Below are 72,089 nucleotides of genomic sequence, written 5' to 3'. Positions count from 1 at the left end.
TAATGAATTTTTAATGAACTATGCACCTGGTCTTAGGTTAAAAGTCATTTAGAAGGGCTTCAAACATGGCTTTATTTGAAAGAGAAAAACACCAAACATTTATAACTTGAAGCAATCCATTTTCAAAAATCAATTTTAGAAAATGCATGTTTCAATATAAATCTTATTTTGCAACTTCAGTGGATATATGATTTTATTAATGTGGGTACTCCTTTCACTGATGCTTATTAAATTCCCTCCAATTCTCCCATTCAACTATAGGGAATGTTGGCATGCATAGTTTTGCAACATTACATAAACTAGAAGATTTTTTCAATGTATTGATTGATGTTGCTAGTTTTTTCCTCCCTCTTCTTTTTCTTTGAAAAAAAAAATCTTTGTAATAAAGGATGGCTTTCTGGGAGAGAGAGATGAGGAGTCATACAGTGGCAAGTTTAAGTTGTTGAGACAGAAGATATCAATTAAGATGTATTTTTAAAAAGTCCTAGCTCAAGGGCCAGTGCTCTGTCTGCCACCCAGCCACCCCTACTATTATTATTATTATTATTATTATTTTATTTTATTTTGGGTCTTTTTTTTTCTTTTTTTGGTTTTTGCAGGGCCGTGGGGTTGGGGTGGCTTGCATGTCACATGGCTGGGTGATTGTTGGGTGCCACTATGCCACCTGGCCATACCTACAATTATTACTATTATTTTTTTTTAATTTTAATTTTTTTTCTCTCCCCTTTACTTTATCGCTCAAGCGAGTCTATATTTTGTGGGGGGAGGGGGTATTCTTTTTACTCTTAAACAAGAATATTTTACTAATGTATAAAAAATATTATTTGTGCAAAAAAGAGAATAAATAAATATTTTTTTAAAAAAGTAAATCACAAACAACCAAAACTGAATGTTTCAAAATTATAAAATTCAACTTGGTTCCAAAGAAGAGATGTGAGACACCTTCCCTACTTCTACCCCATTCTTCCACTCCCTAGGGAGGGTGAGTTTGAGAATAACTAGATTTGTAGAATTTTTTTTCCTTTTATCCCTTTATCTTTTTTAAAAAAAAATCTTTGTTATAAGAGATGGTTCTCTGCAAAGAAGGAGGGAGAATATTAGGAGGGAATCTTGCAATGTAAAAACATATTAATAAAAATTTATTTTAAAATCATTTATAAAAGCTTCAGCTCATAGCTTTATTCATAAAAACAACATTGTTGTAACTTAAAACAATCAAAAATTTATTTTAGAAAATTTTCACTTAATGCATTTATTGTAAATGGAATATGATATCACTAATGTGGACATTCAGTATTGGGGTATATTATGTTCCTTCTCTAATTCTTATTCTATATATCCTCCTTTATAGATGGTCAGCCCAATCCTTTGGAAGTCTTTCTCAACTTTTTTCAAGTTCTTGTAAATAATAATGCAGTATTCTTTCTGTCTGTTAATCCTCCCTCTTATAACTGCCCTGATACTTCCTATTGATACATTTTCTTGAGCCTTGATTCTTGAACTGCTTAGTTCAAGTTGTGGTTGAAAATTTGCTACAGACACTTACTCAATGTCTATTTTTCTGTTGCCTTTTAAGACATTTGCAATTTTGATTTGCCAAAGTTTGTAGTATGTCATCTGTAGTCTTATAGAATCACTAGAAGAGCAGGGTTCCCTGCATGGGATCTGTGAAAGAGGTAGCCTGGGTTCCCTGAAATCACTAGACAGTTTCCTTTATAGCCTAAAGTTCAATCCTACTCAATTAGGACCCAAATCATTGTCTTCACAGGCTATTTACAATGGATATATATATATATACTTTAGACTGATGGATTCATCCAATGGGCTACCCTTTTAACTTTCCTTGTTGATTATTAGTTCAATCTTTTCAAACATCCATGGATTTTATATAGATGAAACTGGAAGGAGGACAATGAATAGATGAGAAAGAAAAAAAGACTTATGCTCTTTCTGTAGATATTGATTTCCATCTACACTGACAGTGGGACAAAACATCTATATTCTCCCATCTCAGGACCCTTGGTACTATGTGAGAAAGTAGCGATGAAAAGTAAGAAAGTACAGTGGTGAAGAGCTATATCTAATTTAGAAAACTGGTTGCCATACAATTTCAAAAATATTTAGGGAGTTTTTTATGTTACTCATTCTTACAAAAATGAATGTTGAAAACTGTCTTAACATGTAATTGGAAAAAATTAACTCAAAAAATGCTAATTATCAGGAACTTAATTTTAAATGAACACAAATATAAAGGGTGTCCCCAAAATCTTAGTGCAGTTTTCATTTGATAATACCTTGAAATACTTTAAAAACTGCACTAAGACTTTTGGGGCACCATGTATAACAACAATTGCTAATAATAGTTAACATTCATTTAGCACTTGCTAGGCGCTGTCCAATGAATATCTCATTTCTTTCTCACAACAATCCTGTGACAGAACTGCTATTAAATACAGATTATTTTGAAGAATATATGTATTTCAACTTTAGCAGGTTAATAATAAAGTTTCTTTGTTTATGTCTTCTTCTACACTTGCTTTTGTTTTTTGTTCATTTAAAAAAAGTAAATTTCTTATTTTGGGTGGGGGGGCATACCTATCACTATTCACTAACCTACCATTCTTTATGGTTTCACAAAATACTAGGAACTTTTCATTGCATCACATCTCAGAAATTCATTATTGAGATGTCTCAAAGAGAAGATTCCAGAGGATTGAAAAATATTACAAAAAGTCTTTTTTTAAAAAACCAAATAATTAGTTGACAGTTATAATAACTACCAATTCAACTGGGCTATCTTTTCACCTCTGTAAAATATAAATGAGAATGATGTAGGCATTCATTAAGGTATTCTTTTAAGAACACAACAGAAGAAGCTAAGGAAGCTGTCACAAATACATTGATGCAACAGATCCCACATCTTCAGTGTTATGGTGTGCAAAGAATTCTATTTTATCCCCATCTTATTGACTGAAAGTTTTTTGATTTCAAGAACATATTTGTCCCAGAAAAGCAAAAGGAAGCCATGAAAGCTGTCCTCCAACAAAGTGTCTTCCATATTCAAGTTTAAATCATGTAACATGATGACAGATGAAGCTAGAGAAATACTTTTGTTCTTAATCCATTGATTTTTGACATCACAATAGATTGTAATTAGCTGGGAGAAACTTTGTTTGCCAGGGTCATGGAGCATGTCCTTTGCAGAGACCAAATAGAAGTCCTAATTATGGAATTATTTTCCTGATGGTTTTGTACACAAATAATAATGTGTTGATTAAGTCCTACCATGGGCAATATAAATCTGTTTTTAAATTATGTAATCATGGAAAATATTCCATATTATTTAGAATACAACTTGGAGTTATTGCCTTACACCTATTGCCTATATCCAGTCATGGCTATCTGCCTTTATTTTACAATCTGACTTTCACCATTGCTATGTATCAACTCCACTCTCCTCTTCACTAATTGATCTCCATCATTAAGGAGAAAGCTCCTTGCCAATGGGCTTTGACTAGGATTACAATTCTAATTGCCAAACTGCATTCCTCTTCTAACCATCTTGGGGGACATCTTTTTGACAAAGTGTAGGAATGAGGCCTCTCAGGGCATCCCTCAGTTCTCTAGACTGTTTGGATCCTGCAATGTAAATGAATGTCAGGGTAAAACTAGAACAAAATGACTAGGTGGAGTCTCTATGAGACTATAGTCCTAGACCTTGAACCCTTTATTCTAAATTCATGTTTTTTCCATGCAAATATGTCAGACTGCAATTCTCCCAGTTGACTTGGAGTCAACCTATATAAGAGTACATATATAGATATTAGTGTTCATTACAATGTATATTAGACAACTCAAACAAAGCAAAACAAAACAAAAATGAACATTATAAAAACCCATAGAGTACAGTATATGAGGTGAGCATGGGTTATGTTTTCAGTGATTACAATGTCCTTTTTTGTAGATATTCAGAGGAAGAAGTCTATCAGAAGAATTTTAATCAACATATATGAATTACTTATTATGCATAGAATGGAGAAGCTAGGTGGTACAGTGGATAGACTGCTAGGCCTGAAGTCAGGAAGAACTGAGTTCAAATGTGACCACAGATACTTACCACTGATGTGACCGTAGCAAGTCACTTAACCCTATTTGCCTTAGTTTCCTCATCTGTAAAATGATTTGGAGAAGGAAATGGCAAACCACTCCAGTATCTTTCCCAAGAAAACTGTAAATAGGGGTCATAAAGAGTTGAACATGCCTGAAAGGACTGAACAACAAATATACAAAGGAGAAAGATAAAGAGAGGCAGCATAGTTCAATGGAAATCACATTGGATCTAGCATCAAAAGATCTAGATTCAAATTTTGACTCTACCACTGTGGACCTCATTTTTCCTATCAGAAGAACGATGGCATTAAGAGGGACTTCTGCTAATACATGCATCCAACTCTTAGCTAGGTAGTACAGTCTATTGGGCCATGGTCCTAGAGTCAGAGCTGAGTTCAAATCTAGTCTAAAAGCTGTGTGACCTTGGACAAATCACTTACCTCTAATTGTCTCACATCCAAGGCCATCTCCAGTACTGATTCATATCTGGTCATTGGACAGATGGTTCTGGAGGAGAAGGTGAGGCTGGTGACCTAGCATAGCCCCCCTCACTCAAATCCAATTCATTTGTTTGGCATGGCAATCTTCTCCCTGATATCATGGTCCTCTTTGAGAATGAAGGACAAACATCATCATCATCATCATTATCATCATCAACATCCTCAATCACTCTCTCATGCCAAACAAAGCTTATTCCTCTGGATTTCTCCTTAACACTATGGTTCTGTTGACTTTGCTCTTGTTAGAAACACATTCAGAAGTTCTCTAGTTTTTCTCTCAGCCACTGTTGAGGTACAGATGTCCTTCCTGGCAAATTGCAAGACCTCCTTACCCTTTAAAAGACCATTCCATGTTCTCTTGGAACTTGGAGAGTAGGAGAATGGTAAGAGAAAGGATAGGGAAAGTCAAACATAATGTTGGGCAATGATTCACTACTCTCTCTCTTTTCTACTACTCTCAGCAAATTATGTCAACTATTTCTGAAATTTCATAAGTAGAGTAGATTATGCAAAATATAAAGTTATCATACATAGTAAATTTACATAGAGTAGACCTTACCTCAGCTTTATTGTTTATGTCATATTATTCTGCATTCCCCCAAAATCTACCCATCCGCCCCAACCAAGGAGAGTATAATCTCAGATTACTTCCAATCACAACTTTAATTCAAATTGAACTTGAACATTTTGTTTTTGATTAAAACAAACTCTGAAAGAAAGCTACAAATTTCTGGTGTAACATTCAAGGAAAGAGTCATTTTTGAGAAATCATAGGTGAACAGGAGTCCAGGAATAAAAATGACTCCTCTTTGAAGTCACTTTTTCTGTGGGAACTAGTGCTCAGGGCTTGGTCCAACATTCTGGATTTTATAGAGTCATGTGGAACACCTTTATGGAAAGCTGTTAAGATTCAAAGTCAAGATGAATAGGATATATGTTGGAGAATAAAGTGGGGAATCTATGTTCTCTCTCCAAGAAGTGGAATTGTTTTTACCTAGGTAATTGTCTCTCACTTTTTCCTCTTTGCCAACATTTGCTTTAATTATATCTCCCCAACTCCCCAGACACAATCTCTATTTCACCTGTCTGGAATTCCTTGCTCTCCCTTTTCTCTTTTCGTATCTATAGCAGTATTGTGAATTTGGGAAGATTATGTTATCTCCCTTAATTTAAATTTCTTCATCTTTAAAATGGGGATAACTATAAATTGTTTTTATCAACCTCAAAAACTTTTCTGAAAGCAAAAGGAAGTACTTTATAAGGGCAGAGTTATACCAGTGTAAATCATTATTAGAAATAAAAAAGCATATAATAGTAATAATACTATTTATGTGGTTACAAGGTATAAAAGCATTAATCAAATACATACATTATATATTTGATAATGGCAATGTCCTAGAACTAAAAAGCCCCCCAACATTCATTCAACAAGTGTTATTGAGTAGCTACTATGGACAAGCACATAATCTTATTTTCTACATAAGAGTAGAAAATATGAACAATGGTTAATAAAAATGAAAAGAAAACAATATACAAGTCATCTTTCTTCCCCAGTCACTACTAACCCCAGCACAGAATTATTACATCTTTTTTGGATTTTGGTGAAAGCATAAACAACTGTTTTCATATGTTCAAACAGATGTTCTTTGGAAAGAGAGTCAATTATTTGCATTGTGATATCCACATTTGATTCTCAAATCTAAGATTTCCATCTGTACCACTTTCATTGAATTATATACCCAAAGAAAGCAAAAGTTAAGATCACTCATTGTCTTTAAACCCAAGACTTTAGGATTTCTGGTTCATAATCACACTAGCACCTGTGTTATTGAGCAATCGATAATTGCTTTGCTAGAAGGGTTTACACAAATCTGCATAAATCTTTATTGTTCTTATGATTTAAAATGCATTTCCTTTCCTTCCTGAGATGGATGACTTCCCTAAATTCTACAACAGGCCTGCAAATAACCACTAGCCCAGGGCAAATGTGTTGCTATAGAAGAAGAAAAGAAATTCATTTATTTTACTACCTATGTTCTTTTTGAGGGCATGAACACAAATAATTTAGCTATCTTGCCAAAGCTATTGAGCTTAATTTTTAAGGCTGCTTTAAATTTTTCTTTAAAAAAAAGGGTTTGCTATTAAAAACCAATGGTAATTGTTTAGTTCTAAGACTTTGAGATTTTCAATTAAAAAAATTAATTTATCTTTGACTGTAAACATTTAGGCACTGTGCACTCTGATTATTGAAAAATATAAATGAAACATGAAAAATGAGCTTTCCATTGTGTTTATAATTTTTAACTGACTCTTTGAATCTTTAAATGAATCTGAGTGGCAGAGGTAAAAAAAATTATCCTAAATTTTGGATTAAACCATGGTGATATAATTATTAAAAATAGACAGGTGGGCAAGAGAAGATTTTTGGGGAAAGATGCTTGTTTTCATTTTGAAAATAATGAGGTTGAGATGCTGGTGGAAGGTGAAGGAAGAGATATCTCAAAAGTAATTTGGACTGCAAGTCTGGAATTTAGAGCTAAGCAAAAAAATCTGTTCTAAGTTTTTAGCTCAAAGTCTATTTCAGACTTCAAGTCGCCATATTTGCAGGTGAAGGGACCAGGAATGGTGAAAAGCATGTGTGTTGGACAAACAAAGGGTCCTGTAATTGAAAAATCAAGGAACTATAAATTCCTAGATTATATTGGCAATTATTGGAAAATACTATCACTGAATTTATACTTTAGCCTTCAAAGGTGAAATTTCTGTAGAACGCCCCTGAAGAAGAGTCAAATAAAAGTCGACCTGGGTACATTGGGTAGACTGGATGACTCTACTCTTTGGCACTTAAGGTTGAGAATTTCCTTTTAGGAGAATGAAAGGCCTGGGGAGTAAGATGCTGAGGAAACAAAATGAAGGAGGCTTCTGCTTGATCAAGAGCAAGGGTTTTAGCTTAAGAAAGCTTAAGAGATGGTACCATCTAGAGTCAAATAGTATTCAAAGAACAATGCCCAATAGAGTCATGTTCTGCAGACTTAAGAACAATGGAAAATAAGTCCATCCAGTAGAGCACTGGAGATTGTTGTGGTTTACACCCCCATAATAATGGGGTTGGCCTTGTTTTGAGAAGGAACTCACATGACATGGTCTCACTCCCAGGCAAGTTGGTATTTTTATTGGGCACTGTGCTGGCACAAAGGGCTGAGATTTGGGAGATACTCTAGCAAAGGGTATATCTGACCTACTCTCCTTTACAAAGGGAAAGAGGAGGCAGGAAGAGAGAAGAAATGGTCTCAAACAAGTAGTTGTGGAGGTCAGAAGCTGGGCCACAGAATGGACAAACCTTCCAATAGAGGGTCTTGAAAAGGGGATTTTTGCATATCAATGAATACTCCAGATGCTGGAAGCACTTGACAGATACTTGCATAAGATTAAAAGATAACCCCTATTCTGTGTATACTGAAGGTCTAAGAGATCAAAGGCCTTGGGCAAAAGGTAGAGATAGGGGTTGTAGAATCAGTCATGGTTAGAATTCCTGGGACCTCAAAGGACCCTCAGAACAGAGCCGAATGTTGGGAGGGGGCTCATTAATTGGGACCCCATCAAGATCAATACCAGTAGGAGACAAATAATGAAATTTCCAGAAACATTAGAAATGTGAATTCTTCCTCCACATCTGTTACTTGGTCACATGTGATCTCTAGGTATATATTTCCCATACATATATATACGTGAATTCCTTGGACAAAAATGTTTACCATATGCATACTTCTCCAAATGTGTTTCATATGAAGCTCTTCTACATTTATTTGTGGGAAAATATAGCCCACGTTTTTGGGAGAAATAGTTAATGATTATGAAGCATTTTGCTACTACTTTTCCTACTATGCTATTTCATTAAATGACTTAGCTTTGAATTAATGGTCTCCTTTGACTGACTATTAAAGGGAAAACACACCAGTGTGGGGCTCTTAAATCATAGTTATAGGGTATAAACCCATAGTGTGACTTCAATCAAGGTTAGCCAACCACTGGATGACCTATCTTCTGATGCATGTATGTAGGGGGTGTCCTTGGTATTACATATGGATTTGGAGTAGTCTAAATGAAGGTAATAAAGGTAGGGATGTATGAGGCACAAATCTTAAAAATAGAAAAGGGTCAAGAACAAATCTCTGTGGAACCAGAGGGGTTTCTAAATTTTTAACTGTCCTGCAAATTGTGCTCCCCCCCCAAAATAAAGCTAATCATTTGGTATTCTCTGAGAATCCACTGTTACTTTTACTGATCAACCAGAAAATACATTTGAAAGGAATTTGATTAAATGTCATAATAGGAAAAGTAGCAGTATGACATTCTCATTAATACAAAAACTCCCACCAATAGGAACACCATCAATGGGAAGGGTGGACATAAGGAACTTATGTGGTAGAAGCAAATGCATGAAGAAGCACATATAGAAGTATTATAGGACTCCAGTACTTTAGGGCTATTTGTATAATTTGGTGATGTCATTAAGCTATTCTTTTGGGCTCATTCTCTATCTAACAATATGTTATGAACTCCTGAACTCACTCACTCTCTGTATCTGTATCTGTCTCTGTCTCTCTCTCCCCCTCCCCCCCATCTGTCTTGCCTCTCCTCCTCTCCTCTCTTCTCCCTCCTTTCTTTCTCCTCTTGTTTAAAAATTTAGACTAAGGTTTTATTAAGAAAGGCAGAAAGTATGAGACTAGAGGAAAAACAACAATTTCAGCTCTGTGTAGCATTTTTTCCTTTAGGAGAGAAGTCTATAATTTCCCAAATTTAGCCCCAGAGATTAATCTCTTGGAATATTGACAAGCAGCTAATTAGAACCTGCAGAACTATCTCTTTCTAGTAGGATCAACATCCCTGTCTCAAGTCTCTATCTGACCTCAAGTTAGAAAGTCTCCTTTACCTCTAGACAGTTCCTTGTTATCAATATGCATTTTTTCCTCAAACCTAAGGGAGGAGGGGAGTGGGGATGGAGTAGGGGTGGGAGAGGAAAGAAAGAGAAGTTACTGAATTGTAAAAAAATCAAGGAAGGCTGTGGGTCTGACACCTTGCCTTTTGTCAGTCCCTTCCCTCTCCCACCCCTCACAATCCCAAGGAACCTGCCAAGCAAAAATGGGTCAGGAGAAGCAAAAACCTAAAAGGATATCTTAAAACCACAATGAAGTTTTTGTACTCCACCTTGAACACTTTATTCTTAATTCTTACTTTTCACAATTCCTTTAGAGTGACTTTGAGCCACCTTAATCAGGAAAACCCACAGAAAATGTTAATTTAAATTGTTCAGAAACGCCTGATTTTTCCTCCAAATTTATGTCTCCTTTTTCAGTTTTTGCTTTCTTTATTTTGCTATTACTTTTTAGGGATTTAATGTAAAATTCATAAACTATGTGTGGATGCAAATATCATACTTTGTTCATGGAGGAAGAAAAAAAACCCAAAAACAACCACACATTTTATAGTTTCTCTGGTGGTAGGCGCCACTAAAAAAACAGCACTCCAATTTGAAATAAAAAGATGCTAAAGTTTTCAAAAGGATATTAAAGAAGAATGTATGAAGTGTACAGTAAACAGAAATGAAGAAAAAAAAATTCTGCTTCATCTTTCTTTCTCCATTCCCATTAGTATTCCCTCCTACCACAATCTGCCTCATAATACAAGTTTGTGTGGGCTCTGGGATTCCCAAAAGGTTCCAGAATTTTATTCTGCCATGTTCCAACATAGGAACAAGCATACTTATAATTAACAACTACTATTTTGAGTTGGATCAATAAAGGAATGCTAAATAGGAGCATATTTTAAAATACTTCCTTCCTTGAGAGAAGGCTAACAAAAATAGCTAGCATTTACATAGTTTCCTTTGTAAATACCATCTCATTTTAAACTAAGAGCAATGTTTGGGGTGGCTACTCTTATTATTAGACCCATTTTATAGATAAAGAAACTGGGGCAGACAGAGGTTATTTTAAACTCTCCAGGTAAGTGTTTAAAGGACATCTAGGTGGCTTTGGAGACAAGATGATGTAAGTTTGAATCCAGACTCAGACACTTTACACTAGCTGTGTGACCTTAGGCAAGTCACTTCATCCTGATTGCCTCTCATCCAGAGCCATCTCCAGTCATCCTGATTCATATCTGGCCCCTGGACTCAAATGGCTCTGCAGGAGAAAGTGCTGCAGGTTCCTTGTACCCCCTTACTCCAATTCAATTCAAGTGCTTGTTATGGCATCACCTCCCTGATGTGATCTTCTTCAAGAACAAAGGTCAAATATCATTATCATCACTAGCTAAGTGACCTTGGGCAAGTCATTTAACCCCCTTTCCCCATGAAAAAAACAAAACAAAATGGGAAATTAAAAATAAAATGACTCAAACTATCCCAGTCCTATCCCTTGTTGCCTATATAACCCTGGATAACTAAACTTTCTGGCCTCAGTTTTCTCTCCTGTAAATTATTTTACCTTTGAATCTGATTTTTGTTCTAAAGCTATGCTGTATCCTATAGTTTTAGCTTTTGTTTTTTTTATTAACAATCATTTCTGGATAACTGAATTATAAACATTTGTATTTATACAATATCTATGATTATACATATTTCAATTAGCTCTTTGTTTCCTACATTTACACCATACATACATAGTTATATATGAACTATATGTACATATATATCTTTATAGAATTATATAGCTACAGAATATAAATATATCTTCTATATACACAAGCCCACATGAAAAGTCAAGTAGCTTGAATAAGAACTACAGTGAAAGTTAGTTTGGAATAGGTTAAAAAGTGAGAATTGATTATATTCTACAAATCCTGTTAAATGTTTAATGCGCTTGTGATGCCCACTAGAAATTGGAATTTATGTTTTCCTTTTTCTCTTTACTTTATGACAGATAAAGCCTTATTAGTCCAGGTTTTTATTTGTTCATTTATTTGCTTTGTGGTAGTAGTGAGATTTTCTGCTGTTTTTTGAAAAGCACACCTTTTGTCATTTCGACAACTGGAGATGAAGCCAAACATTTAAGACAGACCTTTTTTTTTTTTCTTTTCTGGCAACAAAAGCAGAGAAATATCTTTTTTTTTTTTTAATTAAAGAGAGGAAAAAAGTACAGTTGTGCCAAAGGTACCTTTCATGTTTAAGCTGTAATTAGCTAACCAATTTGGTCTCTGATATATACTGCATGGACATTTCAGTGTGAATATCACCGAAGCTTGATTACAAAAGGCAATTATTAATTTTAAAGCACAAAAAAAGGTATGGCCTGATTGCAAAGGAATGATTAAGGCAGGGTATGTCAGACCCTGTGAATTAATAGCAGGCTTTGCCACTTTCAAAGTACACAATTTCGTCTCTGCCAAAGGTTATATTTAGAATCTCTGGCCTTTTGCCCTTCAGTTATCCCTGGAGGTTTTTGCCTTAGATACCTAGGGAGGCCCAGACCCATAGACGAGGCAGGGATGACCTCATTGGTCATGACCCAGCCCAAGGTTGTCCTGAAAAGGTAAGTAGGCCTAATTGAAAGGTATAAATAAGTCCTTCTCCCCACAGCCCCCCAATAAGATTTTAAGTTCCACACCCTTATGTTGTATTTTATATTATTTTCATATTCCAGGAGCTAAGCCACATGTCTTGCAAATATTACACACCTGGTAAATATTTGTCAAGTCGAATTGAAATGAAAATGAATCAAAATAAACAGCCCACTGGCCGACACAGGGTTTTCATTCGTTTTTTTCTTTTAAAATAAATTGTTTCTTTTTTTTTTCCAATTACATATAAAGATTTTTGAGTCCCACATTTTTCAGCACTGCAGGACTGCGTCCTCGACAGATTCCCTGTGATGGGCCAAGCTCAACCAAAATATGTTGATGAGAAAACGGGGAGTTTTGTTTTATAACCAGGAGCCTGGTGCAGAACCTTCTAGAACCCGTGATTTGAAGGCCCTGAGCGCCAGGAAGTAGGGGATGGAGTGAGGGAAGTTGGGCAGGGGAGGAGGGAAGGAGGAGAAGACTGACAAGCCTCCGGACCAATTAGGAACAGGCAAGCGGTGGCTCCTCCCCCTTCACTTCCCTTCTCTCCGGGCCTAGCTAGACCCAGAGAACTCCGGCTCTTGCCATTTTGGAGGGGAAATGCTGAGGGGGAAAAGAAGGCAGGTTTGAAGGAATTCTTCGCAGGAAAGGAAGCGCTTGTGGGTGGGGAGAAAGAAAACTTTAGAAAACTAAAACCGTCAAGGTTTCTTGACCTAGTTGCTGCTGAAGGAGAATGATTGTGGCTGGGGGGGGTGGATGTGTGAGGGGGGTCGTTTTCGGGACAGTGGAGAGGGAGAGAAAGGGTGATTTAAGAAAAACAATCACCTTGGAAAGAGTGGTTTTTAAAAAAAATCAAAGCAATTTTTATTTTTCTACAACTTCCTGGAGTGGGGGAGGGGGAGCTTCCTGCCAGGAGGCTTCCCACAATGCTCTGCGCGACATCGGGATTGCGTCATCCTTCCCAGTTCCCACTGAATGGAACTTTATACTTCCGGGTCCTCAGGCCTCTTCCCCCCCAACTCCCCTCATTTTGTACAGATGGGCAAACTGAGGCCGTCGACCCCCCAGGCTGGGGCGTGGGGATAATAGGGGGAGGGGGTTTCTGAAGACCCCGGATTTCACAGCAGAGGTCAACGTGCTTTTCCAGGGTCTTCAGTCTCAGAAAGGTCTGAAGAGGAGGAGGGAGAGAAGGAGAAGAAAAGGATTCATCAGAAACTGCATCCAAAATGAGCTTAGACACCTTATTCCAGCACATAATATTTACTGAGTATCACGCAGAGGAGAGTCGTCGTTTGAGGCACGAAGGTCAAGTACATTCCTATCATTTTGCTCATGACTTCATATATTTTCTTTTAAGTCCCCCCCATAAGTGTTTGACTCGAGCCAGAATTAAGTTTTGGAAGGCCTGGGTCTGCCTGATTCAGGAAACTCCAATTGAGGTCAGGGTATCCAAAGGTTTCTAACAATTGTTGTGTTTAAAGATTTACTCTTTATTCCAGTGCGAGTGGAAATAAGCAGGTGTCGGGAAAAAATTCATAAAGCCAAGGAAGAATTGAAAGAAGAGAAAATAAAGGCAGAATCCAAGGTAGTCTTCCAATTCTCATTTTTTTTTTTTGGAAGTTTGATTTACAGTGACTGTGTAATGTGTGGTTTTAAAGTATTTGCCTAATAGTTTTTAAATGGGAAGAACAATTTAGTATCGTTTTGCTTGGAAATATATGGCGATCCATTTCCAGAAGAAAACAAGTAGAGAGGATTAGTAATTGAAGAGAAAAAAATTATATAGTCCAAACTATCTACTTATAGATAGGGAAACTGAGATACAGAAAGGAGATATGACTTAGAAGAAAATAAATGCAAATGCTGTTTTTTTTTGCTGATGTTTAAAATCTGAAGAAGGTGTGAACTATTTCAATGATCAATAGTAAGTTTGTATTTTTTTCAGTGAACAACAGGTAGAAGGGAGAGATAGAGGAGTTAAAACTCCTCCACAAAATATTTAGTACCACTTACAACTAAGATATAAAAAAAAAATCAATACAACTTATTTTTAAAGGGTTGTAATGTATACATCTTCATTTATAACAGTTTAAGAAATACTTTAAACATTTATGTTGGTTTGTACTTCTCTTAAAACTCATAATATGTTTTATTCATATTTCAATCTGAAAACAATTCTTAGCCTTAACAGATTCTTGCACTGGTAGAATAAAACTTAGAAGCACAACATTTTTAGCACTGATGGAAAACCAAAGAACATCTTTGTTTTTATTTTTTAAGGCTACCTTAATTGAATGTGAGGAAAGAGATTTCTATAGATAGGTGGTCAGGGACATCTTCATAGAGAAAACGTGACTTGATCTAGGCCTTAAAAGATTGAAAAAGACAGGTCTAGGCAGGGGAATGGTAATTAAGGGGGAGCCATTCACATTATTAAAGCAAGCAATGTTGATACAAGAGAAGTATTTTGGAAAAAATATTCTGACAGTAGTTTGTTAGAAATATTGGAAAAGAGCAGGTTGAATTTAGGAAGATCAGTTAGACTATGATTATAATTCAAGCATGAAAGGGCTGTTTTTGTTCAGTTGTTAACTGTTGTGCCTAACTCTTTGTAACTACATTTAGGGTTTTCTTGGCAATGATGTGCCATTTCTTTCTCCAACGTATTTTATAGATGAGGAATTGAGACAAACAGGGTTAAGTGAGTTGCCTGGATCACACAGCTAGTAAGTAGCAATATGTAAGCAGTAGAAATAGTAAGCAGTAGAAATAGTAAGATTTGAACATAGAAAAATGAGTCTTCCTGACCCACCACTCTATCCAATCTACCACTTAGCTGTCCAAGGGAAGATTGCCCTAGGAGTCTTTGAGTACTTAAGTTATTTATGAAGAAGTAAGACAAATCTGCTGCTGGTCCTGTGACTTTATTTATATCTTTGTCCCTAATCCCTCAATATTATAAGATTCCCAAAGGAGAATGGGAAGTAAAAATGACTACATTGAAACTAATCATCTTACTGCAACATGGAATGGCTTACTGAGGGGAGGGACTTTTTTGAATCAATGAAAATTTGTTGAATTGGAGACAATCCTTTTCTTATATATTTCCTGGAAGTGTCAAATAACCTCGGGGCTGAGCTTCTGTCAGTATTTGATTTTAAGCTAAGAGTTACTGCTCTAAGTTAAAGAGCTCTAGTTGAAGTCAGTATCCAGACAAGCTAATAATTGAAGGTGGCCAAACACTACAGCTGCCCATTGAAATGCAATCCCATGTGACCAGCAGATTAATCCATCTACTAGAGACATGGTATCATGAGAAGAGCCCAGTAGTCAGTTAACCAGTTAGGTTCAGCCTTCTATCAGGAAGCCACTGCCTAGTATTGTCTGGCTCAGGCCAGCAACAGTTGTTCCTGGTGATGAGCCAATGGAAACCAAATGACAGCTCCGCCCAGTCTAGCATCATATTGGGCATCCTAGCTGAGCCATTGCATCCTAGGAACTGAGCTGTTGTTGGTCCATTGGAGATATTGTGTTAGCCCTGAAGAATGATGGAGTGATTCATAATGAATAAATAGAAGAATTGTTCAGACAGAAAGCCTAGAACATTGAGGCCCTATTTTTCTATATGGTCCTCTCATTACCATTGTACTTTAAGCTCAGGCCCAAACTCCCCTTTGTGCGTGTGTGTGTGTCTCCAGGTTTGACCATAAAGGTTTTGAAAATACTAACTATATTCATATTCTATATTACATAAATATATTTTCTATAACTATTATATAATTATAATATTTAATAAATTATTATTGATTGATTGAATTCTATCACTTTTTGACTGCTCTGTAAAATTGGAATGATTTACCTGAAAACAGAAGAGTAAATGCTAATTCGCACACATGTACATACAAAATGTTTCTCTCTAAAATCTTAAATGATAAATATCAGGAAGTATTCCTATAAATAGTGTTTAGAAATACTTACAGAAATTACTAATATAAATTATAAATGTGAATTACTTCTTAATTAACACAGATTAGTTGGATATAAAATTTAGTAGATAAATGTAATTGTAGCCTTCTTGCAAAATTAATGTGCAAGTCTCAGAGTCATAATATGATATTGATAATTTGCTATTGAAGTTACCTAGTATAAACATATGCTTTGATAGTTTAAATGCATATACATCCCCAAAGATTTGACAGTAATTCATTTTAACAAACATTTTTAAGAGTTTAAATGGAAATAAACTCAGAAACCTGTGTTTGAAAGCTAGCTCTGCTAATTACTTTGAGCAAGCACTTAAGACTTTATAGGACTTAATTTTCTTATTTATAAAATGAGGAGATTGGACCAGATGATTTCTAAGATCTTCTACCTCAAAATCAATTTTTTCCCTGATGTTTATTGTGTGCTTGGGGAAGATTCAAAATTCATATAAGAGAGTATTTTGTTTTCCAAGAAATAAGGTATATGACGGAGAAAAGAAAGAAGGAAACATTCATTTTTTTTTTTTAGGTTTTTTGCAAGGCAAATGGGGTTAAGTGGCTTGCCCAAGGACACACAGCTAGGTAATTATTAAGTGTCTGAGACTAGATTTGAACCCAGGTACTCCTGTCTCCAGGGCTGGTGCTTTATCCACGGCACCACCTAGCCACCCCTGAAACATTCATTTTTAAATGGCTACTGTGTATCAGGCACTATTGTATCTATTTTCCAGTTGAAGAAACTAAGTCAGACAGAAGTTAAGTGACTTGCTCAAGGTCACACAACTATTAAGTGTCTTAAGACAGGTTTAAACCCAGATCTTGGGTCGAGGTTCATTGGTTAAACATTAAATCATCTAGATAATGCAGAAAAAGTGCATTAGAAACATGTGAAATAAAGTACTGTGTCAGGTCTAAGGTGGGGAATGTTTGTAAGTAGAGAGGAATAAGGGAAGGTTTTCTGAAGGTTTTAGCATTTGATGTGCTTTAAAGGACAGGCAGAAACTCAGTGAGAAAGAGGGAGAGGGAGAACATTACAGGGAGAGGAAACTACATGAGGTAAAGCACAATTATAGAAGGGTCTGTCATGTTGACCTGAATGAGGAGCAATAAGAGTTAAGCCAAGGAAAGGAGACCTTGTTTGTATGTGTATGCATATATGGGGTAGAGGGAGCAGGGAGCTCCTAATTGGCAGACAAAGGGATTTGTTAGCTCCTGGAAGAGTTTTGTTTTTATTTTTGCATTCTCATTCCTAAATATTTGAGTGTGTGTATGTGTATGTGTGTGTGTGTGTGTGTGTGTGTGTGTGTATGTGTGTATAAACATATGCATATCTCTGTGTAGTGCATACACAAAAACATGTTTGTGTGTGTGTATATGTATATGTATATATATATATATATTTAGGTGTGTGTTTGTGTGTGTGTGTGTGTGTGTGTGTGTGTGTATACATAAATGTATGGGCATTCTCAAAGCAGAATAACTTATTGTAAATGACTAATGGTAAGAACTGAAAAAGTAATCACAAGTTGATTTTTTTTCTTTTATCCTCAGACTTAATTATATGCCTGCCAATATCAATGAAAATGTATTTACTTGATTGCTTGATTTGGTATTTATTGACCAATCTATCAAAAAGAAACAACTTAGGAAAAAAACTGAAATATAATTTGAATAGAGTAATACTGAGTTTTAAAAACAATTGTACTGGTGATACTGTTTGAAAATATTTTGGACATCCTTTTTAGAGAATGCTTATGGTCAAAAATTCATTTTTAGAATTACAGTACTCATTTTTTTTCCTGTCCTGTAAAACCCAGGTAGCATGTAATTAGAACTTGAATGATAGCATTTGCCTTTCAGGGTTCAATGACTACTTTAAAATATGTGGTTGCAAAAGCCACAGATTATATAGTATGGGAACTTTGTGAATTGAAAAGATACAGTATGCCTGGTTAGGTTTAGTAATGTGAAAACAGAAACACAAGAACACAGCTTGATTTGCCCCAGAACTTACCAAAATATGATCCTAAAGATCCTGATAATGGAGGAAGGATTTTCTAGTATTTACAAGGTAGCACACAAAAATTGAGAAATCACAGATTGAATTTACCCAATATCTTTTCAATGTCTGATACATATACCTAGAAGTTGTTAATAGAACTTTGATCTCTATAAACCACTGAAAATAACTTTCTTTCTCAAGAGGGAATAAGTGAAGCAAAGTCTAAGGCAATTTATGAATTCAAAAATTATATAATTCATATAGGTATTTTTACTTTTCCTCCTAATCTTTTGGGATCCAGGTAGACCTCTTTTGAATGGAAAAACCCAAATTAGGACTATAACTAAAGCTATAAGAACATTTAGCCTTAGAAGCTCTCAAAATCTGATTGAGACATGTTGAAAATAAAGTTTTAAAATTATGTTGGTTTTTTAACTTGTGGAAGAGTAATATAGTCATTGTCTATGGAATCTGAATTTCAAATTATTAGATACTTTTAAATTAAAGAGTATTAAATACTTGGAAAAAAATAAGCTTAACTCTCCACTTTAAGAAAATTCATTTAAATTGGAATATATATATTCACAATTTGCCAAATTTAAGAGATTAAGCTGGGAATTCTACTTCATTCAGTAAATATTTTGAGTTTTAGTAGTAGTAACAACAACAATAGAAATAATGATCTTGTAGAAATACTTTTAGAACAAGCAGATATTATTACCTCACTGGGCAAGAGAAAAAAGTTGTCAGATCCAAGACCCCCATTTCCTTGGATTCATCTAGTGAACTTAAAAATGGTTTATCTCTGAATGGAGAATAATCTTTTCATCTACATAAACTTATCCAGCGAAATATCAGTGAAGTGTTAAAGAAATGATTGATCCATATGGAGATTTGTTTTTGGAAATGGGAATGCATATACATTTTTGTATATATGTATTTGTATATGTACTACACAGGTATGCATATGTTTATATACATATATGCAAATACCATCAGAAATTTTAAAAGGGTTATTGTTAAGGACCACATATTTTGTGATTATGTTAAGAAATGAAACTATATGATGAATCTGAATGAATCTGAAAGAGATATAAGCTAGAAGTTGGAAATATATCAGTAGTTTTTTATTTGGCCATGGACCAATATATGATAGATCCCCATCTACATTCCACCAAGAAGGAGAACCATTAACAAAATGGATGACATGACTAATTGGTATTGAAACTAAACCTCTTCATAGACTAAATGATCGCAACAATTGCTCAGATATAACGTTACTCCATAAAAGCGCATATATATATATATATATATATATATATATATATATATATATCTCAAATACTCAATCTTTAAACTCCACAGAAAGAAAAGCTTTCACAATATAGAGATCTAGTAGAGGAGGTTATAATTGTCTAAGAATATGAAGTGCACATTTATCCTTATTGGTTTGTCTGCTACTGAACTGGGAGTACTTTCAGTGTGTCTGCAGAGAATGGGTACCATTCAAATACTTTTATTTGATTAGAAAAAGCAGTTATTTTACCCAACTCTTTAATAGTTCCTAAAATACTAAATGTACAAGAAGAATAGTATAAGAACTTACCTCAGGACTCTATGTGATATAGGAAATAGAGTGTTGGTGTTGGAGTTAGGAAGAAGAGTTCATATCTTGCCTCAAATACTGACTAGTTGTGGGACCTACAAAGTCACTTAACCTAACTTATATTTGTTGTTCTCCAAGGTCCCTTTAAGTCTAAATCTGATGTGAATATTTTGATAAGAATAACAAATGAGGTCTATATAGGGTTTTCTTGCAAAGCACTTTCCTTATCTAATTCTTGCATGATCACTGGTTATTATCCCTGGAACTCTTGAACTCTCATCTCTGCCTCTAAGTTTCCTTGACTTCTGCCTTCTATAAGAAGTTTTTCCATTCCTTTTTAATTTTAGTACTTTTCCTTGTATGTGCATGTGACTGTATCTTCATATATACATATACATATATAAATGTATATGTATAGATAACTAGAGTCATGTCTACATATAGAGATATAAAGACATTATGTAGATAGATACAGATATGTGGATATACATACATTTACATCATACACATATATGCACAGGCACACATACATGCACATATGTAGATGCATGTAAACACACGTGTGTATCTTTTTGTACTTAATTACTTATGTTTTCTCCCCCATTAGATGTGAACTCCTTGAGAACAGGGACTGTTTTTATATTTCTTCATATCCCCAGCATAAATAAATGCTTTTTGAAGGTGCAGCTAAGTGTATAGAACACCAGCTTTGAAGTCAGGAGAACCTTAGTTCAAATTAAGATAGCCAATTCTAGATCAACAGATAAACATGTAGAACTAGAAGTTGGGAGAGAGCTTAGGGCTATGTAGATCTGGGAATCTAGATATAGATTATCACAAAATCCATAAAGAGGGTAAAATCACCAAATAAAATAGTATAAAGGGAAAAGAAAAGTGGAATCCAGGACAGAGCCTTTGGGGGTGCCCAAGAGTTAGCATGCACGATGTGTACAGCAAAGGAGGCAGAAAAGAAGAGGTAAAATATAGAAGGAGAAAGGAGAGAGATCAGGTTCAGAAGAACCTAGACAGAAAAGTATCAAAGAGAAAAAGAAAGTGAATTCTAGTGTCAGAAGCTTCAGAGAAGTTAAGAAGGATGAGGATTGAGAAAAGGTCAATAGAAACTTTGTTGAGAATAATGTTGACTGAATAAAAATAGTCTACTCTTTGGCAGACAAGATGGGACAAGGTAGCAGGGATCATCAACTTTTTCTTTTTGTAAGGCAATGGGGTTAAGTGGCTTGCCCAAGGCCACACAGCTAGGTAATTATTAAGTGTCTGAGACTGGATTTGAACCCAGGTATTCCTGACTGCAGGGTCGGTGCATTATCCACTATGCCACCTAGCTGCCCCCCCCCGACCATCAACTTTTGAAGACAAATATTTGCCTTACACATTCCACCAAGAAGAGATTCATTCAAATTCAGCAAACATTTATTAGTATGACAACTGGATCATAAAAGTATCTTGAGGAACCAAGCACATTTTTGCATCAGGTGACATTCCTAGTCCATCTAGTATTTAAGTATTTTACTATAAGGCCTGAGGTAGGAAATAAAGACATAAAAGTTTTTTAAAATTGTCTTTCTACTCAGTGAGTTTACATTTTCTTGCGGAGGGATAAGACAGACACATAAGTATAATATAAGGAAGATGTAGTGTTTAATGAATTGATTGATAGGGCAAAAAGGACCTGTAATAAAGCACTCTAAGAAAAATTAAGGTTTATTAAAACACATATAGCAGGATGACTGGAAATAGACTGGTAATTTAACATGGAGATAGGTAGCCTCTGAATTGAGCCTTGAAGCATTTTGAATTGTGATCCACCTCAAAAAATTTTAGATTAACTCTGCATGCTTCATATACTGATCTGGGTGCATGTTGTTTTGTCAGAGAATATAATCTCCTTGAAGATACAGTGTGCTTTATTTTATTTTTGTTTTAGCGTCTAACATATATACCCTCAAGACTTACTTGTTGTATTGGATTGAAATGTTTCTTTTATTAAAAATGTACTTAACTACTTAGAACAAAAGTTAAACTTAATTTCCTTCCTTCCCCCAAAGACTATTTAAATAGAATTACCTATTTATAAATTTGCCACATGCGAGAGATTAAGCAGGGAATGCTAATTCATCCACCCAATGAATATTTTAAGCAATAATAATACTTACAGAAATACTTGTATAACAGTCAGAAGTAACTTCAATGAAAAAGGCATTTCTCCATATGAACTTTGTAACAGTCCTCTAGTGTTTGTTTGTTTGTTTGTTTTTGAGGAGCTTATTCTTTCTTTGCAACAAAATATTAAGCTCCTGTGTGGAAGTTTTATTTCCCACTTCATTTATATCCTCCCAAAGCACTTTGTACAGCACCAAGCACAAATGAGAAAATACATATAAAGTGCTTTGCAAGTTATATAGATCTTTATAAAGGTAAATTATTATTATTATTGTTTTGTTCTTGTCATTCTCTTTGAAGGATTTCATTTAAAAACAGTCCTGGTTATGTTTATTGCTATCCTGCTATTATTTATTTTTAAAAGTTCCATGGACTATTAAATAGGCAAATAGAATTGCCTTTTTTGTAACTGAATAAAAGTATGGGATGTAAGTAAGCTCATTTTCTGTAGATTTCTTAAAAACATTTTTAGTGTAACTTCAATAGCAGATTGGACCTCCTCCTATTTCAGATGATTTTGATTTTTCTGTTTTGAATGCTTTTTGACCTGTGGAGTTTAGAAATTGTAAATGTTTTAATGCATATATTTAAAATGTTATTCTTAAGTTTATATTGGGTCAGTGCTATGTTTATGTGATTGTTGATAATAGTTTGTTCTGTGATAATTTAATGGGTGAGATCTTCAAGGTATTTTAAAGTCACAATTTGTATAATGGGAATTTATCATCTGTCAGTTCATGAAAGATAGAGAGTTTTTAATTTTAATTCTAGCTTCCAAGTCATGTCTTGCTATTTATTCAGAAGGTTCTACCCTAAATGTTGCTTTGCCCAGTTTCTCTCTGGCTCTGGCTCTGCCTCTGCCTCTCTTTCTTCATTGGACTCTATGTTAACTATTAAATTCAGGCTCTTTAAGATAAACCTTCTGTATTTTCTGATGACAACAATCTGATCCTGAATTTCCATCACTCATTTTTTTTTTTTTTTTTTTAGTTTTTGCAAGGCAAACGGGGTTAAGTGGCTTGCCCAAGGCCACACAGCTAGGTAATTATTAAGTGTCTGAGACTGGATTTGAACCCAGGTACTCCTGACTCCAAGGCCAGTGCTTTATCCACTACTCCACCTAGCCGCCCCTCCATCATTCATTTTCACAAATGTCTTAGGCATTTGACAGTTCTTTGTTAGCATATTACTATCTGTATTCTCACAGATACCATTTATGAAAAGATTTTTGATTCCATTCTTGGAACTTAGCCATTTCATAGGCTCTACCCAAAGGTAAGCCCCTTATTAGTTACATTTGATAAATTGATAGTCATTACAGATATCAGTCTTTGTTTTCCTTCTGCTTTGTCTGTCCTTTATGTGCATATCAGGATTATATTTAACAAGAGTTTAATAGTAAGATACCTTCTTTTTCTATTTTTTGCAGTTCATGCAGTGTTGTAGTTAATTGTTCTATGAATCTCTGATAGAAATAATTTGTATATTCAGAAATAATTTGTATATTCATCTGATCCTATGTCTTTTTTCCTCTTTGGGAGTTCATTTGTGGCTTGTTAATTTAATTTTCCTGAGATTTAACTAGCAGAGGGACTAGGCCTTTCATTTTATAGGTATAGGAAACTCCAGTGTGAGAAAACATCCTCAACTTAAACTTCCCCTTTTCAACTTATTATCTTAGTGGTCTAAGACACGGAAGTTAAGTTACTTATTTGCAATCCTACAGCCAATATTGGTTAGAATAAAAATGTGAATCCAGATCTCCCTGACCTCAGTATCAATTCTCTATCCTATATGCCAAAATACCTTTTCTGAGATCAGTTTATTTAAATTCTCTATTTCTTGTTCTATTAATCTGGATAGTTTATATTCTAGCTAAATGTTTTGCCATAATTAGATGTGTTGGCATAAAATGAAGCAAGGTCATATGTAATAGTTTCTTTTGTTTCTTCATTATTGTGAATTCTTTTTCCTATTTTTAATTGACATTTTGGTGTAATGATCTTTCAAAAATAGAAAATCATTTTAATCTTATTTTTATAAATTAGCTTTTAGTTTTATTTATTAGTTCAGTAGTTCATTTTTCATTCATTTTGATTTTTAGAGCTTCTGTATTTATATTTAGCTGTTTTGCTTGTTGGTTTAATTTTTTTTATATGTCATCTTTATGCCATCTGTCCTAGCTTTTTTGTGATCTTCCATAATCAAGTTTTGTAAAAATATCACAACACCTGAAAAATACACATTTTTCTCTATATTTCTATTCATTCATCACCACAGTTCTGTCATATTTCATTTTTCTAAAATTCTGTTCTGATCCTGAACTTCTTCCTTCTTTTTTCTTAGAAATTTAGATCAGAGAAAGGCATATTATTGAGGTCTCCAGCAATTATAGTTTTATTATCTTTCTCTATCTAATTTTATTAACTCTAAGTACACTGTAGTTTCCCTCCTTATCTTTTTTACCATGCCAGCTTTTACTGATGCTTTTTCTGAGATAATGACTTTCACTTTTCCTTTTTTGAATTCAGAGGGACATAATTCTCTTCAAGTCTCTCATTTTAACTCTTTATGAGCCTTTATGTTTTAAGTATATTTCCTCTATACAGGAACTCTTGAGAGTGTATTGTTGGATTATGTCTTCTCACCCATTTCATGGGTGAGCTAATCCTAGTTATATTCATAGTTAAGACCATAATATGGAAAGAGAAAAAGGAATGTGATCAACACTAGTGATCAATAATGGAAGTAGTTTCTGCCCTCTTCCACTACTTAGTATAGACTCCAATCACTGCTTCATTTTTCTTCTTTTACTCTTCCCTTTTATGATCTCCCCTTCAAAGCAGAAATTTTTCTTACCATATTTCCCCATGTATAAGACATACCTTAATTTTGGGGCTCAAAATTTGAAAAAAAGTGTCACATAGTGAGCTCAAGTTTTATTCATCATAAAATTCAAACAATTCCTCATCAGTGTCAAAACTCCCATCCAAGATCTTGACCTCATCTGTGTTTGATGATGAATCATTGTCTCAAAGAATCACTGTCTCAGAGAATCACTGTCAGAGCCTCTCTGACTGCTCCCCTGCCTGTGCTCTGGTCTATGGTTGAGCAAAAGCACTCCCTGGGCAAGTTACATACTTAGTACATTCCATTTCATGAACATGAAGCACCAATTGTGTCCTCCTTTGAAATCAGTCATTTCTTTTTCATTTGCAATTCTTCTTGCCTCCTGCTGAACCATCTTTGTGGACACAGGAATTTCAATGACCCTTTGCTCTTCAATCCATCTCTTCAATTCCCTCTCTAACTCAGACCATTTGATTGCCTTGCCTCTCATGGCTTTTCTCTGCCTTGGTGTTTTCAGCAGGGATTCTTCTTCCTGGAGCCAGTCTTAGTTTGCTTTCTCAGTTGGAGGAGGTCCAAACTGATGTTCAGCAGCACAGCTTCCATTCACTTTTGCAAATTGGATCACTTTGAATTTGAATTCAGCACTGGATGAAAATCTTTTCTGAGCCATTTCTGGGCAGAACGTGGTAAAATGTAACCTAATATACCAGTAACAAATGAGTGCAGAAACAAGTGTGAAAAAGTGGGGAATGCAAGTGAAAAAATCTACCAATCATTGAATAAGGAAGATTTTAAGACCCCAAATTTTTTGAAAAAGGGTGTTTCTTATACATGGGGAAATATGGTAGGACAGTTCTTTTCCCAATTCTACTGGCCTTCTTAAAGACCTCTTTCTCTCTCTCTCTCTCTCTCTCTCTCTCTCTCTCCCTCCCTCCCTCCCTCCCTCCCTCCCTCCCTCTCCTCATTTTTTTGCTATAGTTCTACAACAAATGTGTGTATGTGTGTGTGTGTGGGGGGGTGGTCTTCAACCTTCCTATACCTGGATCAGATAAGAATGACATTCATCAGATGCTTGTTGTCCCCATACATCTATAAGGTGAACTCAAGTTTTATTCATCATAAAATTCAAACAACTCCTCATCACTGTCAATATTCTCATCCAAGAGCTTGCTTATATCTTCTGTATATTTCAAGAGAAAAGAACAGTAACTTCTTCCTCTTTCTTTCTCATTTCTTCTCTAATGTATTTCCTTGTTTCCTTCCTTTTATGTATTTAAATCAACAAAATATAATAGAAGCAGCTTCAGGCTCTCTACCCCTGGTTTTCTCTATGTCTATGAAATTTGAGAATACCTTGATTTTTAAAGGACTACTTGTCTTTTTGTTTCACCATCACTGTTGTAGCACTTTATCATCATTTGGTCCCTTCTGCTTGTTTAAATGTGAAATATTTATATTTTTAGATTTCTCTTATCACTAGTGTTTATGTTAAAAAGATTGTTTATAATTGTGGTGTTTTTATAATAAATGCTGTTAAGTACTATGAACATTATTGTACTGATTTCTAGGGATAGTTATTCTTGGTTTGTAAGCCTTTTTCTTTTTAGAATATGATAATTCAATATTTTACTTAACATTTCACTAGTTTCAGCATAGACCTGTGTGATCTTAATTCTGGTTCCTTTGTCTCTGAGGACCCACAGCTTTCTGGCTGACTTTGATGGAAAGGCTTACTACTATTTCTCTTTGCTTTTTTTTAGTCATTGACCTAACTGGTGCTAGACTTTGCCTAACTTTTGTAAGACATCTGAGCTCTCTTTTTACTTAGTTCTTCTCAAGTGCCATTTCCATTAGGTATTTAAGGAAAAATCTTTTAAGAAATCTCTTAATGTCCCAGAATAATGTTCAACTTCTCCTATATTCTTTTTCTTTGTCTTTATTGTATTATAATTATTTGAGTCCACTGCCTTGCATATAATACATACAAACATATGTTTTCAAATATGTATATTGCATGTGCATATACACAATGCACATGCATATATATGTACTACATATATGCACACACATATATTTGTTGAATTGAATTGAATGGAACCAACAGTGGGAAGAAAAGGTCAGGAAAAAAAAGCAGAAAGGGGAAAGAAGACAGAAAGTAAGAGGTATTTATTTAGGAGATGGGAGGAGTCTAAGATAAGTTTTTTGATTTTATAATTTTACTTAGTATTCTGTTAATATTGGAAATCATGTTGTGGCCTTTGGAATTTATGTGGCTTAGTAATTTGCTAGTGCCTGAGTTAAGACATCAGGATTAATTTGGAAGGTTTGAATCATCAACTTTTCTCAAACTAGCTCCTCTCTAAGGAGTTCAGTTTCCATATTCCTAGTAGGAAACCATGAAAAGAGAAGGCGGGGGGGGGGGGGAATGAAGAAAGTGAAGATGTACACAGTAACACTTAATGTTAACACGTGCCACCTATTTTCATTTGAGAGAAAGCTAGGCCAGTCTTTGCTTCGGTCATGCCTTTTTTTTTTCCCTTTTTATCTTTATTATCCTGCTTCACCAGTTTTCTTACTCAAAGTAACCTTTTGGGAAGAACATACAAGAATACCTGACTTTGAATCCTGGTAAGATGTTTTCAACCCTCTAAGACTCATTTTCCTTATCTATAAAATGGGTCAGGAGAAAATCTTTGTAAACCTCAAAACTCTTTGCAAATGAGTTATCTCTTGGAAAATACTGTGATCTTCCTAAAAAATATTGATAGCAAAATTAGTTGAACATATGGAGTTGAGTCTTAGACATTTGTAAAGAAGCTTATATGTAAAACCTTAAAAAAAACCTCACTTTGAAATTATGCAAAACATTTCTTGCTACATCTTGGATTTTCTCTGAGCAGAATGCTGACAACATTTTCTAAGTAAAATATTGATTATTCTCCTAAAGCAACAACTTCTGTCTCAGATATAATAATATTAATCAATCTACTATACCTTTTGAAATGTCTTTATTACACTTAAAATATATTTTTATTTCTTTTGATTGGTATATGACATAGGAAGGAAAAAATCTGTATACAAATTATTTTGTTTTCTTATATAAAGTTGATTATTGTGCTGTTGGGCAGAGCATTTAATCAGCCAAAACTTCAGTTCCATAAGCTGGAGATTAGTTTTAGCCAAGAAAAGAGTAGCTTGATACTGTGTTTATGTGTACTAGAATATGAATTTTTAAAAACCCCTCAGTCATTTTCAATTTCTAGGTTCTTCCTGATAGAAAATACTTTGAAGCCTTCTAGGCAGAAAATACAGTGAAATGTCGCAAATGGTGGCTGCATTGTAAGCTGACCTAGTTGACCAGATAAGTCAGCTTACTGTGGAAGCCATAAGCTTGTTTTAAAAATCAAACAATCCAAAAGAAACAAAGCCGAGGGCAAAAAGCTTTTCCTTGATGAAAGGAACAGAATTAAGCAGGGAGTTGGAGCTCCTGTAAATTAACATTGCCCAGAATCATCCCCCCCCCAAAAAAAAATACATGTTGTTGATTCTAGACTACTTAAATGGCCATTTGCATTGTAAATATTTTGTCTTCATATCTTCTTTTCTTGGAGGAGAGAAAGATAAGGATGGGGAAGAAGCAGTAGAGAGGTTAACAATGTAAGTCAGAGGCCATGATTTTCCTGTCCTTGCTTGCTCTCATCCTTTCCTCTTCATCTTTGTTATGACTTCTCAGGGATTCCACTACTCACAGACCTTCTGATAGTGCTATGGATTTCTTATACTGTCTTCTTGTCCCCATATCCTTAGTGATTAAAAAAATAATTCTTAATATCACAGCTTCTTTCATTAACTACTTTACTACTTATCTTTCAAAATATGAAAGAAATGGATAATCACAAATAAAAAGGAAGGAAATGGGAGAAGGGAAGACATAAGAAAAAAAAATTTTTTAAAAAGCCAGAAATATAGAGAAGCCCCTAGAGGTTTAAAAATACACTAGGATTTTTAGGAAGGGGAAAAGAATAACAAAGACCTTTCCCTTCCTTTGTCCTGGATTCTAGAGAGCCACAAAAATGTTCAAATGTGTTTCTCCACGAAATAATTTACATATTTATCTGTTTTATTTCAAAACTAATATTTTCAGTGCTCTTTTCGGTCTTTTGTTTATATCTTGTGGGGACTGGGGGGACTTCAGTCAGGGGCTAATGCATATGTACCACCTGTCCCAAGACTTGATAATATCTCTTAAAACAGAGAATCTATGTTAGGAACCAACAACTAGAGAAAGCCATTTGGCAAATTTTTATTATGAGCATTTATATCACAGAAATCAGGGGAACATTACAAATCAGGGTTTGATTTATTGTTTTGTTGCCTATCTAGACCTAAGAAAGTGAAGCAGAAAATCTTAATGATGTGGGTTAAACTTAAAAGCAGATCTCCTAGTTTCACAGCATCAGTAGCTAAGCATTTACTAGCACATCTCTGGAATTATTTCAGGACTCTTCTATAGGCAATAAAAGTCAGAGTTTTGGGGTAATATTATAGAATTACACCAAAGAGGAGGGAAAAAAATCAAATTGTGATATACTGGATCCTTAATAAAAATTTAAAACTTTAAGTCAAGAATCTTTGAATACTGATGACTTCATGAATTTGAAAAATTCTGTAAATTGGGATGTTGCTAATTAGAAATTCTTCAGGTTAGTGAGTACTGTTTCTTAATATGCTTTTGTGCTAAAACTCATATGGTGAGCCAAAGTGAACTTAGGAATGATGTAGTTGAACAGCATAATTAAGAAAGAGCCAATTAGGTTTAAATTGATCTGTCTAACTTAGTGTTCAATTTCTAAGCTATTTTACAGAAAGATAATATTTCTTGTCTAAAACATGAGTTTATGAAAGTGAAGGATGAACATTAAACATCTCAAGTTTTTTTTAATAACCCTAGATAGATTCTATTGTCCACAAATTCATGTATACCTCTTTCTAAACCTCCTTAAAATTTTATCTTTTACTCTTTCTCAGGGACAAAATTCCCTTCATTTGCCTCAAAGTTAAAATAGTTGCAACCCTTCTTTCAGAATCACAAAATCAATCAATCAAATAATTGATCAACAAGCAAGTTTTAATTGGCTCTATTAATCAGGCAGTTTCCTTGGCCTTAATGATCTTTGAGGAACTTATATTCTATTAAACATGTATATAAATATGTATATATACATACATAGATATATTCACACACAAAATAAATACAAAATAATATATTGAGAGTGGGTCATTGCAGCTGGAATATGAGATTAAGAAAGACTTGATAGAGGAAGTGACATTTGAGCTAAAGTCTAATCCTGGAGGTTAATTCGTAAATCACTTATTAGTAGCAATGCCCCAACACAGAATTTATCCTGGGAGAATTTCCAAATACAGTTTGTGACTTGGCATCCACCCAAGTTCTATCAAACAGTAAGGTACATATGAGTGTGTGTATATGTGTATATGTGTGTGTATGTATGTATGCATGCATAGGCATGCAAGGCAACCGTTATTTTGTCCTATGGAAATTTCAAGAATTGTAAAGGACTTGTGAAAATCACAAACAAATGTAGAAAATTTATGAAGGACTATGATAACTTATAAATAATATAATTCTCCTTTTTCATTGAGTCATATTTTTTCCACAATTTCCTATAGCTTTCCATATTCATTGCCACCCATGGCTTTGACTTGCTTTAATAAGAACTGAACATAAAGTTACTAAATAGATAGCAGCCTCCTATACTGGGGAAATCCCCATTTAACCCTGCAAAGATGCATTTAGATATTTACATGGAACTTCTCTGAGGATTTGGACTCCCTTACTCTCCCAGAGGAGAAAGATAATTGTGTTAGATATTTTGGAATTCCAAATAATTTACTGTACTAGTGAAGCTACATTCCATGGCTTCAGTTTTTAGCTCCTACTCTTCCTGTTGCCAGGGCAGCCTTTTCTTTCTAGGAATCTTGATGCTCAGAAAATTCTCCTTTCTTTATTAAAAGTCTATATCCCTGTTATTTATATATGAGGCAACCCCCAAAGACTGATGCTTTCCAGGAAACTTCCCATTGTCTTTGAAAAAAGGCTAGATTCCAGGATCAGGTCGAACTAGGCCTCTCAGACTTGGGCTTTTTAGAGACAACCCCTCAGTAACTCAAATTATCTAGGAATTCTCTTCCCAATTCAAATGGAGGTTGAGAAGCACATATTCCTTTACCATAAGCCTCTGAGGGAACTCTGAATACCCAAATTCTTCTGTCTTAATGTGTTGGGGAAGTCCACTCTCAATGTTAACCTATCATTGTAAAAAGTAAAAGAAAAAACAACTAATGGGTAGTAGTTTATAATCTGAGAACTCACATTATCTAGGATTTGTTGTTGGTTTTCCTAAAGCACAAGTCTGATCATGTTACTCCCCTATTGAAGAAGCCCCAATAGCTACTTGTCATATATAAAAGTATAAACTCTTTTTAGTTTTTAAATTTTTTTCTAACTTGCCTACTTTTGCAACTTTATTGCACATTCACTTTTCAGTAGTTCGCAGTGAAGCTAGCCTAATTAATATTTCTCATTCTGTCTCCTATCTCTAGGCCTTTGCAAATAGGCAGCCTACTCATCTCTGCCTTTTAAGATTTCTAAGTTCGTTCAAAGTTCAGCTCAAGTACCACTCTCTATATAGTTCTTCCTGTAGAGTTTCCTCCTAAAATTACTTTGTATTTTATTTGAGCCATGTAATAAACACATTCAAATAAATCTGTGAACTTATCAATTCAGACATTCCCTCTAGTGATGTATACTCTAATTCATCTATGACTGCCCATCCCATCTTCTTCATTTTCTGTGACGTCTCAAAAGTTCTAGTGAAGAACTTTGACCATCTGTTTGTCATCTCACCCTTGACACATGACCAACCTATATTTTGGCATATACATTTTGCCCTCTTTATATTTTGGCATATACATTTTGCCCTCTTTAGGCAATAGAAGCTTTAGTTTGAGGCCAGTGTTTAGAATAATACTAAAGAACAGAGAGGGAAAAAAAAATCAAATCTATCCATGCTGATCCTTAATAAAAATTTGAAACTTCAAGTCATGAATCTTTGAATATTAATAATTATATATGTACATATTATTTCTACCAATAGAATGCAAACTCTATAAGGGACTTTGATCTTTATATCTCCAGTACTTAGCATTCTTTCAAAGATGTGCTAAATAAATGTGCTTATTGATTTTTTTTGACTGAATAAATTGTGGTATATTGACAGATGCAAAAAACCCAGCAGGAACAGATTTTGAAAAGAAAACTTTAAAATTCCTAGTTGGGGAAATACCAGCCCCCAAAAGTCTACATTTTTAAGCTTGCAAGAAAATAAAAGCAAAAGAAAACTATCACGACCAAATTCATTGTGTTCATACTTTTTGAAAGTTAATAGATTTTATTTATAGTCCCTCAGAGCCTCCTTTCTTTCTAAAGGATCCTAATTTAAAAAAAAATTTTCTTCATCTGGAATTCCCTTTATTCCTTTGGGTCATTTAAGATTTCTCTCTATCTTGACATTTGTTGTTATTTTTTAAATTGAGATGTGGGAACCAAAACAAGATGAAACTGAATGCATCTTATTTTGGAGCATGGGATAAAATTATCTGTTTTATTTTAAATAATACTTTTCTTGATTTTTAATGTATGGATTACTGGACTTGAAGTCAAGGACACCAGAGTTCATATCTTGACTCTGCTATTTATTAGCTGTGCGACCTTGGAAAGTGATTCAATCTTTCTCTCAGCTTCATTTCCCTTTCTAACTAGTGGAGATGATAGTATTAACTTCATAGAGTTGTTATGAGGATCAAATTACATAATGTATGCCATAATTATTATTATCTGCTTAGTTTTTAAAATTGGAACATCTTCCAATTTTTTGAAAGTATCTTCCACTATCATCCTTTGTCTCAAGATTAGGAACAAAATTCTGTGTATCAGGTCACTATGGTATCTAGAAATTTCATCATTCAGTGTAATATTTTCAATATAATCTTAGCTGAAAGTACTCTTCCTTGTGTATGTTTTTTGAGTGTAACACAAAATAGAAATTTGTTAGGAATATCCTAAGATCCTCAGTTGCCCTCATGAATTTGGGCTTCTCTTTCAGTGTATCCAAGGATGTTAAGAATAGTTCCCAGGACTTAAGTCAATGCTGTATAGAGAATCTGGATAGGTGTGTTTAAGTTTATTTTAATTCTTGGAGAAGATTCTTCAGAATCCCTTTGTAGGCAATTGATGTTGATGACTTTGATCACAACCAAATGTTGAAACCAGTAACTGGTAATAAAATGCATTTTTCTTTATTATGTTTTTTGTTGTTGCTTCCTTTGAAAATTGAAAAAATAATAATTTAGCTCTCAAATTTTGAGCCCAGTTCTTAGGGTTAAATATTTAACAAGCCCTTCTCTACTTAAGATTTTCCTTCAAAATTTACTAGGAAAAAAATATTTTATAATATTTCTCTTATAACTAAGAAACATTTAAGATAAATTTCTGCAAAATTTATCAAAACAATTTAAAATTAATTTCTCTGAGAATGTTGGGAATAATTACATATTCTTATATTCTGTTTTAGGAATGACATGATTGAAACATAACTTCTAATTTAGTATCATTTTGGTGTCTTATCGTTTCTTCTTCACTACCATCCTACTTTATCATGTCATTATGGCATGTAGGTAACCTGGGGTTCTTTAGGGGTATGCTAGAGGACTTACTCTGTGATAGGTCTGATGTAAAGATGTAAATATGAACCTAGATGTAAACTGTATGTCAAGTTATTAATCTGTAGTCCATCTAACAGGGGAGAGATTCATTGCCAGAAATTTGTTTATTGGGTGTATTTTGTTTTTTAAGTTTTCCTCAACCAGAGCAATTAACAGAGAATTTTATATGAAGCATAGAAAGACCGATAAAAGCATCAGTGGAGGAAGTATGCAGAGCAAAATTATAGATCTTTGAAATATTTATGTAATAAATTCACTCATAAAGCTTTAATATTTTCACCCTAGTATGCAGTGTTGTGTAAAGACTCTCATTTTAGGATCAAAAGGGAAATAAAAATAATATCATATCATTTATGAATGACTAAATTGACCCTTTACCCACTTAGAATCATGTTCAGTACTAAAAGAAAAGTGAGCTCAAAATGTATTTGGGGAATGCCATCAAACAAGCATGCAATTGCTAAGTGTGACAATTATAAATGAGATTGATTTTAATGTCTGAACTTGTGGAAGTAGTCTCATTACTTCATGTTCCCATCTGGAAAACATCAGTTCTTCTTGGAAGCCCCATTTTTTTAGAAGCAAATGGCTAAAAAAAGTTGTTAATATATGTGTCATATCAAGAAGGATTAATTCAGTACAAATTAATATCCATGACTGTGCTGGTTGTTTTGGGAAGCTTATGGTCTTGTTGAGGAGAAAGACTTGAACATCCGAAACAATTAGGGAACAAAATAGCTCACATATAATAAAATTTTTAAATGTGTGTTTTATACTTTTAAGTGCCTTAAGAACTCTTCAGAATTTGCATTTTAAAGAAAAATAAAGACACTATTCATCACTTTACAATATCATTTAAGACATTCTGAAAAATGTATTTATTAATTCATTCAATTTTTTTCTCACTTTGAAGTCTCATCAGTTTTCTGAAAAAGCCTTCCTCCTTGAGCTTTTGAAGACACATGAAAATGGTTTAGAAAAACAGTATGCAGAAATTAAAAATGAAAGGAGTAGACTTCTCCAAACCTTTGTAAGTATCTAGCTACTTTGAGAGCTCTTATTTTACCAGTTTTTGTAAAAGTATACTTAGGTAGATTTTCAGAAAGGTGCTCATTTATAGATAGCTAACCCCACTGAAGCACAAGAAAACACTACTTGGACCTCTCTAAAAAAAACAAAAAAAACCCCAACAAACTGAGATATCATTATGTTTTGAAAGAATTTTACAGATGCAAATATGAAATTACTTGGCAATGTGTTAAACACCTCCAGTTTTTCAAAGGTACTAAAATATTCCCTGATGGGTCATATCAAGAGAAATGACAAGTGACATTTCTGTGACAGACTGTGTGTGTCTTGGCGGGGGACAAGCCTAATCAAGTTTAGAGAGATTTGTCAGTGGAAAATTCATCAGGTATCAATCCCTCCCCCTCCAAAGAATCTTATAAAGAATAAACTATCGAAGCTTGGATGGTTTTTAATCTGCATGAGTAAATGTTTGTTTTTATAAAAATTGGAGATCGTTTAAAAATAGGAAAATAGTTATAAACACAATGGCATTCATTAAATCAGATTTAACAATTATTCAGTCTTTTCATCAATTGGTTATATTGAGCTTCCCTTTCTTTTAAGCTCTAAAACTAGAAATAATGCTCCTGCCAATGAATTTTCATATTATGTACTTTCCACTTTTTTGTATTATATTTACTTGTAAACCAGCTTTTTCACTCATCTACTAGATTGTAAGTGACTAGGAGAAGGGGGTTTCTATATTATCTTTATAGCTTCAGCTTTCTAGAGTAGTACTTGACACATTTTAGGTCTTTCAGAATGTTTGATGAATTCATTAGATCAAATATTAAGAACGTAGCAATACCTCAAAGGCCATTTAGTCCAACTCATACCTGAACAGAAATTCTTTATTTGGTATCCCCAACAAGTTAATCCACTATTTATCAAAGAAATAGAGGAATAAATTCACTCCACTAGGTAGGTCATTTTGAATAGTTAAAAATACTGGGCATCTCAAAAATCTGTCTCTTTGTGACTTGCATTAATTACTCTCCTTTGGGATCAAACAGAGCAACTATATTTCTTTATCCATAGGGTAGACTTTTAATACTTGAAAACAACTACCATGTTAAGTCGTATCTTCCTTCAGAATACCAGTTCCTTCAATTGCTCCTCAAATGGCATCTTTGGGACATTTCCTGATTTCCTTCCTCTGGAAACTTATAGTTTGTTGATATTTTTCATAAAATGTATGAAGAACTTAATATAATTTAGTTGAATTTGATGGGGACAGAGTTTAGCCGATGTATCACTTCCCTCAGTTTAGATATGCTCCCTCTCCTAATGTAGTCTAAGATAGCCTTAGCATTGTTGGCTTCCAAATTGTACTATAAATTAAAAATTCCCATTTTTTGGATGTGAAGAGTTCCTTCATTATTACATTTTGATCTGGTACTTGTTAAATTTTTTTTGTGTCTGTGTGTTTAATTTGTGTCTGACTTTAAGTTTGTCATTCTATAATTTTATTTATTAAATTTAGTCCTTCTGATCTTTTAGTTTTTTTTTTTTTGCAAGGCAGTGGGGTTAAGTGGCTTGCCCAAGGCCATACAGCTAGATAATTATTAAGTGTCTGAGGCCGGATTTGAACTCAGGTACTCCTGACTCCAGGGCCGGTGCTCTATCCACTGTGCCACCTAGCTTCCCCTCTTCTAATCTTTTGAGACTTTTTGTGTACTTTATAATATACCTATTAACTATCTTGCTCACTCTTCTGTGTGTCATTCCCAAACACAGTAAGAATGCTATGTATAAATTTATTTTAAGTTGTTGGAAAAATTATCAAACAAGACAGAATCAAAGAGAGATCCTTGGTACTATCCTAGATATCTTCTACCAAATGGACAAGGATCTGTTATTTACTACTCTTTGAGACTGGTCTTTCAACCATTTTTACATCAGCCCCTTGTATTTTTGTCTAGTACATACTACTTTATTTTCTCTATAAAGATAACATGAGAGATTTCATGAAATCTTTCTTATTTACCTGTCTAGAAATTAAATTTTAAAAAAAATCATAAGGAAAAGAAATGAAGCTAAATTGATATGACCTGTTCTTGCTTAAGTTATACTGACTGTAGTTATCACTACTTCCCTTTGTAAATGTTCCAAAAGTGTCTTTTTCACAATTCATCCTAAGAATTTTTTGTGGAGTATCATACTTAAGTATAGGAAGATCACCAGGGGCGGCTAGGTGGCACAGTGGATAGAGCACCGACCCTGGAGTCAGGAGTACCTGAGTTCAAATCTGGTCTCAGGCTCTTAATAACTACCTAGCTGTGTGCCTTGGGCAAGCCACTTAACCATATTGCCTTGCAAAAAAACCCTAAAAATAAAAGTACAGTAGGAAGATCATCACCAGGAGATTGACTACTTGGTGATTATAACTTATGGAAGAAAGAAAAATAAGACCTTATGGACATCTATTCCTTTAAAGGCAATACATACTAATACTAAAAATTGCACATTTTGATTATCTCAAATAAATAAACATAAACTTGTTTTTTGGTAATCTAAATACAAGAAACTCATCAAGTAAGTGAGTATGCTATAAAAACATATACTATAAATGCTAAAAATGTCATTTAATTCTTGACAATTTTACTATAAACAAAACCAGAAGACAAAAAATGCTATCTAAATGAGAGAATGGCTCATAGTTTCTCCTTGGAGAGGCAAATATAGCAGTTGGAAAAAATTAATTTTATAGTGCATCCAAAGGCAACAAAAAAATAATTCCATGGCACACTTGGTGATTTTGTATTACAGTGCTCATGATAAGTATTTGCAATAAGATCATAAAGATAATTCAGTTTATGTATCAACATCTGTTGAAAAAGAGGACGTAGAAAAATTAATTCTACAAAGAATTTGATAAAATCCTCAAATGAAATTACGATTATCTTTTAATACTTGATGACTTGAATGCAACAATGGACATAAGAGAACATGTAAATTCTTTCAGGCTTCCCTGAATTCCCATCCCTCCTGGTTTCTAATAGAACAATAGTGTTCCATGACATATATTTACCACAGTTTGTAAAGCCATTCCCCATTGAAGGACATTCACTTAATTTCCAATTCTTTGCCACCACAAACAGGGCTGCTATGAATATTTTTTGTACAAATGATGTTTTTATCCTTTTTTCATAATCTCTTCAGGGTATAGACCCATAGTGATATTGCTGGATCAAAGGGTATCTACTTTTTTGTTGCCCTTTGAGCATAATTCCAAATTTCTCTCCAGAAAGGTTGGATGAGTTCACAGCTCCACCAGCAAGCATTAGTGTCCCAGATTTCTCACATTCCTTCCTTATAATATTTTTATTTATTTCTAAATCCTGTATCCATTTTGATCTTATCTTGGTATAGTGTGTGAGGTGTTGGTCTAATCTAATTTTCTTCCATATTAACTTCCAATTTTCCCAGCAGTTTTTATTGAAGAGAGAGTTTTTATCCCAATAGCTGTATTCTTTGCATTTATCAAATAGCAGATTACTATAATCATTTCCTGTTGTTGCACCTAGTCTGTTCCACTGATCCACCATTCTATTTCTTAGCCAATACCAGACAGTTTTGATGACTTGATGCTTTATTATATAATTTTAGATCTGGTAAAGCAGTCTGTTAGTCTTTACATTGTTTCCATGGTATACATTGATCTAAGTTGAATTTGATGAGAGAGAAATTATATCCTTAAGGAAGAAAAATAAAGTATAAGAGATAGCAAAATTACATGATAAGATATTTTCCCCCCTAAATTGAAGATAATAGTCTTTGATTTTTGTTCAAAGTCCACAATTCTTTCTCTGGATACAGATGGCATTCTCCATTGCAGATAGCCCAAAATTGTCCCTGATTGTTGCACTGATGGAATGAGTAAATCCATCAAGGTTGATCATTGCCCCCATATTGCTGTTAGGATGTACAATGGTTTTCTGGTTCTGCTCATCTTACTCAGCATCAGTTTATGCAAATACTTCTAGGCATCCCTGAATTCCCATCCCTCTTGGTTTCTAATAGAACAATAGTGTTAAGAAGCAGTAATTTAGATGAGACTTGAAGGAATCCAGGGAAACCAGGAGAGAATTCCAGGTCTGGGGGATAGATTGCTAAGTGAAAATTATCAGTCAGGAGATGGAGAATCATGGATAAGCAAAAGCAGAGTCTTGTGTCACTTGATCATAGAAAATATGAGTTTGAGTGAAGAGTGAGAAGACTGGAAAGGTATGAAAGAATCATTTTGAAGGGCTTTGAAAATCAAACAAGTTTTTATATTTTTTTTTTAACTTAAAGGGGATGAAATAGACCTTAATTTTAGGAAGATCAGTTTATGGTTTCAGCTGAAATTATAAACTTGGTGAACAGCTGTTTTTTGTCAGCAACAACCTACCCATGTTTGGAGACATTCATCAGCAGAATGGACTCACAATGCTACATTTCCTAGGCACAGCAATTCTTGATGATTGTCTTTTGATTTTTAGAGAGTTTTTAACCTTTTAACCTGAGTTAGTAGAGGGGATATCTGCCCCCCCCCCAAAATCACAGATCCCTCCTCCTTGAAGGTAATAAACAAGGAGGAAAATTAGAATTGTTCTTCTTTCTGTTTCTCTTAAAATCATCTTTATGTTTTGCACTTAATAGAACATTCAATTGACTTGAATATATCAAAAATTCAGAAAACTATCTCTTTTTCACCCTTCTTACATTTATTACATTACTTTATGTTATGCTTATTTGAATACATTAGTATCACTTTTAATAGATTATAGCATTCTTAAGGGTAAGAACAACTTTCTAATCCTTGTTTTTTACCATTATGTAAACATTGTCTTGTACATTTTTCCAGAATAGTTAGTTGAAATGAATTACCTTTTGTAAACAAGGTCCAGTCTTACTTGCCTTAAATCAATAAAGGGAAACATACAACTTTCTGCAAGTGGGACATATTTTATTTCTTTTAAAATACATTTCAGAAATACATTAATCTTTAGGTTCCAATATGATCAATATTTTATTAAAATTCGTATTTCCAGTACACATCAGCTATTGATATTTCATAGAATTTGAACTAAGAGTTTGGAGTGAAAGAAAATAAACTTAAAAGAAGGGACTTGTTTTTTGATATGCTGTTGTCTTTGTACTCTCAGCATTTAACACAGTTCCCTGCACAGAATAAGCACAGGATGACTGTTTGTACAATTACATTGTGTTGAATTTGAATTCAAAGGATTTAGAGCTGGAAATGACCAGAGAGATCACCTAACTCAAAACCCTGAGATAAGGAAACTGAAGGTCTGGGAGCTTTAGGGAGTTGTCTAAGTTGAATTGGATAATAGGGGGAACAAGCAAGATCTGAACTCAATTTCAGAATCTGTCTGGGATGTATAGACTTTAGAGATCACCTCAACCAAACATGTTTTACAGATGAAGGAACTGAAACCTCATTTATATTGATTTTTATTTAAGTATTCAGGATTCATTTTATTTTCCTTTTATAAAGATAACTTTTTAAATTTATCTGGAAACTCTAGTTAGGACTGTGAAAGTCAAACTTCTTCAAACTTAGGTGAAATGAGTAATCATATTCTTAAAGAATCAAAAGGAAATGATGATGATGAAGACTTTGATGATAAAAGTGAATAAAAAATCTTAATTAGATTTTAAAGAAACATGAAAAAGCTTTCATATACACACATATCTTGAGTAAGGTAGTTGTATATATTTTTCTTTATAAAACCACATTTTTTATGTGTATAAATATACATATGTTTTTACATATCTCTTATTTTTTTATTTATACATGACTAAAATATTTTTGTTTAAGAGTAAACATAATACCCCTCCTCCACAAAAATATAAAACCTCATGAGAAATAAAGTAAAAGAAAGAAAAAAATGTGTTTCAGTCTATGTTCTGATACCATCACCTCTGTCTTGGGTAGATCACATTCTTTACCATAAATTCATCACAGAAGTTACTTTCATATTTTTCGATAGTTAATGATTGTAATTCCCTCCATCCATTCCTCCCCACTACCATATATTATATTTTCTCTCTCCTTTCACTCTGTCCCTCTTCTAAAATGTGCTGTAGGGTAGCTGAGTGGCACAGAGGACAAAGTGCCAGCTCTGGGGCCAAGGGGCCCTAAGCTCACATACCACTCTAGAGACTCAGCAACCACCTGATCCCATGGTCCCAGACAGGGCACCCAATCCCAACACTTTGCAAAAAGTAAAAGAGAAAATGTGTTATATCTGACTATTCTCTCCTATGATCTACCCTCTCCTCTATCACCCAAATCCCAACCCCTTCCCTGTGCCCCCTTCTCTCCTTTTTTCTCTAGATGTCTGTACCCTATTGAGTGTGTATACTGTCTCCTATCTGAGCCATTTCTGATGAGAGTGAAGGTTCCCTCCTTCCCCCTCGCCTTCCCCCTTCCATATCATTGCAATAGTTCATTGCAAAAAAAAAATATATGAAATATCTTAGCCTATTCCATCTCTCCTTTCTCTTGCTCTCAGTACATTTTCCTTTTAGTCATTGATTCCATTTTTACAATATATTATATCTTCAAATTCAGCTCTCTCCCATGCTTCATCTATAAAAGCTCCTTCTACCTACTCTATAAAGTGAGAAGGTTCATATAAGTACTATCAGTATCATTTTTCTATGCGGGAATACATGCAGTTCATTATCATTAAGTCCCTCATAATTTACCCTTCTCCTCTATTTTCTATGCTTTACCTGAGTCCTGTACTTGAAGGTCAAACTTTCTGTTCAGCTCTGGTCATTTCAACAGGAACATTTGAAATTCCCCTGTTTCAATGAAAGTCCATATTTTCCCCTGGAAGAGGATGTTCAGTTTTGCTGGGTAGTTGATTCCAAGTTGGTTGCATTCCAAGCTCTTTTACCTTCTGGAGCCCTTAATGTAGTTACTGCTAAGTCCTGTGTGATCTTGACTGCAGCTCCACAATATTTGAATTGTGTCCTTTTGGCTGCTTGTAATATTTTTTCTTTGACTTGGGAGTTCTGGAACTTGCCTATAATATTCCTGTTTTGTTTTGTTTTTTTGATCTCTTCCCAGGGGAGATCAGTGGATTCTCTGATCTCTATTTCTAGGATATCAGGGCAATTTTCCTGTAGGAATTCTTTAAAAATGAGATCAAGACTCTTTTCCTGATCATGACTATCAGGTATCCCAGTAATTTTAATTATCTTTCCTGGATCTGTTTTCCAGATCAGTTGTTTTTTCAATGAGATATTTCACATTTTCATCTCATTTTTCATTCTTTTGGTGTTCAAGTATTGTGTCTTGATTTCTTGCAAAGTCATCAGCTTCCTTTAGCTCCATCCTACATTTGAAGGATTTGCTTTCCTCAGAGAGCTTTCTTATCTCCTTTTCCTGTTTTGTCACAGTGGTTAGAGTACCAGAATTGAAGTGAAGAAAACTCAGCTTTCTGAGTTCAAATCTAGTCTTAGATACTTCTTAGTTGTGACCCTGGGCAAGTCACTTAATCCTTTTTATTTCAATTTCCACATTTCTAAAATGAGCTGGAGAAAGAAATGGCAAACCACTCCAATATCTTTACCAAGAAAACTCAAGCAGTGATTATAAAGAGTAAATTACAATTGAAACAGCAATAATAGAACTTCCTAATATTTTCTATTCTCAGAGAAGTTAAGTGTCTTGCCCAAGCTAATGAAGCCAATTAATTGCAGAGTTAGCTTTAGAATTCAGAACACTGGACACACCAAACTTGTGTTTGGTATTTTATAAGCACAAATAAATGTCATCCTTTAGTGGAAGAAGTTTGGCAAACAAGAAATTTTTTAGAATTTTAAATGTAAAAATGTTATTTAAAATGATCAAGTAAATATTAAGATCATCATTTATTAATATGAAATTAAATAAATTTAGATATAAAACTAAAAATTACTTAAGGTAGAAAAAATTATTTTAACTTTTTAATTGTAATTCTTAATGTACTTTAATTTCTTAATGGAAAAAGGAATTATTAGTTTTCATGTATGATGTTTCATTTCTACATTTCAGGAGATTATGAAGAAAAAAATAAAAGAAGAGGAGGAAAGATTTACTAAGGAGATTACAGACTTCAACAATGAGTATGGATTAATAAATAAAAGGGAACTTTTGATTAAAGAAAAAGTCAAGATTGAAATATCTGATTTAGAGAAACAGGAAAATAGTTTGAAAAGTGGTAAGTATACCTTATTTTCTGTATGTCATTAGGAAGTTGGATATTTTTGATGAGTGAAATGTTGAGAAACTTCAAGTTTTTAACTCTTTACATGCCATATTTTTTATTGTAAATTTTTTTTAATTCAGCCTTTTAAAAAAGTATTGTATTCTTCTCTACTTAAATAAACTGACTTTATCGAGGTGGGGAAAGCCAAGATGGCAGTGTGGAGGCAGGAATTCCCAGAAGCACTTCCCCAAAAGACTCCAAATGCTTTAAAATTGTGACTCTAACCAAATTCTTGAGGGGCAGAACCCATAGAAAGACTGAGTGACAACTTGGAAGATCTGTGGGAAAGATCTATTCTCCTGGGACTGGGCTTGGAAAGAGCTGCAGCACAGCCCAACCCAGCCCAATTCCAGTCTTCCAGAGATGCCCGAGTTTCACCTGGGACTATGGCAGCAGGAGGAGCTGATTCCAGATTCCTTGGTCTAGGGATTGCCGAGTATAGCTTGGAGGGTTGACAGGAGAACTCTTCTGCACCAAAGTGTAGGTCAAGCCCAGGCCAGTCCAGGCTATGGAGCCACCTATCAGCTGCTTCCACACAGAGAGTTGGGGAGAGACTTCAGAGGTCTTTTTGCTATCCCTCAGGCAGGACTGTGCTGCTTTGCCCATACTCAGATCCAGGGCTCAGTCTGGGCCCCCATACTACCATAGAGGAGCAGGGACACTCCTCACAGCTCCAGGGCAGAAGGGAGAGCTTGTGGTCAACCACAGTCCAGAGCACAGGCTGGGAGAGCAGTCAGACCTTATAAGATTTAAGATCCCTAGGAAGGGGGGACCCCAAAGCTTTGAAAGTATAGTAAATCAGCAATGAAACAACAGGAAAAAAAAGAATATGACCATAGAAAATTACTGTGGTCCCACAGAGGATCAAAATATACACTCAGAATACGACAAAGTCAAAGCTTTGAATCCAAAGCCTGCAAGATAAATACGAATTGGTCTGAGGCTGTGGAAGAGCTCAAAAAAAGAGACTTTGAAAAGTAAGTAAGGAAAGTAGAGTAAAAAATTGGGAAGAGAAATGAGAGTGATGCAGGAAAATCACGAAAACCAATTAGCAACTTGGTGAAGGAGATACAAAAAACATTGAAGAAAATAACATGTTAAAACAGTTTTAGGTCAAATGGAAAAAGCAGTCCAAAAGGAGAAGAATGCCTTAAAAAGCAAAATTGAAGATTCTGAAGAAGATAACTCCTTCAAATATAGAATGATGCTAAAGAAAGCTGTTGACTTTATGAAAAATCAAGAAACAAAAAAAGCCAAAAGAATGGAACAACTAGAAGAAAATGTGAAATGTCTTATTGGAAAAACAATTCTAGGAGAGATCCTGGAAAACAGATCCAGGAGAGATAATTTAAACATGATTGTGCTACCTGAAAGTCATGACCAGGAAAAGAACCTAGACTTCATACTGTTTCAGGGAAAAAGATGGACTTTTGAAATGATCAGAGCTGAACGGAAAGTTTGATCTTCAAGTTCAGGAACCACAGAGAGCGTGGATGGGAAGGGCAAATTATGAGGGATTAAATGATGTTGAACTCTGTGTTTCCTGTATTGGAAGAAGATATGATAACTCATATGAACCTCAAAATAAGAGTATAAGGAGCATTTATAGACAAGGCACAGGAGGGAGTTGAATATAATAGTATAATATAGTAGAAAGATGAGATCAGTGAGTTAAAAAGGAAATGAACTGGCAGAAAGGGAAAGGAGAGGTGGAATGGGCTAAGATATTTCACGTAAAAGACTCAAGAAAAAGCTTTTGCAATGGAGTGGAAGGGGGGAAGGTGAGGGGAATAAGTGAACCTATATTCTCATCAGAAGTGACTCAGAAAGGAAATCGCATATACACTCAATAGGGTATAGAAATCTATTTTATCCTAGAGGAAAAAGGAGATGAAAGGGATGGGAGATGGGGGGAGGAGAAGGAGGTATAAGTGATAGAAGAGAGAGAAGTGTGTGGAAGAGGGTAGTCAGATACAACACCTTTCTGAGGAGAGAAAGGGTGAAAGGAGAGAGAATAGAATAAATGGGAGTGTGGAGGAATAGAATGGAGGGAAATACAGTTAACAATAGCAACTGTGGGGGGGAAATATTGAAGCAACTTCTCTGATGGCCTTTTGATTGATAAGAAGGCAACCCATCTCAGAGACAGAACCAATGATATCTGAACACAGAGTGAAGTATACTGTAAAAAAAATAAAAAAATAAACTGACTTTATCAAGCATAATTTGAATGCCCTCAAGAAAGAGAAGGACTCTGAAGGATTTTTTTTTTACTTTTATTCAGAATCATAATATGAACATCTCATATTCTACTACAATGTATAGACTATTCTGACCTTGGACTATACTCTGAAACTTAATTTCTTTGAAAAAAAATCATTTGTATAAATTTGCTTTGGAAGTATTTACTTCTTTCTCATAAAGAATGTACAGCTGCATGAGCTCCAAGACATTTTAATGTGATTTTAATCTACAAAATTAGTTATTGATTCAAAGGCTAGGACATCTCTTTCTCAAGTGAATTGCTGTCATATTCTCTTCACTATTATTAGAGAAGACAGCATAGATGGAATGTTGGAACAACAGTCAGGAAGGCCTCGATTCAGATGTAGCCTCAGATATTTATTAGCTATGTGACCCAGGTCACTTAACTGCCATCTGTCTCAATTTCTTCATCAGTAAAATAAAAATAGCATCCCCCCCTACCTGTTGTAAAGATAAAGTAATGATAATGTCCATGAAGTGCTTTGTAATCCTGAAAGCACTATGTAAAGGACAACTTTTTCTTCTACCATCCTTACTACCTCTACTACCACCATTATCCCTACTACTACCATTACTACTACTACTACTACTACTACTACTACTATTGCTGCTACTACTATTTTGGGGTAAAAGTATAATACTAGTATTGTTGTTGATATTATCATTTGATTTGTTAGCTTCCTTCTAACTGTCTGAAAAAGTGCTGAATTTGGTGCTGGAGGATGTGAATTTTGAGTCGCAGCTCTACTGCTTCCTCTGTGGTATCACTGTGTAAGACTGGCAAGAAAAAAATCTACCTGCTCCTCAGTTTTCTCATATGAGAATGAGGAAATTGAACTAGATGTTTTCTGAGATCCTTTCCAGGCCTAGATCTGTATTTCTCTAATCCTATAATCACATGACCTCTAAAGTCCATTACATATGTAAGTGTGATGTTATAATCTTGTTTACTATTATTTCTGTACCATCAGAGGGTTATAATTAATGAATGCTGAAAATATTTTCTCTTTTGAATAACTGGGGAAAAATAAATATTCATTGTGATGTGGAAGAGGGAGGCTGGTTAATAAGAAACACTGAAGAGAAAGACCCTATGCAGAGAAAGATCAGATCTATTTGTTGCTTTTCTGAGAAATTGGTGAGCCACTTGGCCATTCAGTGTAATTTATGACATCATGAGAAATAGCTGAAGGTAGGTGAATACTTTTCCACAGTTCCCTTTACCACTTCTGTCCCCCAATCCCCAGGACCTGTTCAGGAAGGATACTTTACTAGAATAGTTCTTATAGTCAGGTCTTTGAATGTTTCTGGAGATTTACACACAGATATCCTAAAATTCTAAATGTAATTTTAAGTTACAATAGTTTAAAACAACAGTAAGACTTTGGAAACACCTTGCACATCTTTGGGAATCATGGTAGTTTATTCAAAGACTTCTGTTTTATCTTTCTCCACTATTTTTTGTTCTAAAAATTATTAATGTTCCTGTCAGGATGGTAGAGTGAGAGGATTTAAAGGGAGCTTGGCTATAAAAAAACAATAAATGGAAACACTAGAGGAAAGACTAGAAAATCACTCAGGAAAATTTTTTAAATCAATTAAAAGTAAAAATGAAAAAAAAGGTTGATATAATTTAAAAAATACTTCAGAGAAACTGAATCAGCTAAATTACCAGAAGCAATGTTCAAGATCTCTTGAGAGACATACTCAAATGGATAATGAAATTAAGCTAGAATTAACATTGGAAAGAAAATTACAAGACCAAATAAAAGAAAACCTTTTAAAGATGGCAAGAAACCTTAGGAAGAACTCAAGCTAGAATTAAAAGATGCTAAAAATAATTAGAAAGAAATGGTGAGGAAAATGGTCAATAGAAAAAAATCTGGAAAAAAATTAAAAATCTATAGATAAAACCAGAAATGAACTATGATCCATTCTTATTCTAATTTTTTTAGTATTCTTACCCCAAAATTGAAGATTTAGTGATCTCAATAAAATAAAATAAAAATAAATAAATAAATAAATAAAAATAAAATAAAAATAAAATAAAAACTAAAATAAAAACAATAAAATACTACAGATATTTAATTAATTAAATATATAGCAGAAAATTGAATCATACATGATTTAGAATAGCTGCAAACAAATATCATAAAATTACAAAACCACAGAATAGCAAAATCAGTGTACTATCCAAATACTCAAAACCTATATAGATTCATATTTAAAATTTAGATAATAAATCTTGATACAGTAACTCTACTCAGAATTTTGACATACCAGAAAAACCCTTTGGGGGAGATTTTAAACCATATATTTTAGGAAATTATCAAAGAAAAATTTCCAAAATTAGAAAAAAAACTAAACAGCAAAAATATAACTAGAATTTGTACATCCTCAACAAGGAAGAACCCAAGTTTTAATATCACTAGACAAATTATAAACTCCAACATTACAATTAAAAGGGAAAAATTACCTCAAACCACCAAGAGAAATTCAAAAATCCAAATCAGAGTGAACTATTTTCAAGGAGTGCAGAGGACAACTGGAGAAATTGAAATTCAACAAATAAAATATTCAGAAATATGGACACTTTAATCAAGAGAAAGATGTAATCTCATCAATATAGGTACTCCCTTCAATGGTAAAGATCATAACCTAGAGTGGGAAGTAGCAAAGTACATGGAAAGAGCAGCAAATTAGGGATCAAATCCTACTTTTACTATTTTATATCTGCATTCTTGGGAGCAGCTAGGCAGTGCCCTAGTATACAGAGATTTGTTCCTGTACTCAAGAAGATCTCAGAGTTCAATTTTGGTTTCAGATACTTTCTAGCTGTGTGACTTTGAACAAGTCATTTAACTATAGTTTGCCTCAGTTTTCTCAACTGTAAAATGGGGAAAATAGTAAATTCCTCTTTTTTTTTTTTTTTTTTGCAAGGCAAATGGAGTTAAGTGGCTTGCCCAAAGGCCACACAGCTAGGTGCAAATTCCTCTTGTAGTTGATGTGAGAATCAGACAAGATTATATTTGTAAACCACTTAACTGAATGCCTTACCAATAGTAGGTGCTATTTGAATCTTTATTCCCTCTTGGGAAAATCTCTTTCTTTCTTTTCATTCATTTTAAATATTTTTTTTATTTTTCCAATTACATTCAATGGTAGTTTTCATCAATCATTTTTTACAAGGTTTTGAGTTTTACATTTTACTCTCTCCCTTCCTTCCTTCCCTCTCCCCTCCCCATGATAGAAAGTAATCTACTTGTGTAACTATGCTAAACATAGATTCATATTAATAAGTTTGTTTTTCATTTTCAAAGAAGACCATGACAGACATCAGGTGATGCCATGACAAGCAAGTGAATTGGATTTGAGTGAGGGGATGCTGTGCTAAGTTACCAGCCTCACTTTCTCCTTCAGAGTCATCTGGGTCTAGTGACCAGATATGAATCAGGATGACTAGAGATGGCTCTGGATGCAAGGCAATCTTGCCTAAGGTTTACACAGCTAATAAGTGTCAGGGACTGGATTCAAATTCCACCCACCTGATTCCAAGGCCAGTTCTCTATCTAGATCCATATTAATCATGTTGTGAAAGAAGAATCAAATTCAAATGGCAGGGGAAAAAACTTATATATTGTTGGTGGAGAGAGAAGTCAACTCTTAAAAATTGAAGATAGTAAGTTTTTGGTCTTCATTTAAGTGCCACAGATCCTTCTCTGGAAATCAGTGATATTTTACATCAGATGACTTTTAGAATTTAGAGTTGTCTGATTATTGTACTGGTGATATGAACAAGTCTTATCAGAGTTGGTCATCACCTAATGTTGTTGTTAGTGTGTATCATGTTCTTCTGGTTCTATTCATTTCATTCAGCATCAGTTTCTGAAAGTCTTTCCAGGCTTTTCCAAAGTCTCGTCCCTCATGATTTCTTATAAAACAACAGTGTTTATGTTCATATACCACAATTTGTTCAGCCATTCCCCAATTGATGGGCATCCTCTCAATTTCCAAATTTTTGTCACCACAAAAAAAACCCTGTTAGGAATATTTTTGTACATACGAAGTTTTTACCATTTTTCATCATCTCTTTGGAATATAGACCTAGTAGTGGTGTTGCTGGATCAAATGTACAATTTTATTTGTCCTTCCTTTGTCCTTCCAAATTGTTCTTCAGAAAGGTTGGATCAGTTCACAACTACACCAACAATGTATTAGTGTTGGGGTAAGTCTCTTAATCCTTAGTGTCTTCAGCTGTACTGTGAGAAAGTTAGAATGACTTTCTCCTATTATATGCTACTAGGTACTTTTTTGCTATTGTGTGCTTTTCATATATTATTTTTTATATATGTTTTTGTATATGTCTGTTTGCTACTAGATTCTAAGCTCATGGAAGACAAGACTTCTTAAACATCTGTTGATTTTCACAGAATTTTATAAAGAATAGTTATAATGTTGCTCTCTCTTTCACTTCCATTCTCATATACTCATAGTTTCCATTTTAGAGATAGAATTTTTCCTTGATAATTATGACTAAGAAAATACAATCTATTCTTCCGGAAATGTTTAACAATTTATATCTACATGTCTTTCTCTAACTGTCATGCTTAATTTCTATAATTCATTTGTCTAAACATATCCTAAATCAACTAACCCTGTTAATTTATTCTACTTTTTTTCTTTATAAATTTATAAGGTTATCCTAAATCTAAACTTTCTATGATTGTTAACTGAAAACATATCTCTTTGTAATCGTTTTGTTGAATCATTTCAGTTGTGTCTGATTCTTCTTGACTCCCTTTGGGGTTTTCTTAGCAAAGATACTGGAGTGGTTTGCCATTTCCTTCTCTAGCTAATTTTACAGATTAGGAACCAAAGCAAATGGGTTAAGTGACTTGCCTGGATCACACAGTGTCTGAGGCCAGATTTGAACTCATAAAATGAAGATGAGTCTTTCTGGCTTCAGATTTGACATTCTATCCACTGTGCTACCCAGCTGCCTGTGGATATTAACCTGTAATTATGTTTACATTTAAAGGACAAGTTATTTCCATGGATGGATAGTAGGAGAATAGTTAATCCAAAAATCTTTATAAAATCTGTCATGTGGTTGATATTTATAGCAGATTTTACTTTTGGTTATAGTTCCAATAATTTTTTATTTAAAATAGTTTTAATTCAGTATACATGAACCAATTGGAAAACTAATATAATATGATAAAATTTTGAATGAAATTTGGATGAATAGTATGCATCAGCACTAGAGTAATTTATTTTTTGATACTCACAACCAAGCATAGTTTTGGAGGGGCAGTTATTTAGATAAAGGGGCAGTCATTTAGTTAGGGATCAAGTTGTGGGAAATTTCCCTTATACCTACCAGCCATGGAGTAGCATGTACAGTGGATCTGGAGGTTAGTGGAGTGTGTTCTTAGATCCAAGGCCCATAGCATCTGAGGGCTCACATTTATTTGGATTTTAAGACAAAGGACTTGCCTTGTTGCCAATGGAATGATCAGATAAAGGATCATGGAGTTCTCTAAATATTAACCAAGAAGGCCTATTGTAATTGTACCCCAATCCTATAACATAAAAGTAGCATGTGTTTGAAATTTCTTATGGTCATATGCTCCAGAAAAAAACAACCCAAATATATTAATTTGACTTGAATTATTTAATAATTCAGTTTTTATTTGCTGGATTAATTTTAAAAAAACAGCTTTGCTTCTTAGGTTTTGTATTATGAGTAAAAGAAACCTCATTACTAAAATCATGAAGCAAATGAAGCCTTCTTTCACATAAATCATACAGGAAATATTGTAATAATTGTAATTGTAAGGAATACAGAAACTCTCAGGATGAGGGAAATTGAAATTATAAGTAGACAGCAGCAAGATTATGAAAGAGCTTCAGTATACAGTATACAGTACTTAGAACCAGGTACAGTTAATATCTATTGCGTAACAAAGACTAGACCTGGGGGAGTGAAGGTATAAATTCTTTTGGTTAGGCACATGGTACTGCCAATAGCAAGTCACTTCCTCTGTTTCACATCTCTAAAATGGGATAATAACTCATACACCTATTTTGAAGATTGTTGGGAATATCAATTGAGATCATAAAAGTAAATGAATTTAAAAATATGAAAGGCTCCTTCAGCAATTTTGATGCACATGCTAGCATGTACATGTACTGATTGATTAAAGTGACCTAAGAACATATTGGACAGCTGGGGAAAACCATTTTAAACCTAAAAATTTCTATGCTGATCATCCATAATTGACTATAAGAGGAACCGTAATGATAATTGCTAAATTAAATAAATGTTTTCTCAGAAATAAAGTCAATGGAACATAAGAGCGTTCAATTAAATGAACTTCAGCTACAAAAGAATGAGTTGATGCAGGAATTATTTATTCTTCAGAGAAAGCTTGAAGGTACTCAGTATTTAATAATTTTATATCTGATAACTCTAATAGTTATAGTTATATGTCTAAATTGTTGTAAAGGAAAGATAAAAGTATATAAACCAATTTTATTATAGTGCCCTTCCATTAGAAGTCTTATTTTTATTTATGTTTTGTCAATATCACATTGAAACAGAATTTGTGAACTCTTTGAACAACAATAACAAAACACTATATTGACCATTTGGGTTATAGTGGGTTTGTTTTTGTAATGTTTGTAATGTTTGTAATGTTTGTAATGTTTGATGTTGTTATTGTTGGTTTTTGAGGTTTTGCGTGTATGTTTTTCCATACATATATTCGTGTATATTTGCTATGGTGGGAGGGGGAGAGTTAAATTATTTTTGTATTAAATCTTGTTAATACCTTGAAGTAGAACTTTTAAAAGTTCAACTCTAAATGTTATACTTCCAAAACAAAAATGTACTGAAATATTCTAGATGTAAGAGAATGTAGGTGATACCTAACAGAATTATTTGTAAGGAAAAATATTTCAATCCATTTATCTCCTAGCCAGGAAATATACCTGGAGAAGTGACTTTCAAGGTCACATAGCTGATAGTCACAAGGAGTCTTCAGAGTGACCATGTCATTTTTATCTTTTAGATCTTGAAAATAATGTAACTGAAGTCATATGTACCACGACATTTTTAGAGGAAGAAAAAGTCAGAATCAGTGAAAAACCTCAGAATGATCCTGAATGTATAAGGTATGATGTATATTTTGCATTGCCATGGAAATATGGCACCATGGCAGTCACTATCCATGGAGTCCATCAACTGGCCATGTCTTGGACCTGGGACTTCTAAGGATTTTTGTGAACATTTTTTGTAGAAAGATGCTGGAAAGAAAAAGATCAAGAATTGGAATGAGAATTTTATTCTGTTTCAAAGGGGCCATATGGATGTTCTAGGGTCTAGCACTGGGCCAGATTTCTCTTCTATTTTTCCTTGAAGGTGACTCAGCAAGGTAATGTGGCCTGGTTTTCAAAAATGCCTCCAAAGTATGTGTTTGTGATTCTTTGGAGGGATACTATCACCTTTTCCATTCTGCTTTACTAGAAGCTGAAATTGAAGACATCTCTTACTGTATACAGACTCAAAACATTTTCCCAAACCTCCATCAGAACTATTCAAACTAAACATGAAAACAAACCTCCAGTTTTTCTTTATATGAAGAGGAAAGAACAGAGAACAAAGGAACAATTAAGGTTAGGGTTTATCTGGATAAAATAGCAACTAGACTTAATGTTTATTGTTTGAGACTCTTTTGCCTCTTGGGGAGGCAAGAACTCAGAGGAGATTCTCAGTTGATGAGATTGTTTTCTTCCCCAACTTGGAGAGAAGAAAATTGTATTTTGAAGTGATTATATGCTTTTTCTCAGTAGCTCTCAAACTCTCTAGCACAGTAATGCCCTTGTTTCAGTCTTTTTTATTATAGGGGAAAAGCAGGGGAGCACAAATCCAGTATCTGACTCAGAATGTCCACATTGCCCAATGATGAAGGATGAACTCCAAACTTCAACTCGCAGTTTCTCTTTTTTCCAGTGTCTTTTTCCCAGTAATCTTTATCAAAAATATTCCGAGGAGTCCTAGTTCCAAAATGTCTCTCACTGGTGGGTTCTAGGGTTGTCATCTATTGGGTCTTCTCCTATTCATGTCTATGTAGGTTACAAATGGAATGTTACTATCACCTTTAAATAAAATATTTGGTTTAATATATTTCAGAAATTCTAAGTATAAATTCTAGATTATTATAAAGCAAGATAACAATCCAATATTTAACTAAATGGAAAAGATTACATGTAAATTTCAAGTTTATTTTGTCGAGTCACTGTATGGAATAGTAGATAAACAGCTAGTCTTTGAGACAGAAAGACCTGATTTTTAAGTTCTTCTTTGATCAAGTTATTTTTGACAATGGGTAAGTGACTCATACTCATTTCCTCAGGTATTTTTCTACTGCTAGAAGTTGTAGAAGGCGAACTGCATTGGTAGGAAAAAATTTCCAAACTTGGAGTCCCTTATACCAGTGAAAGCATAGTTCTATGCCTGCTCAAACATTTTATTAATATTTTAAAATATTCTTGTCTGTTTATGTAATGTTTCACTTTAAAACCATTGTGTATTCAATGCTATTTACTTGAGAAGTAGTTTAGATTAGTAGGAAGAGAGCTAAGAATCAGAACTGATTTCTGTATTGAGTTCTGCCAAACTCTCTGGGCCTCAGTTTCCTTATCTAAAAATTAGAGTATCAAGTCAGATTGGATAATCTCTAAGTTCTTACCTAAGGTACAATAAAAGATGATAAAATTTATCTTTTTCTATCTTCTGCTACTTTTAACTTCTGGTTTAAAAAAATTGCGCAGCCAGCTAAAATTCTTTATCCATTTTTACATTTCAGGAGAAAAATCCTAGAAATATCCACAACTTTATTAAAAATGATCATTTTTTGCTGTGTTCATGAAGAATGAAAAAGTATTTCTGCTGTTTAGAATTTTTGTGTTCTTTTTGCCCAATCCTATAACATAAAAGTAGCATGTGTTTGAAATTTCTTATGGTCATATGCTCCAGAAAAAAACCAACCCAAATATATTAATTTGACTTGAATTATTTAATAATTCAGTTTTTATTTGCTGGATTAATTTTAAAAAAACAGCTTTGCTTCTTAGGTTTTGTATTATGAGTAAAAGAAACCTCATTACTAAAATCATGAAGCAAATGAAGCCTTCTTTCACATAAATCATACAGGAAATATGTCCACTAGAGCTGAACAAATGCTTCATATTAACAGTGTATTGCCTTAGGCCATCATTTTAGTGGTTTTGAGAAAATATTTGCAATTTAATTTTATGTTAAGTTTTATAAGCAGAAAATATCAATCTCTTGAGTGATCTGTATGATGCAAAATGAGTTTCTGTAATGACAATCTGCTCATTGATTGTTTTAGACTTTTTTTATGGCAGTGCCCACTAGCATCATTACAGTCAGTATTGTAAGGATTTCCATTATGAACCCTAGTTTCAGAGGTTTATAACACAGTCATAAAAATATGCTCAAGGCGAAAATTAAGCATACATAGTCTGTTAGGGAGCACTTGTTTTCTAACAAATGGCAGCATAGGAAATTTGGATAGAAAGAATCATTGGTCCATGCACCCTATTCCATTCCTTGCATTAAGGAAGCCACAAATGGAATGATCTGATACTTATCTGTTCCCACTTTGCTTTTTTCTATATATTTAACTTTACTTAGTTTCCTTGTCAGTTTCAAAAAAAGAGATCCCGAGTGTGAAGAGCCAAGTTACTGAGGGTGAAGACTGAGTAAAAAGGCTTAGAGCTGGTACAGTAACTAGAGGCTGATGATGGCAAACCAGCATATGTGACAGTATTTAAAAACTGAAATAATGAAGGCCCAAATAAATTTAACTTAAACATTTCATTGAATTTAAACTTTTATTTTATTTCATTTTTATTTTTTTTAGGTTTTTGAAAGGCAAATGGGGTTAAGTGGCTTGCCCAAGGCCACACAGCTAGGTAATTATTAAGTGTCTGAGACTGGATTTGAACCCAGGTACTCCTGGCTCCAGGGCCGGTGCTTTATCCACTGCGTCACCTAGCCACCCCAAATTCAAACATTTTAGAATCAATGCCTTCTTACGATGTGTTAAAAATATATTACTGTGTTATATATGCATTTTATTCTATTAATTGTACAAATCTTGATAGTGAGCATTGTAAAAATAAATTGCTATGTATTATTTTTATCATTACTGATAATTTTTATTAAATCTTGGGCAAAAAATAACTTAAATTTTCATTGTAAAACACATAGGACATATTTCTTTTTTTAAGACTGATTATTTTTGTGTGTAATAATCAGAGCACACTGATTTAAAATTTGTTTCATCCTTATCACTGAAATTCTCTTATAATTAGTTCCTTTTCCTCATTTTTCATCACTTTTCAGATTTATTGAAATTTTTCTTTATGCCATTTGTACATTTACATAGTCAGTAATTTAAACCTTGTAGAGAGAGGACTGGCTAAGGAGTCAGAAGACCTGTCTTCAAATCAGACTTGTGACTCAAGTGGGCAAATCACTTAAATTTCTCAATGCTCCATGCATTTGTTTCAGTTTCAAGGAAGGTCCTGGGGAGAGGAGTTCCTAATGACATCACAAGTCTGGGGAGGGGAAGGTTTGATGGTCTTTCTTTAAAGGTTTTTTTTCCCCCATTTAGAAATCTTAAGATAGTATTTTGAAACTTTTTTGTTTCTAAAAGATTCCCTTATCAAATTCTATTAATTAACAGTCTTATCAGGTAGAGTAGCAAAACAACCTTTAGTTTCAACCCCAGAGTAGTAGTTGTTTTTCATTTACTTGGGTCAATATATTCCACATTCTAAAAGTCAGGTCAGTTCTTCTCTACCTCGTTATCTATCTCTATCTCTATCTCTGTCTCTGTCTCTATCTCTATCTCTATCTCTATCTCTATCTCTATCTCTATATCTATATATGCATATGTATGCATATGTATGCATATATATGTGTGTGTATATACATATATATGCATATATGAAACAAAATGTATTGACTGTTTTTGTTCCTTGTTTTCAATAATGTCCATTTCTTTGTGACCATATTTGGTTTTTCTTGGAAAAGATATTGAGTCTCCAACTCATTTTACAGATGAGGAGACTGAGGCAAATATGATTAAGTTATTTGCTCAGGGTCACACAACTAGTAAGACTTTAAGGCCAGATAGAATTTAAAAAGTAGAGGGGTCACTAGGTGGCACAGTGAATAGAGTACCCGTCCTGGAGTCAGGAGTACTTGAGTTCAAATTTGGCCTCAGACACTTAATAATTACCTAGCTGTGTGGTCTTGGGCAAGCCACTTAACCCCACTACCTTGCCAAAAACAAAAAACAAACAAAAATAAAACAGAGTCCCAGACTCCAGGCCTAGCATTCTATCCATTGTGCCATCTAGTGGTCCTACATATAGTGAGTGAGGCCTCCAAAATGTTGCCTCACCCAAAATCTCTTGGAGAAATGGGTTTTCTTCTTTTCCCAAGGGCTTTAACTCCTTTCAATTCCTGAGGCTAAGCCAGGATTGAGCCATTATTTTCTATAGAAGCCAAGTAGCTGCTTTTTGACTAGCTCAGACCAATAGTTAAAAACATAAACTCATCGAATAATCAGCATTTTATATACTTTAAATATCTATGAAAGTATGGAATATCATTTTTAATTCTCTCCTCCCTATTGTTTTTCTAATTTTTTCATCTTGTCTACATAGACTTCATATCTTTTTAAATAACAGCATAAAGAAAATGATGTATCTAGTGAGTTTCCATAAAAACATAGAATTAAAAAATTCTCAACTCTTTGAAAAACCATATTCTATTTATCTTTTACTGTGGTAGTACCTTTAACCCAAGTGTTCTGGAATATAGCCTTTTTGAGAATAAAAGCATTTATTTGTGGCAAAAAATAAAATAATGACACTCAGGACAGCTTTAACTATTTCCATCTTTTTCCTTGCCTACTTGATAGAATAGTTTTCAATTTCTGAAGATTTGTCTTGATGGATTTTTTCTTAACAGAGGAAGTGATTCAAAGTTTCAGATTTTAAGCTACATAACTTCAGTTTCATTAATCTGTGTTAGTGAAGGTATAAAGAAGGTAAATAACACAATTTCTGCCCTTGAGTAGCATTCAATGATAATAATTCATATATGAACATATGATATAGAGACTTAGACGTTTTCCCATAATAAACCTGTGCAGTAGATAATATAAACAATATTATTCCCATTGCATAACTGAGAAGAGTTAAGTTTAAAGGGGCAAAGAAATTTACTTGTCTATGGTCCTAGAATCAGCATGCATTAGAGCCAGGGTGCTTTTCAATGTAAATTAGATACTATTATTATTATTATTATTATCATCATTATTATCATTATCATTACTATTTAATGAGAGTAATGGGGAGACTAGAATATGTGAAAGGGAGAAAAGAAGGAAAGAAAGAAAGGGAGAGGAGGGGGGATGGAGAGAGAAGGAAGAGGATAGAGGAAGAAGACAGAGGAAAAAGAAAAAGGGAAGAGGGAGGGAAGAGACAGAGGAAAGAGAGAGTGAGAGATACAGGAGAGAAATGAAAGAAAAGAGAAGAGGGGAAAGAGATCCAGAGAACAAGGTAGACTAATAAAGTTAAAGGAAAGGTCAAAATGCTGCAAGAAATTTAAAAGGAAGGCAAGATCCTTATTTTGCACACTTGAAAATGAGTTTTAATTAATACTATGTTTGCAGTGAGCATGGCATTAATTTTCTCAATGGTATGGAAATAAAGACAGGATTCATAATTTCACTGGTGCAGAAAACTTCAAAGATTCAAAGTGACTTTACCAATGCAGTTTAGCACCTCTATTTTACAATGAAAGATAATGTATTTATACAATATGGTAAATTATTGCTTTCATACTTTTCATGAAAAATATATAAAAAATAGCCATGAGAGCAATATTGACAATTATTAGATTTATACAAAAGAATACAAGATAATATGATATGATATAATACAATATAATATAATTAATATATAATACCAAAGGACTTTCAAATTCTCCAGGCCCTCTTTAGATATTTTTTTATGTCCATAGATATTTAGTAAATTCCATGTTTATTTTACCATGGACCTTTCTCATTATCCAAAAAGAGTAATGAGAATTGTTAAAAACAAATTAGTTTTAGGAAATTCTGTCTATGCTTTGCATCTTGACAGAGGAAATAAAATTAAAAGGCATATATATCTAAGAGGAAAGTAGTTTTCTACAAAATCGTGTTTCTAAAAGTTCTTGATGATATGATTTTTATCCAAATGAGATCTTGTTTTGAAAAATATAAGATATAAATGTCTTCTCTAACTCTGGGTCCATTCCTTGCTACGGAATTTTGTTGAATGTTTCTGTTGACTTTGCATCCCTTCTGGTAAAACTTCATCATTTATTCACTAACAGAGGCGTCTTTACAGCATTGATTATGTAGCCTCTAAGCTAACAGACATCCCCTGTTTTGTGAGTGTAATATACTTGGCATATGCTGTAATTACTGAGCTTCTAAATAAGTCCAAAAGGAAAATTTGATAGTAGAATCAATTGGTTACTGCAAAAGTTATACTTGTAATAAATGTTAGTGATTTTGCCTGTTCTCAAACTCTTGAGATCATATTGCTCAACTTTTAGAAATCCTGTGAAAGTGCCTTTTGTATTTCAAAAAATATTCTCAAAATGTTTATGCACTTTGGATAGGATAAAATTTTAATTTTAAGAATAGTAATTTTGCTCAACTTTATTTCAAGAGAGGGTATCTTTTCAGTGAAGCTTTCCTGTGGCATGGAAAGGTCGCTGATCTTATTTTGAATGATCCTAAGGGAAAAGAAAAAAACAAACAAACCATTATATGTAATTACAAGATTAATTTCAAATATTAGTCAAGTATAATAGGGCACTGACCATTAGGTGATGATTCAAAAGATTAGACTAGACTTCATCTGTTTTAGATTATAAAGCTTCTGTAAGAAGTGTAAGTTGCTTTTCTTTTTATTTTGTTCTTTTTTAAATCTTTATACTTTATACTGTGCCTTACACACAGTAGGTAACTGCATTTAGTCATTGTGAAATGAGGGGAGGAGGTGACTACTGCAGGCAATCAGTACATGCACTGAAGCATGAGGTTTGCTTACCATTATACTACTTTCTCTTGCTGCAAATGTTATTAATATTCATAACATTATCATTGCTTCCTCTTTTAAATCTAACAACAGACTTTCAATGTAAGAATGAATCCTATAGCTTGATTATATGCTGTATAAAAAATATTTCCTTTAATTTGCTCTAAATATCCTCCTCCTTAATTTTGGTACCCTCTTTGTTCTATTATTATTAGCTAAGTTTAAAAAAGGAGTATGGGGGGAAGGTTGATAACCATTTCTATTAGAAGGGACAAGAAAGAACTCACAGGAAAATGTATTAGTGTTGGTTCAATACATCAGGGATTGGCTCCATTTTATTTACAAATAAATAAAAATGAAACAGAATGAAAGTAAGTATAGTAGCATGAAACTGAAGCATACTTTATACAACCCAAACTCTCTTCCTTGGGCTCTTCTGAAGTTTTTTTAATCACAAAAAAAAAATACTAACAAAAATAATTGGATCTACTTTGGGATAGCTCCTACTGAAACCTTAAAAAAATGGGGATATTTATCTTTTTATTTATTAGAAAAATATTATAACTTATATTTTGACAAAATTGCAAAAACTACATTTACTTTACGTTCCTTTCTGAATTTGCCAATATACTTGTAAAGTTTTTGTTATTTTTGATTTTTTCCTATTTATTCATTAAAATATATAGATCCTATAGTCCTGATTGCAGCTTTCTACTACACAAAATTAATGACTTCTTATATATTTTTCTTATGAACTGTACTTCAGAATTTCTATTTATTTTTCAAGAGTTCTTCAGGTTCAAAACACAATACATTATAGATATGTAAGTGTAATTTTCTCCCTTCCCTGTTGAAAATCTGATATATCTTGTCACTATTTTTCAGTACTAAAATTGTACATAATATATGCTTTTTTATAGAGAAAATAAGAAAATAATAATGGAATCAGACAGGAAAATAGATTTAATCAGGGCAAAAAGATGTGATTAAGATTAATCGATCTTATTTAGATTAATCTGTAGCAGTGTCCTCAGAAATTATAAGTTGAAATGTAGAGGTTGAAAACTGATAGGTATCTTTTCTTAATTTTTTTTTTTAAGAAATGGAAAGGTTGCCTTATATATCTTTATAAAATGGATAAAACAACTTTTCCAGCAACATGCAAATGTCATTTGTCATTATCAACTGTAACAGGGTTCATTTCATCTCGTTTAACCTCAGCATGCTTATCCTTAAAAAGAGGGTATGGGGCAGCTGGATGGGGCAGTGGATAGAACACCAGCCCTGGAGTCAGGAAGACCTGAATTCAAATCCAGCCTCAGACACTTAATAATTACCTAGCTGTGTGACCTTGGGCAAGTCATTTAACTCCATTGCCTTGCAAAAACTAAAAAAAGGGGGAGTTATGTATACCTTCACAAGTTTATTGTGGGGGCACCTGAAAGTACTATATATAAAATCTTTAGTGATTAGTAGTAATAGAATCCAAGTCTCTTGACTCAGTTGAGTGCTAAATTTCAGTACACTGAACCATGCTGTCCTTTGTAGTTTTAGGATTATTAGGCATCTATTATTTATTCACTTTTTTGTTTTCGAGAGAGAGAGAGAGAGAGAGAGAGAGAGATTTTATTGACATTTCAAGTATTTCTTCCAGGTCTTTGAACACTTTTAATATTCTTTCCAAATCATCCTGTCTTGACTTCACAATTCTGATAATAGGAACTACAAGTCTATCTATCTCAATTTAGGAGAAAGAATGTAGTGTGCCAGACTGATACGGTTTTCTTGTCTTTTATAACAGACTTAAAAAAGAATTAGAACTTTGTAAAGAAGAAGACATGGAAAATGTTTATAAAGCTCTCCGATCAGAAATAGAATTTTTGGAATTGGTAAGTCATTTAATTTGATTTAATGATTCAATTTGTGTTGAATGTTATTTTAACCTAATCATATGGCTACATAGACATATAAATATATACATATGTACATATAAATAACATAAATGTATACACGCGAACATAGATCACATTTGTTTCCAGATAAAATAACTTTAGGGTTATCTGGCTTATCATCATGCCACAAAAGAAATTCTAGATAGAAGGAAATTCTTATATGTGTGTTTGTGAAAGAAAAATAGACATTAGAGATTCGGAGTAAAGAAGTTTTTCTTTTTAATTTAAGGAGCATTTTTTATTATATATGTGTATTTATCTTACATTTTTCTTATGAGTGCTGCACAACATATAGATGTAACTTTCCATATGCTATGGTGATATTTTAAGATATGGCATTTCTTAGAATTTTTCCTGATTTTGAAACTTTGGGCAGTTTGAAAAATGAATCCTTAAAATCGTTGATAATGCACCTTCATATTATCCATGATCCCTCAATTCAGTTTTTTTTTTTTAATATGTAATCTGGGGAAGAACAGGTAGCAGAATATAAAGACATGATTATCTTGCCCTCAAAGAGCTTATATTCTAATTAGTGGAAAAGTCTAAAAGTAACAGAAATGCCTAGAAAGTTAAAATACTAGCACAAGAATTAAATAATAATACTAAAGTTGATAGATATACTTTGTCATTAATGAGCAAGTGAGTAGTATTAAATTAGGGAGTAGATTACTGTTTTATTAATGGTTTTAGTTTGGATTTGCACCTACAGTAAGACACACTCCAGATGAGGAGAAGCATGAAGTGGTTTATTATTATTATTATTGTTATTGTTGTTATTATAACAAAGTCAAAGGAAGCTTGTGACAATAATGACTAATGATTCTCAATAGTATTATAAGTATTACATATGCAATTAAGATAATGAAAGAGATAGGAAGCATTATCAAAGATAGTCAAAAAAGATAGAAATATTTTATCAAAAATATCAGTCAAATTGCCAATCAGAAAACCAAATAGGATCGGGGGAAACTCCAATTGTGAAACATCAGGCTGGGGAACCCTGGTTTTCAATAGCTCACTTTCACCATCCAGATCAGAAGGGTCCCTGGAAGAGCAACCTCTCCAGGGGTGAGATTCCAAAGGGGTCTGAGCAAAGCTTGTTTAATTATAGGATTTGAAATAAAGAATTCATGGTGCCAAGTCTCTATGTGACTGGACTCAGAAGTTCCATCCTGAAACTGGTCAAGTTTCAGGAGGGATGTTTCTTCGATAATTGGGGAAGGGGGTGCCTTTACAGGACTGGTCAAGTTCCCAGTAAATGCTCCCTTCTTTATTGGGGACTGGATAGGTACCCATTATATGAATCTTTTACTACAAGGTCATCATGCCCCTGACTTTTTACTATTTTTGTTCAGGTTATACTAGGGACATGGAAGAGCTTCTTTGATTAATCCTTTTTTAAGAGTTTTATTTATTTAAGTTAATTGAGGTTAAGTGATTTTTCCATGGTCACATAGCTAGGCATTATTGTCTGAGGCTGGATTTGAACTCAGGTCCTTCTGACTCCAGGACTAGTACTCTATCCACTACACTGCTAGATGATCTAAGTCCCATCCAGCTCAAACTCCTAAGATATTTAGGGTAACATTTAAAAGGAGGTTTAATTGTGAACTAAAGTAAATTCTTTCAATTCACTTCAATTTAATATTTTCATTACATTAAGTACCTTGCCAGATTCTGAGAATACATTCTCCTTGGGGTGGGGATTATAAAATCTATAGGATAAATGTAATGTAAGATAATATGGGGAGAGTACAAAGACCAGCAACAGGCAGAAAAAGGAAAAGTTGCATGGGGAAACAATTAAGCTGGAAACAATTAAGTTAGCCTTGCACAGAGAGTCTGAAAGGCAGAAATGAAGGAGTGGATTGTAAACCCAGCGATGACTTGTGAGATTGCATAGCGACAAGAAAAGGAATTTTAAATTTGAGAAGGCATGGGAAATCTTCTTGGGAGAAATGAGAACCTAGAACTTTTAAAAATAGGTTTATTAACTAGCTTGGTATCATGGAAAGATCATTAGATCTTGATTTCAAAAGGTCTGGATTCAAATCCTGCCCTCAATCTTTAATATGTTTATGACTTTGTACAAAGTTTTTGAGTCTCATATTTCTCTTTTAAAAATGAAGACCAGTAATATTTATGGTCTTTATTTCCCCAAAGTATCTACTTAGAACAGAACACACGCTTTAAAATGCATGATGATTGATTGAATCATAAGATTGCTATGATGAAAGCATTTCATCAGTCTCTAAAGATGTGCTAGAATGATAATAATTATAACTATAATAATTACATTAATACTATGATAATTAAATAATAATAATTATTACAATTGAATCTTACTATGCTGTCTTTAGAGATTATGACTTGGAATTTTCTTGTAATGAGGTCCTATATAAGTTAATAAACTTGACTAGGGTATAAAAAATGACCCTGCTTTCATTTTCCTATTATATCATTTAATAGAAATAACCTGGTGATTTGTGGTATGGTTAAAAGAGTATAAAGCTGAACCAGGAATGACTTGTGGTTGAATGATGTTGCTGAAGACTTAGGAGTTATGTCACTTAACTTTTTTCTGCCTTAGTATCTTTATCTGTAAAATGGGGATGAAAATAATGGTATCTGCTTCCCAGAGTTGTTGTGAGGGTCAAACGAGATAATAATTATAAAGTAATTAACACAGTGCCTAGCATAAGTAAATGCTATATAAATGATAGTTATTATTATAATTATTATTACTTAAAAGAAGAACAATGATTCTTGTAGTCTCTGCCTCATAGAGCCATTATGAGAATCAAATCACTTAATTTTACTAAGGGGTTTGTGGGTACAAAGGATAGTGGATTGGGCCAGGAGTCAAGAAGACCTGAGTTTATACCTGTCCTCAGACAGTAGCTGGATGCCCCTGCGCAAATCACTTAAATGTATTTACCTCAGTTCCTTATCTATAAAATTAACTGGAGAAGGAAAATGACAAACTATTCCAACATCTCTACCTAGAAAACTCCTATTGGGGACATAGTCACATCTGACTGAAGCAACTAAATGACATCTTAAACATCTTTGTAAATACCAGCTATGTTTTTTGTATGGGATTTTAAAGTGGATATCATTTATTTTTTTAAAGATGTACTCTCTTTTAAGCTAAACCTGATTATTTAGGGTTACTACTACAGATTTTCTTTACTAAGGTCATGAAATATATTCATGGTCAAAAGGGAAAAAAAAGGTGAACTTTTTCTGTCATAGAGAGAGAGAACTTAATTCTCAACCTCCTCCCTTCTACCCCTCTCCTCGTTATAAGTTCTCAGAGGTTTTTCCTCTGATTAACTAATGATGTTTTTCAGAAGGTAAGAGCCATTTGAGAAGTCAGTATTCTACTAATGCAGCCTACTGCAGATAGAATGTTCCTCCTCAAATGAATTTACAATAAAGATGAAAAAAGTCTTTTTGAGTCATGTAAATAAACAAATAAATTGGGATCTCAATATTTTTTTCTTTAACCTCACCAAAAGAATCTAAATTCTATCAAATACTAATTTACCTGAAACATCTAGATCTGCATCCACCAAGAAAAAAAAATTATTGGCAGAGTAAATCCATGAAATGTTTTGAGCGCTGTGAAATTTATGTGCTGTATAAATCAAGGTACCATTACAAGAGTAGAGAGTACACTTTAAAAACTTTTTTTTAAACTTCAAATTTCACCTCTCAACATATCTTTTTGACTGAAGATCTGTTATTAGAGGATTAATGTGCTGAAACCATTTAACTATCATAATGCTTAAAAGCTTTTTGTTTTTGATAGGCATAAATTATACTTTTATGATATTCTAACTTGAAACAGTACAAAATTCTTTTTATTATATCAAAAAGTTGTAGATTCTGTTTTTGAAAACTTTTTATCTTCAGGTTGTGTGGGAACATTATTTAGATTGCTTTAACCTCTGACTTTTGCCAAATGTTAAATGAATGAAGTTTTTTGCCATCTTAGAATTTTTATATATTATTTAGCTTTGATTCATTTAAACAAGTTTAACTTGACTCAATATATTTCCTCTGTAAGTACATTTTCTGTAATTTATTTTAAAATTATTTCAGTAGCCATAGAAGACATGATTTGTGTTTGTGTATCAAAATTTGTAAAAACAAAATTCAGAAGTAGCTAGCTAGATGTCTAGTCAATTTTAAAATCTTTTTTTTATTTCTAATCACTATTATTTTTACTTTTTAGACATTGTCACAGAAAAATCTTCAAGCACAACAGCAAATTATGGAGGATTGATCAAAACATCACTAAATTAAATACTTTTAGTACTGATATAGGTGATATCCATCATAGGATTTCACGAAAAGCTTTGAATCAGGTTGCTAATGCTATGAAGAATTGTTTTCTTGATAATTTAAAATAATAAGCATTTATTTATATTAATTTATAAATTATTGGTGAAGTACATTAAGAGTTAGGAGTTGATGTGGTTTCCTCAGGTTCTTCCCCTCTACCCACTGATCTGTCATTTTTATAATAGAATTATACATACATACACACACACACACACACACACACACACACACACACACACTTTCCATTTCCACAATTGATCTTGGAGTTCATCAGAACTGTACGTAGGAAGATATGCTTTGGTTATTGACCCAATTTATCATTGCCTTTTTCATGTAAGTTGCCTACTTTCATTTCAATTTTCTTCTAATAAAGATGTCTACTGTGAGAGCACCTTTGAGACTGCTGAGCTTCAAAAGCCAGTTTTCTTCCCCTTCCTGTAACAGTAGGTGAAAACCTCATGCCTTCCTGCCATATTCCATCCAACATTTTTTCACTGGCATATTTTTTCCCTTTCGAATCCTATTGTCTAAAAAAGAAAATGATTTACTTGAAGTGTGATATGTAAGTATGTATATGTATATGTATATGTATATGTATGTGTATGTGCATGTGCATGTGCATGTAAGTATGTATATGTATATGTACACACATATAATGGTGACTGAAAAGATTTTGATAGGGGAAGTTTACTCAATGACTTTTCATTTAGTGGAGTAGACTTTTGAATTAATATCTTTTAGCCATCAGTGAAATTTTGGTTTCTGTTTTTTATATTACATTTGTTTATGCAATATATTTCTATAAAGGAAGATTATTCATTAATTTCTGAAACTAGATAGAAATGGGAAATATCTTACTAGAAAATTACCTTAGAAGAATACCTAATTTGTTTTTGGAAATGATAATATTCTGGATTCTATTTTAAAGTTGCATTTTGCTTTACTATTGAAGAGGGAATTTTTCTGATTGCCATTAGATAAAACACATTTACAAATCTAAGGTCTCATATAGTAATATGACATATATATATATATATATATGTAATTTAATAGTATATTTATACTTGAAAAATGCTTTTTTATTTCTGATTTTTCCCATATGAATAAGAAAATAAGACTTATTGATCAAAGTAGATATTGTGTATAGGAACCAGATATACATTATATTGTCTTAGAGTATTAACACTATGTTTATTTTAGAAGTAACTTGCATTTTAATTTTATTATTATCCTTGTAAGTCTTCATATTTAATTTAACAGTGTACTATTGGACATGAGGTTAAAAAGTTACAAGTATTTACATATATAATATAAAATGTTTATTAGGATTAGTCATAATTCCCAGTTATATCCTATTACATTAAGCTAGTTATTTTTTTGTCTGTATTTGTCCACGTTTTTATTAGTGTAGGAAGTTCCTATTATAGAAACTCCGTCAAAACAAATACAGACCTTATTTGTAGCTTTTCATTGTAGTTGTGTGGAGTGCTAATGGATGAAATTTCTTGCTCAATACCATACAATTAGTCTATGTCAGAAGTAGTACTTAAGCTAGATGTTTCTTTTTTTTTATGTTTTTTCAAGGCAATGGGGTTAAGTGGCTTGCCCAAGGCCACACAGCTAGGTAATTATTAAGTGTCTGAGGCCGGATTTGAACTCAGGTACTCCTGACTCCAAGGCCAGTGCTCTGTCCACTGCCTAGCTGCCCCTAGCTAGATGTTTCTGATTGCAAGATTGATCCTTCCACTATGCCACAGGAGTCTATGCATTTACTCCATATTATTCATCTTGTCTAAGTCTGTTGTCCATATGCTAATATTTACATGTATGTAATGCCTGCTTCACGCAGCTGTATTTTTTATATTTTTGATTGTTCTTTAAAATATTTGTAACTGGAAATCTTCTTATAGCAGATATATGTACATCCTAACAACAAAAGTGCATTTATAATATTTATGTAATTCTTTAAGGTCTGCAAATCAATTTGCAAAGTTCTCATTTAATCCTCACAACAACCCTGTAGGACAGGTGTTATTATTATCCCCAATTATTCAGATGAGGAAACTGAGACTGAGAAGAATGATAATTTGGCCGATAGATTTGTGAGTTTTTTCCTGCACCTAATCCCGCAATTGTGATTCATCCCTTGGTGATGAGCCTCTCAGAATTCAGCTAGGCTGACCTTTGGATGACAGACTGAAATCCTTTCCTAGAACTCTTTTTGAGGTCTTTCTAGAATGTGCCAAGTTGTTATAACGCCCAATTTCACACATCTAGTAAATGTCTGAGGTGGGATCCAAAAGTTAGTCTTCTTGACTCTGAACCTGACAACCTATCCACTACACTACCTTGTGTCCACATAAATAAAATATATCAGTATAGGCACTTTTTAATTAAGCATGTTCATGTCCTCTCTCTAGAGAAAGGACTAAATATTTAGTGATTAAATTGGAGGATACTGATGAGCCATGCTAATTGAACTTAAAAAGATTGAGGGTCAGTATTTTTATTGCCATTATTTTATATCAGAATTTCAAAATGCTCAAGACTGATTACATATCCTAAGATTTAGATTAATTTTCTAACAATTAATCAAGTGAATGATTTGAAATAATCTACAAATTTCATGGTAGAATATAAAGCACTACTAGCCATATCAATCAGAATGGCTTAGAATATTAGAATCAATGTAATCAAATGAGCAAAAAGTTCACTAAAGCAAATGGAAACACAACAATCAATGTAAATTATATTGTGCTAAAATCATATAGCAACCTCAATATAAAATATCAATGACAGATTAAATCAGTTGTCAGATTTATAAATTTATAATGCCCACTTTAAGTACAGAATAGTCACTGAAATTATGTATAAAAGCTTGTATTGGTTTTATTTTCAGTGAACATGAATTTTAAATGACAGGAAAAAAAAGATTAAATTAGTAACAGGTAATCCTTGAACTAATTTGACTAAAGTATTTTTTTCCATTATATTTACAAGGCTGTATTTTAACCCAAACTTGCCTTCAATGTTGATCTTTAAACAGAGTTTAAGGTTTATCATAAGCTATTGAAATTCTTATTCAGAAGCACATTAAACTTTCTAAGTTCCCAGTAATTGATGGATATTGTTGAACTAGATACATGCTTACTGGATGTTTTTCCAGCTAAAAGGAGCCATTTGGGTGATAATGATTATGATGAGGCAATTATTAAATGTTGGAGTTTGGATTTGAACTCAGGTCCTCCTGACTACAGGGCTGGTGCTTTATCCACTGTGTCACCTAGCTGTCCCCAAGAGGTGAGAAGGGTATACTTTTTTTGGGGGGGGGGCACGGCAATGGAGAAAAATGACTTGCCCGAGGTCACATAGGTAGTTATTAAGTGTCTGAGGCAGGATTTGAACTTAGTTCCTCCTATCTCTAAGACTGGTGCTCTATACATGGCACCACGTAGCTGCCCCCAAATTCAAATACTTCTTTTTTTTAGAAATATTTTATTTTTGGTTTTACAATCCCCCCCCCATTCTTGCTTCCCTGCCCCCCCCTCCATAGAAGGCATTCTGTTAGTCTTTACATTGTTTCCATGGTATATATTGATCTTAGTTGAATGTGATGAGAGAGAAATCACATCCTTAAGGAAGAAAAATTAAGTATAAGTGATAGCAAAATTACATAATAAGATAACTTTTTTTTCTTAATTGAAGGTAATAGTCTTTGGTCTTTATTCAAACTTCAACAATTTGTTCTCTGGATACAGATGGTATTCTCCAGCATTGTCTCTGGTTGTTATATTGATGGAATGAGCAAGTCCATCAAGGTTGACCATCACTCCCATGTTGCTGTTAGGGTGTATGTTTTTCTGATTCTGCTCATCTCTCTCAGCATCAGTTCATGCAAATCCTTCCAAGCTTCCCTGAATTCCCATCCCTCCTGGTTTCTAATAGAACAGTAGTGTTACATGACATACATATATCATAGTTTGTTAAGCCATTCCCCAGTTGAAGGACATTCACTTAATTTCCAATTCTTTGCCACCACAAACAGGACTACTATGAATATTTTTGTACTTGTTTAGTACCCTATCAAATCAAAATTCCAAAAAATTACTTTAATGAGTTAGAAAAAAAGTTGTAAGTAAATTTATACAGAGAAATAAAAATTCGAAAGATTCCAGGGGTTCAATGAAAAAAAAGTGCAAAAGAAGGTGGCTTAGCCCTACCTGATCTAAAATTATATTATAAAGCATCAGTCGTCAAAATTGTTTAGTATTGGCTAGGAAATAGTGGTGGACCAGTGGAATAGACTAGGTGCAATAGTGATGTTTTTACCCTTTTTCATAATCTCTTCAGGGTATAGACCCAGTAGTGACATTACTGGATCAAAGGATATGCACATTTTTGTTTCCCTTTAGGTCTAATTTCAAATTTCTCTCCAGAAAGGTTGGATGAGTTCACAGCTCCACCAACAATACATTAGTGTCTCAGATTTCCTACAACCCTTGCAACATTGATCATTGTCCTTTCCGGTCATATTGGCCAGTCTGAGAGGTGTGGGGTGGTATTTCAGAGATGCTTTAATTTGCATTTCTCTAAAAAGTAATGATTTAGAGCAATTTTTCATATGAATGGATCACCTTGATTTCCTCATCTGTAAATTGCCTTTACATAACCTTTGAACATTTGTCAATTGGAGAATGACTTGTTTTTTTGAAAATTTGACTCAGTTTTCTATATATTTTAGAAATTAGTCCTTTGTCTAAAATACTAGATGTAAAAATTGTTTCCCAATATATTACATTTCTTTTGATCTTGGTTACAGTGGTTTTTGACTATGCAAAAGCTTTTTAATTTAATGTAATCAGAATTACCTAGTTTTTTTTCTTTTTTAGGTTTTTGCAAGGCAATGGGGTTAAGTGGCTTGCCAAAGGCCACACAGCTAGGTAATTATTAAGTGTTTGAGGCTGGATTTGAACTCAGGTACTCCTGACTCCAGGGCCGATGCTCTATCCACTGTGCCACCTAGCTGCCCCTTCTAGTTTGTTTTAAATGATGTTCTCCATAACTTACTTGGTCATAAACTGCTTCCCTTTCCATAGATCTATGTAAACTACGCCTTGGTCTTCTAGTTTGCTTATAATATTGTTTTTTATGTCTAAATCCTGTATTCATTTGGATCTTATCTTGGTATAGGGTGTGAGGTGTTGGTATAATCTAAGTTTTTTCCATACTACCTTCCAATTTTCCCAATAGTTTTTATCGAAGAGAGAGTTTTTATCCCAGTAGCTGGACTCTTTGGGTTTATCAAACAGCAGATTACTATAATCATTTCCTGCTATTGCACCTAGTCTATTCCACTGGTCCACTACTATTTCTTAGCCAATACTAGACAGTTTTGATGAGTGATGCTTTATAATATAATTTTAGATCAAGTAGGGCTAAGCCACCTTCTTTTATACTTTTTTTTCATTGAATCCCTGGAAATTCTTGACTTTTTATTTCTCTGTATAAATTTACTTAACAACTTTTTCTAACTCATTAAAGTATTTTTTTTGGAATTTTGATTGGTAGGGCACTAAACAAGTAGTTTAGTTTTGATAGAATTGTCATTTTTTATTATATTAAGTCAACCTATCCATGAACAGTTGATGTTTGCCCTGTTATTTAAATCTGATTTTATTTGTTTGAGAAATGTTTTATAATTGTTTTCAAAAAGTTTTTGAGTCTGCCTTGGCAGGTAGACTCCCAGGTATTTTATATTGTCTGAAGTTACTTTTAATGGTACTTCTCTTTTTAGCTCTTTCTGCTGTATCTTGTTAGTCATATATAGAAATGTTGAGGATTTGATGGTTTATTTCATATCCAACTACTTTGCTAAAGTTGCTAAGTATTTGTAGTAGTTTTTAGATGATTTTTTGGGATTCTCTAGGTATACCATCATGTCATCTGCAAAGAGTGAGAGTTTTGTCTCTTCCCTCCCAATTCTAATTCCTTCAATTTCTTTTTCTTTCTCTCGTTGCTGAACCTAACATTTTTAATACAATATTGAATAGTAGTGGTGATAATGGGCATCCTTGCTTCACCCTTGTTCTTATTTGGGAATGCCTCTGGCTTATCCCCATTGCATATAATGCTTGTTGATGGTTTCAGATGGATACTGCTTATTATTCTGAGGAACAATACATTTATTCATGCACTCTCTAGTGTAATTAGAAATGTGTGCTGCATTTTGTCAAAAGCTTTAGCATCTATTGATATGATCATATGATTTCTAATAGGTTTGCTATTGATATAATTAATTAGACTAAGAGTTTTCCTAATATTGAACGAACCCTACATTCCTGGGATAAATCCTACTTGATCATAATGTATTATCCTAGTTATTGTA

General features: G+C 33.6%; 1 protein-coding gene across 3 annotated transcripts; it reads left to right on the top strand.

Moving 5' to 3' along the window:
* Positions 1 to 12,706: 12,706 nt before the first annotated feature.
* CCDC172 (coiled-coil domain containing 172) lies at positions 12,707 to 66,404 on the top strand. Of its 3 annotated transcripts, XM_074231903.1 has the most exons (9): positions 12,707 to 12,790; positions 13,318 to 13,475; positions 13,670 to 13,755; positions 34,511 to 34,627; positions 42,722 to 42,887; positions 51,536 to 51,637; positions 52,274 to 52,376; positions 61,201 to 61,288; positions 65,595 to 66,404. In XM_074231903.1, the coding sequence occupies exons 2-9, from the start codon at positions 13,397 to 13,399 to the stop codon at positions 65,643 to 65,645; spliced, it is 792 nt and encodes a 263-aa protein (XP_074088004.1). In that variant the 5' UTR covers positions 12,707 to 12,790; positions 13,318 to 13,396; the 3' UTR covers positions 65,646 to 66,404. The 3 variants fall into 3 exon arrangements, with proteins under 3 accessions (XP_074088004.1, XP_074088006.1, XP_074088005.1); XM_074231905.1 differs by lacking the exon at positions 34,511 to 34,627; XM_074231904.1 differs by lacking the exon at positions 12,707 to 12,790 and having other exon boundaries at positions 13,407 to 13,480.
* Positions 66,405 to 72,089: the final 5,685 nt, after the last annotated feature.

The sequence above is a fragment of the Macrotis lagotis genome, chromosome 4 (assembly GCF_037893015.1).
Source record: "Macrotis lagotis isolate mMagLag1 chromosome 4, bilby.v1.9.chrom.fasta, whole genome shotgun sequence".
NCBI lineage: Eukaryota > Metazoa > Chordata > Mammalia > Peramelemorphia > Peramelidae > Macrotis > Macrotis lagotis.
The sequence above is the reverse complement of the archived record's forward strand: the minus strand, read 5'-3'. Positions and strand labels throughout refer to the sequence as shown.

Bases quoted from the DNA above. Each gene is read 5' to 3' on its own strand.
- CCDC172 (XM_074231903.1), top strand. From the start codon at position 13,397: ATGAGCTTAGACACCTTATTCCAGCACATAATATTTACTGAGTATCAC. The intron at 34,628-42,721 runs GTAAGTATCTAG...TCTACATTTCAG, and splicing joins GTAGACTTCTCCAAACCTTT to GAGATTATGAAGAAAAAAAT. The intron at 42,888-51,535 runs GTAAGTATACCT...ATGTTTTCTCAG, and splicing joins GGAAAATAGTTTGAAAAGTG to AAATAAAGTCAATGGAACAT.